This window comes from Dermacentor variabilis, chromosome 3, assembly GCF_050947875.1.
Source record: "Dermacentor variabilis isolate Ectoservices chromosome 3, ASM5094787v1, whole genome shotgun sequence".
Classification (NCBI taxonomy): Eukaryota; Metazoa; Arthropoda; class Arachnida; order Ixodida; family Ixodidae; genus Dermacentor; species Dermacentor variabilis.
The window spans coordinates 175,548,850-175,620,938 of NC_134570.1; positions in this window are offsets into that span (position 1 = coordinate 175,548,850).

Sequence of the window (72,089 nt, forward strand, 5' to 3'; positions counted from 1 at the left end):
TACGAGGTTAAACACTCCGTAGCACGAGGACTAGTCAACCGTGCCGGAGACGGTGCAGGTGCACCCGCAGGACGCGACCGCCTTACAAGATACAACGACCTTGTAAAGTCATTTTAGCTCGCAAGAAGAACTTTCCCCACCCCTCACCGCAAGTTAAACAGGGCACAGGCAACCACCCTTCGCCTGTTACAGACGAATACATACCCCTCCCTCACACGCTATCACACTATATACCCCGACATCTACCCGAGCCAGACGAGCGTACATACTGAATCGGCAACAATCCCCCACATGCTATGGGAGTGCAAACATCAATACCAAGTGCTTAATCCCGTGACCCTCTCGTCGAGATGGCACGCCACCCTGCGCAGCTCCCATCTCGGCGACCAACTCTGGGCGACACAGCAGGTCTACGAAGCGGCGGAGAGGCAAAACCTCGACGTCCCATCGTGGGAGGCCTAGGCCCAGCCGACTGAAGTGCTGGTGCTCATTAAAGTTCACTCTCTCTCTCTCTTACCACATGTACGCTCGTTCGTTTCATGCGAGTTTGGATGACACGCTCCCATCATCTCAGCGCCTTATGGGCGTTCATCGTTACTTGTGCTTCGTGAAGGCGCCGTTTTCTTGGAAAGAAACCGGGTCTTCGGCACCGAAGTCAAAATCTGCGTGGCCTGTCGAGCGCGAAGGTGGTAACAGTTGCGAGTCAGGTTCAGAAAACATTGAGAACGTGGATTCGGATGCAGAACGTATAAACGCCGTGCTTCTCCGTACTCCCATAGAACTACTATCCTTCATAAATTAGAGGCTAAAAAGAGTCAAAATGACAGCACATCAAGGAATATTTATTAAAAGATAGCTTTCTACAGACAGCGCTCACTACTGCCGGTATATCGTCAACATGGGGACCTTAAAAGTGCTGCAGTGGAACTGTAGTTCCATTTTCGCGGCAGCTGCTGATTTGTTAAATCATTGTGAAGAATTTTCTCGTAACCTTATTACTTTGAAAGAAACGTGGTTATCTACAGAAAAGAGTTTTGATTTAAACAATTATCGTACTTTTCGTCTAGATCGCCCTTCTCGTTAGGGGGGTTTAGCATTTTTCATTACGTCGAAAATTTGCCATAGAGCTAAGTCACCAGTCATTCTCTGCAGAAAGTGGGATTCCAGCATTGGACGTAATGCTACCATGATGTGTCCCATCTTCGATAGTCACAGTTTATTTTCCTACAGGAGCTATGAATACAGGTTCTCTTTGTGCCGCGGTTGCAACATGCATAAAGTATATAATCATAGTTGGTGATCTGAATTCTCTCCATGTGTCATGGGGCTATTGGTCCGATTCTTGTGGGAAATTTTTTTTAGATTGGACTTCGTCAAATCACTTTAATTTTGTAAATCCGAGAACCCCGACTTATGTATCGGGGAAGTTGCGTTCGGTGCTAGACCTAACTTTCTCCAGTTCGGAATGTGGCATTACAACCAGTTCTGCTATCACCTCAGCCACAAAGAGCGACCATCTTCGAATAATTTTTGAAATCGCGTGCCAAATTATTCTAGTCGATAAGCATGTCCAAACCTATGTTATTTATAGCAAGTTTCAAGATTCATTGCGATCAGTTTTCAATAAACAGGTAGGACTAAGTGACGAAGTAAAGGCACTTAATTGGTGTCACGTGATAAGTGACAGTTATGCAAAATACAGATTCAGTATGCAGTCAAACAAATGTGGTACTTATTCCACCTAGTGGTATCCTGACTGTGAAGGCGAAAATAGAAGAAGAAAAACAGCGTGGAGAAAGGTACTGTATAACTAATGTCCACCTAATTGGAATGACAACAAATTTATTGCAGCTACATTCTGGCAGACACTTGACAAAGCGAAAGAAAATTATAACGCCAATCATTACAGTTATCTATCACAGTCTAGCAACGAAATAGCCCTATTTAGCTTTCTATAGATAGTTTCAGCACCAACAAATTTAGAATCTCTTAGTTTACCTTCCAAGGAATTGGTGCAATCCCTGGGGGAGATTGAAAAAGGTTTAGAAAGTCGATTTACGTCCCTTCGACCCTATAATATGCCGGCATGTGAACAAGCTGATAAATTCACAGCAGTCACATTAGAAGAACGAATGAAAGCGGTAAAGTCGCTCCGAGCTTCAAGTCTAGGTCCTGATGGCATAACTACAGCAATGATAAAAATAATCTTGGAATTGCCTCCCCAGGATTTCCTTTTTAATTTAAATTGTGAATGCACCGATTAATCCAGATTGCAAAATTGCCAAATTAATTTTGCTACCTAAAAAGCAGGCTGATGGATACACAATATATAACATCGAGCCTATTTCTATGACTTCAGATCTTGTAAAATAATCGAGAGTGTGTTGTATGGAATATCAAAAGGTGGATGGGTGACAACCAAATACTACGACTTCTCAAATAGAATTCAGGCCTGGGTGCTCAATTCGGGCTCTCATGTTGACTTGGAGAGTCGAATTCAACTCGCTCACCGCAACAATCAGCACGTGGCCTTGGCGACATTAGATATTGCAAAGGCGTACGACAGTGTCCAGCACATCATATTGATCAACAGACTTGAAAGTGTGAATCTATCACAGTATATAATTGCATGGATTCATAATTTGCTTGGCGGACGTACATTTTTTTGCTATTAAAACGGTGTTTCTCTGTATGGTACAAGCAGACAAGGGTTGTTCCTCAAGACGCAGTACTTACCCGCGGTTGATTTAATACTTGACGAAGACATATTGGGTCACACAGGGATGAGCAGCTATACGCAAACACTGATGATATCGCATTTTTTTCGGTTTCACACGATATATATAGCCTTTATAAAACATTGCAGTCGTATTCGAATCAGATTTAACTGTGGCCCAAACGAACACAACTGTCGCTAAATGTTAACAAACGTGCAATCATAGTTTTCCCCTTCTCTTTTCCTGTTCAGGTAACACTGACGTGTGATCGAGAGATAGTTCTATGGGTACAAACTATAAAACATCTGCGAATGATTTACAGGGAAAAGTTTAATTGGTGGATACACACAGAATACGTTCCATCTAAAGGAGCACACGGGCTGTTGGTTTTGTTACGAAGAGTCAGGAGCAGTCGCTTTGGAATGCGCGGGGAGATTCTGCTGATGATTTGTTGTGTGTATGTCCGCCCCATTTTAGAGTTTGGTGGCGTATTATTTTCGGAAGGTCCAGCTTATAAATCACACCCTCTCGTTATTTTAGAACGCGAATCATTACGTCCATGTCTTGGCCTTCCAAAATATGTAGTGAATTATGTTCTTTTATCATGAAGCTCACCTGCCTTCTCTTCAAACACGATTTCGGATACTAACAGTCCAAACATTACTGAATATGTAAGCTTGTCCCCTGAGACGCTCCTTCTATGTGTTCATTCGAGAGATTTCTGCATTCTTTGCGAATCAAGGGTCTCGAGTGCATTGTCCCCAGATAATTTTGTACAGACGCTTGCAGAGCCATTACAAGTATCAATCCGTGATGTGGTTTTCTGAAATTTGCCTACTGCATGAGCAAGCCTTGAATTCGATTAACTATTTCCTAATAACTCTAAGCTCCCTGCTATTAATCCCTAACAGGTTTGTTTGAGGATCACATTGAAAACCTCCCTATAAATACAGTAATGGCCACAGATGTTTCTGTCAGTGAGGATGAGGCAGGAGTGGGCATTTTTTGCCTTCATAAAATTTGTCTCTGCTTCGACTGCCCGATTTTACACCAATATTTCAGGCAGTCATTGGCCATCATTGTAGCTCTATGAAAACGTCTCTTATCTATTTATTCAGCCGTAATCATAACCGACTCCTTATCTGTTAGTTCTGCTCTATCAGTGCCAAATTGAGGTACCATTCACGGAGAATTATATTAAAAGATCTCCCAACATTTGCGTCTCATTCGTTTGGTATGGGTACTAGGCCACGTCGCACTCATATGAGTCAGCAGATGCACCAGCGGCGGTATCTCTGAAAGGCCTGGTACTGAGGATACTAAAACCTTCGGCATACATTACGACTGCCAATTAAAAAAATTGTGTTCAAGAAGAACATTATAAATCATGCGTATTAAATAACACCGATTTTCAGCGCCTTAGATGCTCTTGGCACAGCAGATGATGTTCAAGAAAATTGGTCTCATTCACAAGAATGCACTACTGAACACCAATGCTCAATTTTTATTCCCACCGGTCTGCTTTCGCACCTTCCCCTCAATGCTTTTATAGGAACGAAGCTGAAACTAAGGAAAATTTTCTTATAGAATGTCAAAGTCGAAGGTTCGACGTGCACAGAAAACGACTTCTGGAAGGTCCCCTTCGCCAACTTGGATTGGTCATTACGCTTTCTGATACTGTCTCTTGCGGCGTCGGCACAGGACACTGCAATGTGGTATGGTATGGTATGAAGAACTTTATTTAGGTCCTGAGGGATCAGTCTGGGACTGATGCGGGCTGCTCCCACGTCGGTACAGAAAGGCCCAGCCCCTCTGCCGTCACACGGGCCCTCTGGACAGCGCTGAGTTGGTCCGCCAGCACTTTACTATGCAGCATCCGCTGCCACCACTGTTCACCTCGAGAACTATCACCGGCCAACGGCAAGCAGCGAAAAGCATGTGTTCTAAATCGAGTAAATCCCCACACTTAGTACAATAGACTGAAACCCCGCAGTCCTGACTAATTTTGTTCATGATGACCGGGTTAGGGTACGTTCGTATCTGCAGAAGCCTTAATGTAACCGCCTGTGGCCTATTTAATTTAGAATGTGGCAGGCGGAATGCCCTGCGCCTTAAGTAATAGTGCTTGGTGATGTTGTAGGTTAACAGTTGGTCCCTGTACTCAGGAGCGGGAGATCCAGCCCCTTCAGGGAGTACACGGGAAACTAATCCTCGTGCCTCCCTGTGCGCCACCTTGTTTAGGTTACGCGGGGTTCTGTCCACTGTCCCCATATACGCCGGGAACCAAGTAACTGTTTGCGAAGTGTTATCCCAGCCCTGCAACAGTCGGTTAGCCGGTTCCGCAACAAGTCCTCTCCAGAAGGTTTTAATCGCAGATCGCGAGTCACTAGGCACCAAAACTCTTCTTCCGGCAACCCCGCGATCTTTGGTATAAATGGAAGCGGCATTTCTAGCGCTCCCTTTGCCATTCTACCACCACCACCGAATAAGCATTTTTACCATTAATCCATGCGGCGTCAACAAACGCACACTCCTCCTCCTGATCCTTTGCCTCTCGCAACAAAGCCCTAGCTCTCGCGACCCGCCTCCCTACATTGTGCGCGGGGTGCACATTCCGCGGAAACGGATGAACCATGATATTTGCCCTAAGGTTCACGTTCAACTCGTGTTGGGGCGCCCTATCGTGCGACACAACCACCGATTCTTCAATTGACTCTAAAATATACCTACCCGCTGGTGCACCTAGCAACCGCTCCCTCTGTGCAGTACGCTGAGCCTCGGCAATTTCATCTAAAGTATTATGCGAACCCAGTCATAACAACATATCGTTTGGCGTAGTAAGAGGGAGACCAAGCGCAGCCTTGACGGCTTTTCTGATTAATGCTTCCAATTTATTTTTCTTCCCCCCCCTATTCCAATTTAGCATAGCTGTCACATACGAGAACTGACACATAATAAATGCATGAAGTAAGCGCATCGCACCTTCTTCTCCTAAACCCCTATGCCTCTTAGAGATCTTTCTTTAAGACTTATGGCCTCCTCCGTCTTCTTGGTAATACGCTGAATGGTTCTAATGTTCGATCCGTTCGCTTCAAGTACAAAACCCAGGACCCTGATTGCCTAAACTTTGGCTATCACTGACCCTTCCCTAGTATGAATTCTAATGCAAGGCTCAACTTCCGGTACCCAACCCTTCGGCCTACGACCTAGCTTCTTAGATATGAAGATCAAGAACTCAGGCTTTTTAGTGGAGCACTTGAGCCCCATGAGACCCAATACTCATCCGTAAGCATTACCACCTTCAGCAGCCTAGCCTCAAGCTCTCCATCACTACCACCGACACTCCATATAGTAATGTCATCCGCGTAGATAGAATAGCGAATATACTGGACAGTGTCCATTGTATTAGCCAACGTCGACATCGCCAGATTGAGTAACATAGGCGAGAGTAGGCATCCCTGCAGTGTACCACAACAACGAAATGAATGTGTGTGGTTTAGTGGCGCAAGGGCCAGATATGGCGAAAGAGCACCAAGACAGTGTTAGTGATTTCGCGGTGGAATGATGAGTTCTGTGAAGATGTGACTTCGCTGTAAAGTGGCCTAAAAATAGTCGCTGTAAAGTGCGTAAAATCTACGTGCTATAAAATTATGGCGATCACTAATGACGAATACTAGGAACATTAAAATCCATCGTAGAAGAATGATACAGAATAGAAGATATATAACATGGTAAAATTACTTGGAGCACTGCTGCCTCTCCAGAGCCCTTGAAACACAAGGGCCTAGAGGCATGTGCTATACGAAAGAGCTATCACAGCGGCATCCTCTGAAGAGAGGACCCGCAACGAACATGTGGGGCTAACAGGCAAGACAACATCTTTCAGAAAACTTAGGACTGCGTTGGTGTCAAATAAAGGTTTTGGCCCGAGTAGCATTACGGAATGTAGGGGGATGTGCTGCCGGTATGCTTGAGAAAAATGTTTCCTTCTCTCAGATTCGACTACCCGACACTCCAGGTGGACATGGAGGACGGTCAACCTCTCTCCGCATCTACCACAGGTTGGCGGATCATTTTCAGTGAGTAAAAATTATGCGTGCCAAATGTGTGTCTTATTCTGAGCGACAGAATAGGACATCTGTTCGCCGTGATTTTGTTACGGAGGGCCAAGAACCTAACTGTGGCTTTATCACATGCAGTTTGTTATTTACTTCTGCGTCCCACATACGTTGCCAGTGGTTTCGCAGTTTCCTTCTCAAGAAAGGCTTCAGGTCAGTGACAGGGACCGAAGCAATAGGATTAACTGCATGCAATGAAATTGATGTGGCCATCTGGTCCGCTAGAACTTCACCCTCGATGCCCCTATGTCCAGGCACCCAGCATATAATCCCATGTTGGGTAGATATATATGCTTTACGCAGTACAGAGTAGAGTTCAATAATTACCGGATTTTTGTGGTTACAGAAAGACATCAAGGCCTTCACAACACTAAGGGAGTCCGCATATATAACTGATTTCTGGAGTTTTGATTTATTTATATTCTTTACGGCCGACAGCAATGCTAGGCCTCAGCCGTAAAGATACTAGATTCCGGATGCAGTACATCGGTTTCCGAGAAGGATGGACCGAAGGCTGCACAGGGCACCCCGTCGTGCGACTTCGATGCGTCTGTGTAGAACTCATTACAGGTGTGTTTGTGCTGGAGTTCCCGGAAATGCATTTGGATTTCAATCTCTGGGGCGTGTTTTGTAACTTGCATGAAATATATATCGCATTGTATCAGCTGCCACTCCCAAGGAGGTAGCAGCTTGGCTGGATGCATTAGGCGAAGTTCGAGGAGTGGAACATGCATTTCATGACTAAGCTCCCTCACACGCAGCGAGAAAGGCTGTATTACGGAGGGACGATTATGAAAGAGTGTAGCATATGTCATCTCGTTAACGGTATTATAACACGGATGTTGAGGATTAGAGTGGACTTTCAGAAAATATGCTTGGCTGATGTATGTTCTCTGGAGATGATGTGACCACTCATTCGATTCTGCGTATAAACTTTCAACGGGACTTGTCCTGAAAGCGCCCGTGGCTAAGCGGATACCTAGATGGCGAACAGAGTCTAGCATCTTTAGCGCACTCGGGGCGGCATATTGATAGATCACGGCACCATAATCTAATAGTGAACGAATCAGGCTCTTATAGAGATTCATTAGGCGCTTCCTTTCACTACCCCACGTAGTCTGGGATAGAAGTTTCATTAGGTTCATTGTTTTCAGACATTTTTTCTTTCATATGTTCAATTTGGGAGATGAAAGTGAGTCTATAGTCATGTATAACACCTAGAAGCTTGTGTCCTTTGTTTACAGGTGTCTGTTGTCCACATAGTTCTAAGGAAGGACCTGGGATCAGGCGTCTCTTTCTTGTAAAAAGAACACAAGAACTTTTGTTAGGATTGATCTTAAATCCATTTTTGTCCTCCCACATTGACACATTGTTCAGGCCATGCTGTACCTGTCTCTCGCATACTGCGAGGTTACAAGATTTGAAAGCTATTTGAATGCCGTCCAGGTAGACAGAGTAAAAGATGGCCGGTGGTAATGAAGCACGAAGTGTGTTCATCTTCACGATAAAGAGCGTGCAGCTGAGCACGCCTCCTTGGGGTACACCCGTTTCTTGCGTAAAATGACGTGAAAGTACATCGCCGACTTTTACCCAGAAGGTACGATTGGACAGATAGCTATCTATTAGGTTAAGCATATTACCATGGATGCCCATTTCTAACAAGTCTCTTAAGATTCCGTAACGCCACGTTGTATCATACGCCTTTTCATTATCGAGAAATATCCATAGGAAGAACTGTTTATGTATAAATGCGTCCCGCATATTTCTTTCAACACGTACGAGATGATCGGTTGTGGAGCGCTCTTCTCGGAAGCCGCACTGATAAGGATTAAGCATTTTGCTCTGTTCAAGGAAAAGAATGAGTCGCCGATTTGTCATTTTTTCAAGCACCTTACAAATGCAACTTGTGAGGGCTATCGGGCGGTAACTTGCCACTGGGGAAGGGCCGTTGCGTTGTTTCAAAACAGGGACCACAATGGCTCCTTTCCATGCGATTGGAAGGTACCCTGCATACCAGATGGTGTTGAAAAGTGTGAGTAGTGTAACTTGCGTATCATTGTGTAAGTTTTTGAGCATTTCATACATGATTCTATCAGATCCTGGTGCGCAGCTCTTACATGCGCTCAAGGCAGCTCTCAATTCGGCAATACTAAAAGGACGGTTGTAAGGCTCATTCTCTCGACTTTTTCTTGTTAATGGCTTACGTTCTTCTATTTGTTTGTATTTGAGAAAGGATTGTGAATAATTTGTTGGACTTGACACGCTCTCAAAATACTCCCCAAGTGAGTCTGCCTGGTCTTGCAGTGTATCGCCCTATGTGTTTACCAGAGGGAGTGAATATGTTTGCCGCCCTCTAATCCTATTAACCCTGTTCCAGGCCTTGGCCTCATCTCTAAACGAGTTAACACTCGATAAAAACTTGTGCCAACTTTCTCTTCTAGCCTGTCGGCGGGTTCGCCTGTCTTGGGACTTTATTTTTTTAAAGTTGACAAGATTCTCAGCAGTGGGACAAGCGCGCAGCAACCCCGACGCCTTGTTCTGATTCTTACGGGCGATCCTGCATTCGCCGTTCCACCACGGTACACGTCGTTTGCAGTCCAAACCACTTTCTTCGGATATGCATTTTGATGCGGCATCTATTATGAATTCTGTAAGATCCCCCACAGCAGCATCAATTTCCAAAGAAGACATGTCAGCCCATGAGATGCTAGTGAGAGTTCGAAATGTCTCCCAGTCGGCTGTGTCGTATCTTCCACCTAGGAGCTTGTGGAGGATATTCGTTTTCTTTAGATGTTCTTATCAGTATGGGGAAGTGGTCGCTCTCGTGAGGATTGCGCGCAACTTCCCATTCGAGTTCGGGCAGTATCGACGGGGAAACTATACTAAGATCTATAGAAGAAAAGTTTCTGTTTGCTAGAGAGTAATATGTGGGTTCTTTCTTATTCAGCAAGCACGCACTTGAAGAAAAAAGGAACTGTTCAACAAGACGACCTCGCGCGTCTATACGAGAGTCGCCCCACAGGCAGCTGTGCGCATTGAAATCGCCAAGAACAACATAAGGTTCTGGTAATTCGTCTATAAATGACTGAAATTCATGTTTGTTTAATTTGTAGTGTGGGAATACGTAAAGCGAGCGAATGGTGACGAGTTTATTTAGAACAACAGCTCGAACCGCCAATGCTTCAAGGGGCGTTTGTAGGTGTAAACGCTGACAGGAAATACATATATGAATAAAAATGGCAACACCGCCTGATGATACGACAGCATCATCGCGATCTTTGCGAAACTTGACATACGGTCGGAGAAAGTTTGTGTGTTGTGGTTTTAAGTGTGTTTCCTGTAGACACAGCACTTTTGGATTGTGTTTTTGGATAAGCACTTGCACGTCATCAAGGTTCCTAAGAAGACGTCTGACGTTTCATTGAATTATTTCTGTATCCATATTGGAAGTAAAATAGGTGCTGTGTATACGCAAACAGAAGTATTAATTACAGAGATTTCAGAGATTAAATTACAGAGCTCTTTCGAGGCCCTGTAGAGGGGGTTCTGCCCTTTCTGGAGCGTTCGAGGGAGCCTCGCCGCTCCCTAGGCGCATGGTGCGCCTTGATAATAGGTGTAGTGTCGATTGCCTCTTGTGAGGCGCCGGACACGTGCTCTTGCGAGCGAGAAGTTTCCCGAGAGAGTCCCGCCTTGTAGGGCAAGACCCCTGCGCACACCAGCCCGGAGGTAGATGGGGCTCCCTGAGGGATTTGGCTGCGCCGGCTGTTGCGAGCGCTGGAAGAGGCCGGGGAAATTGGGGCAGCCTCGGCTGCGCCCACCTTCGGGGTTGGTAGTCCCTTCTGTTCGGTTGGTGGAGCAGCGCACGCTGCGACCACCGTGGGGGCAGATGGCGTAACTGCCGACCCACTGCTTGCGGGTCGGACTGCCGCTGGAGGCCGTTGTGACGCTGCCCTCTGACGCGCCACTTCGGCAAAGCTCCTCTTTGGCAGGTATGCTACCCGCCTTCGTGCCTCTTTGAACGATATATTTTCTCTTACTTTTATTATTACAATTTCTTTTTCCTTCTTCCAGGAGGGGCACGACCGCGAGTACGCGGCGCGATCCCCGTCGCAGTTTACACAGTGGAGAGAGTTATTACAAGCTTCAGTGGCGTGTTCAAGGGCGCTGCATTTCGCGCATGCTTGGCGGCCCCGGCAGCTCTGCAAACTGTGGCCGAAACGCTGGCATTTGAAACATCTTAGGGGATTCGGCACATATGGTCTGACGGGCGACCAGATAGAGTCACAATTGTTGTATGCGCCGAAGGGACCGTATACAGTGGCGGCGCCATGCGGCGCGTCGTAGAAGCCGCAGCGAAAAAAAAACATGCAGCACCCGGGCAGGCGGCTCCGGCCAACTCCGGCGCGCTCTCAACGGCGGTAATTTCTTTCCAGGCCGCCAGCACGATAACGGCTCCGCGGGCTTGTGACCTTTTCTGGTCGCCGCAAACAGCGCAGTTTCCACTCCTAAATATTTCTTGCTCCGTGGCTCGGGTACGTAGTGTCGCAACACACCAAAGGCCTGCTAACGCAGACGCCCCTGCGGGGCACAACAACCCAATTTAAAGACTTCGACTTTATCTCCCCAAACCTGATACATGTCCTTCTATCCATAAGGAAAGCCTTGACAAAATGGAAAAGGCGCTGCCCCATATTCAAGTCCGATAGCACCTGTAGAATGAAAGAATGTCGGATTTTATCGAAAGCTTTTTCCACATCAAGTCGAATTAGTGCCTTAGTATCCTTCGTCCGCCGGGGAAGGAGCTGATGCTTAATCCTGATCATAGCATCCTGAGTCGAGAGGACGGGCCGAAATCCTATCATCGCGGGCGGAAAGACCCCATTGCCTCAACACAACGCGTTAGCCTATTTAAAATGACATGCTCAGCGACTTGCCCCAAACACGATGTCAGAGAAATGGGTCTGAGATTTTCAAGCCCTATGGCCTTCCCCGGTTTGAGTATCAGAACAGTAGTTGGAAGTTTCCACTCTTCCGGGAAAGAGCCTTCCTTCCATCGGCAATTGATCTCCCGCGTAAGGAACTCAATTGACCCGTCGTCTAAATTCCGTAACATTTTATTAGTAATATCATCCGGCCCTCATGCCGATCAACCATTAGGATTCTGCAGCGCCATCCTTATATGACTTTCAGTAAATTCCCCATCCATAGCTGCTTTTTTGTCCCCACTATATTCCAAAATCACGTCAGGTCTATCGTGCCAGGTCTCCAACGGAAAGTAGCTCTGAATCAAATCCTTCAGCAACTCCTGCTCCGTGGAGTCCCGATACGCATGATGGACCAGCTTACCTATCACAGTCCTCTGATTAGATTTAGTGTTTGTCTCATCGAGTAAATGTCTGAGCAAACTCCAGGCGCCTCCCCTCTTAATGCGACCATCAATAGAATTGCATACTTCATCCCATTGCTGCTTGCCCAGTACCCGACAATGGTCTTCAATTTCCTGATTAAACACTGCTATACGCTTTCTAAGCCTTCTATTGAATCTCTGACTCTTCCATCTCGCTAACATCGACTGCTTCGCTCCCAACAGATGCGCCAGGCGACTATCCATGTATTCCGTGTGAATATAGGTCTGAACCTCTTTAGTGGACTCCTCAACGTCACTTTAAGCTGACTAGTTCACTGTTCCAAGGTCAACTTGTTTCCCTCTTCTTCCATTCGCTGCGCTCTTCGTTTCCTAAATGCATCCCAGTCAACCATCCTGAATCTGCGCTCCTTTTTATTAGCCACTACGAAAGTAATGATAAGTATGTAATGATCGCTACTTAAATCTATATTAGAATTGGACCAGAACGAATCCACCACCCCCGCCAACAAAAGTGAGATCAGGTGTCGAATCTCTACATGTCGACGTGCCACTTCTTGTGGGATACGAAGGGTCTGTAATATGATTTAAATTCAAGTCTAATGCCTGCTGCCATAGTCTCTTCCCCTTAATAGTGCTATCAACATACTTCCACCCTTGATATAGTGCATTAATGTCCCCTCCAATAAGCGACAGTGCATCCTTAGCCAGAATGGTTGCCTTGGTCAAGAGAGATTTGAAACTCTGCTTCGTGTCCCGGGGGCTACTGTACAGGTTAAGCAGGTAAACGCTCCTCTGACATGACCTTTGCCGATCTAAAACTACCTCCACCATAATATATTCAATCTTGCAATCCACCATGTGAAGATCATGTCTGATATACGCCAACCTCGTATTAATGAGAGTAGCGAGTCCTCTGCCCTGTTCATTATCCTTAACTTCCGCTCTGAAATCCACTAAAGTCACGTTAGACGCCAGTGTTTCCTGTAACATGATAACTCGAGGTTCGACACCATGCGTTCTGACAAACTGCTGCAGAGACGCCTTCTTATGATTGAACCCCCTACAATTCCACTGCCAAATACTGAATGAACAATTTAATAGAGCCATCTTGACCACGGAAATTTGGTGAACTAGTTTTGAGCTCAAGTCCACTCGGCGACTTACCCTGCTGGGCTAGCGGCCGAGTGCACTCCCACTCCATAACACGGACCACCGTGTCGTTTAGATATATTTCAATTTTGCCGAATCTCTGATCCGCGATATTTTCCCTGCAATGCGGTGACCCTGAACGTGGTTAATAAATGACTGCAATCTGGTGGCATATTTAATTTTGTAAGGGGAAGAAAGAGGCTGCCATGTTAATTTAAGCATTTTATTTTTCTGAATATGGACATAAAGATATTGACTTGAAATTTAAAAATAATATAGCCTGAAATTTGATGTTGACGATTTTTATTCATCTAATATCATTTTTAATTACATTAGAGAATTCTATATAAGTATTATTCCAGTTTTAACTACTCCCGCCCGTTTCATGCCAATCCACCGTAGTCGGTTGAGCTATATTCCTAGACCCCAAACCAGAACGCTACTTCTCTACCTCAGCTGTTTTCGCCTGATTTCTGTGCATAACTCGGGGAAGCCGCCATGTGTTGTGGCACAGAGCCAAGTTGACGTTCCCGCGCCTCTGCTGGGGATGGCGGCTTTAGCGGTGGCTGCATCTAGGAAGTGGACCGGCCTCCATAGCGACACCTACCGTGACGATACCAGTGCCTGTTGTTTTAGCAGCGAGGATTTTTAGATCACGAGTTTCAGCTTGTCAGGAACCGTCAAGCGAAAGGAAGAAACTACAGGGTCTACCTATCTTCAAGCGTGTCGACAGTGGGGCCAACCCGGAATGCTGCAGTCAGTATGATGTTGTTTGTACTCGAATTAGCTACCAACAACCTACGGTGACTCAACAACCTCGGTGCTGCTTCAAGCGTGACGCGAAATTAAGTCACGAACATCAGAGTGAATACATGAAAATAAAAAGGTCTTCGCTATGGACGTTGTAAATCAGACTGCTCTGAGGACTTTGAGCAAACTGACAGCATGAAGGCCCGCTCGTATGGTCCACTGGACAGTGACAGAACTACTGGTGGCATCTACGACGTTGACGTCGCCATCTCCAGCGCTGACTTCCTATTAGAGTGAAGCCAACTATTGATGGCTTCGCCATAACTCATGGTTTCCGACTCGGGACAGCCCGCTGTCGGAAGGTAATACTCACGGGCGAACCTCTTCCCTCACACGTCAGGGAGGCTCGCTTAGACTTATTCATTTACACCAAATCCTATTTATCCCAAGGCCTCTTCAATGCCGCCATTGAATGAGGCTAGGATACTTGAGCGCTGTGTGCGAGACTACAAGACTTTGCTCGCGCTGCGCTGAGCCCCATGCAGCAGACTCCTGTGCGACCATTTATCCAAAGGCCACTCCAATGTCGCCATCGAATGAGGCTAGGACACGTGAGCACTGTGTGCGAGACTACGAGTTTGCTCGCGCTGCGCTGAGACCCACGCGGCACACTCCTCTGCGACCATTTATCCAAAGGCAACCCCTTTGCCGCCATTGCATGAGGCTAGGACACATTAGCGCTGTGTGCGAGACTACGACAGTATGCTCGCGTTACGCTGAGCCCCACGCGGTAGACTCCCATGTAGCCACGGTTCTCAAATGCCCCAACTGCATTGCCTAAAATGAAACAGGATATGCGGTCTTCACGCAGATGGTGGGTGACCGTTCGTTTGGTCGGGAAGCTATTGCGGCCGTTTGAAGGCGTCCGAAACGTCGCTTTCTCAATTCACATAAGGCATATGCATTTGTGAAGAGCGCGGCACATTCTCAACTTCTCTTCCTTTGCACGCTATGTTTGGCGGAGTCAAGTCGTAAAACACCAACACTGAAGCTCGGCCCGCATTACCAAAGCTACAGCCGCTGTCACAACCGAAGCCACAACCGAAAGCCACAGGCGATGTGACAGCTGAAATCACAGTTTAATCCACGGCCGGAATCGCAGTCGCATCAAAGGATACAGTGCACCGCGGTAGAGTCCGCAGCGCCGACTCCCGATAAATTGCCTAATGACTGGCAAGTGCTTGTGATGCTTCAATCCCTCATAAATGCCGTTCGCATAGTCTTAAGCAAGTTGCATACATTTTGAGCGAAGTGCAAGTGCTGGATTACCTTAATCCAGTACTTGCAAGTCTCGAGTAAGCAGCTTGGCTGACCAGCAGCCTCCTATTCGCGCAACGATCACTGGCCTTTGGGTCATCCCAGATGTCTTCAATGACATCCCCAGTTATGGAACTTTGGAGTCACGGCGCTTTTCTGCACAGAGCGATCACTTCCTCCCTCATTTCCTGTTTTTCTTCCCCTTTCCTTTACACCTTGTGCAGGGTAGCTAACCGGACCCTCGTCTGCTTGGCTTCGCTGCTTTTTTTTCTCTTTTGCTAGATCTATCACCTTCAGACACTACTGTAGCCAATACATTAAAATCATTATCCCCTCCAAACTTACGTCTGATGGAATTGGTATGGTTTCCAGGCCATCGCTGGCCGTTATGACCTATTTCGGCTTATGTCTTTGTGACAAGGTTTAGAAAATTTTATGTATGCCAGGATTCTACAAAACTGAACATCGAAACGGCGGAATTTAATCATTTGCTGTGTTCACCGGCCAATAAATTGTGTCGCACAGGTAAAATAGAAATCTCTATAACAATATTACGCTGTTCCATCCCACCATTAAATTTCTGCCTGTACAGGGTCCACCTGGCACCGTCCCCTCTGTGTCCTACCTGTCAGGAACCTTAGCACATTGACGCTTTCTACTAACATGTCATCAATCTAAAAGTCACAGTAAGAAATTTGAATTTTCATTAAAAAATTCGGTATTTTTAATGCTCAAAATATCCTTTACTTCAGGGCTTCTCATCGGGCTTTTGCCACAGGAACGTCTTGGTGGCCATTTGCGACTCTCTCTGTGACTCAAGGAGGCTACCATGCAAATTCTCGAAATCAATAAGATGATAGCTCATGAAATCGCCGATTGTGTGTTTGAAGGTATTCTAATACCACCAAATGAACTACAATATAATTTGTTGATATCTAAACACATTCATTATTATTTTTGTATCTGCCCGGTAGCTCTATTTCTTAATTATTACAAACGTTCTACTTCATCCTGACTTTAGTTTTAGTTTTTCTCCCTCCCTCTTCACGGTAACCATTAACCGCCGGCGCCCCAGGCGGTGGAACTCTTGCAGAAGTCGGCCGCGGTGCTGCAGATGAGCAGGGCAGGCCAGCAAGAGGTGCTCCAGAGTCTCTGGTTCACCACAAGAGGCACAGGCTGGCGAGGTGGCTTTCCCAAGGCCGTGCCGGCGGGCTGCCGTCTAGTACGACCCTCTACCTTTCTCCTTCCTACCCTCTTTTTCTTTTAATCCCATCTCCCTCACCCTGCTGGCGCTGAGCCGTGCTCCCGCATGGGTTGCAGAAGATAGCGCCAGCCTTTCCTCCTTTCCCACAAGAACCACTTCTCTCTCTGGGCCAATCCCGCATAGTGGGTAAGTACCACAAGTGAACGAACAAGCAAGCAATGCGATGGCCTTCGCAAAGACAGGACCTGGAGGTGGGGTCGTTGTGTCAGACCTTTTCAGTGGCAGCGGCCGAAAGACGGCTCCAGAGTCGACGCACTGGATCTCGCCGGGGCCGTTCAGCGTGTCGGAGGTGAGGAGCTCCTCACATAGCGCATTTCAGAGCAATTTCACTTCACTGAGTAGCGGCTTCCGTTAGGTGATCCTCAGCAGTTATTTATTGCAAACGCGACGAAGCACTGGGTTAAAAATTCGGGCACGAAATGTAAGTACCTAATCATTTTTTGAGGAGCATGCACATATGGAGAAAATGAATAATGGGGTTTTATGGCGCAATGAACAGGGAAGGTCAAAGAGAGCCAGAAAATGGATACGGTGAAGTTGATAATGTGGTCAATCCCAAAGGGTATATGTGACGCGTCAGTAGAATGGGCTAAATGTATTCGCTGTAAAATGTGTAAAATACGTGTTCAAATAATATTAATAAATGGTACATGGGGCTACAATGCTATATTAGGCGAAAATAAAAGACGTGCTTAGAAGAGGTGATATACTAAAATGTGCTACTGGCTTCATCAGGGCTCTTCGAAAGTCAGGGCCTGGAGGCGTGCACTATCCATAACGCTACTATCACAACAGCGGCTTCTCAAGAGAGACGGCGCTACGAATTCTTTGCGCTGATAACATGTAGTAAGCAGACTTCATTTGAAATATCAAATTCTGATTTCGTGTTGAATAGTGGTTCATCACTATCAAACATTGCTGGATGAAGAAGGAAAGGTGGTCTGTGCGCTAGAGGAAAGTGTTTGTTTCCCTTTAGGCCTCTGCTTCCCGGCAGTCCAGTAAGAAGTGGATGACCGCCAATCTCTCACTACATTTACCACAGATAAGAGGTTAATCACTACTCAACACTAGTCGTGTCTGCCGTGCGTGTGTCCTATACTCAACCGAGTTAAGAGGACATCGGCTTCCCGTGATTTCGTTGTTGATAACCAAATGCCTAATTGTGGTTTAATTAGGTGAAATTTATTACATGTTTGAGCATCCAGAAGGTGTTGCCAATAGCTTCCCAGTTTTCTCCGCAGGATAGGTTTCAAACATATAGCTGTGACAGCTATGGGATCATTGCGAGTTTTCGTTTGTACAGATCTTCCGAGGTAATGGGTAGCAGTATTACCCTGAATGCCTCTGTGGACTGAACGCCTCTGTGGAACCCAGCATATTAAGCTGCGTTGTTCATCTGCTGACTGGTGCACAGAAGCGAATATAGCTCAATTGTTAGAAGATTTCCGTGCTTTGATAGCGACATTAAAGCTTTAACTACGCTTAATAAGCCTGTAAATATAATTGCGTTCTCTAAATTTATTTCGATAATATGATTTACAGACGACAATAACGCATAGGCCTCAGCCGTAAAGATGCTCGTCAGTGGGTGAAGATTGTCAGATTCTGAAAATGATGGTCCAACTGCGGCATACGACAGGCCCGCAAGTTACTTGGATGCATATGTGTAAAAGTCCGTGCATTAGTACTTCGCCTGCAGTTCGAGAAAGTGAATTCGAATGTATTCTCGGGGACCATGCTTCGAGAATCCTGCAAATGACATGCCACATTCTACGATCTCCCAGTGCAACGGTGGTAACGTCCTTGCTCAGGTCTTCAGATGGTGTTCTAGAAACGAGACACCCATTTATTCACTAAGCCTCCTAACACGAAGCGACAAGGTTTCTCTGAACTTCGGGTGGTTAACAGCGTAGCACACGTCGTCATTTACAGCTGCGTAGCAAGGATGTTCAGGGTTCGGATGCACTTTCAGGAAATACGCTGGGATACGGCGAAAAGGTTGGAGGAATCACAAGAGGTAACGCGACCATACCAGAAAATAAATGCTAGATGCTTCTAGGTTGTGGTCTATTGCCAAATGCATTGCAGCGCTGGTTATATTAGAGAAAGCCCCTATTGTGTCCTCATAAACGAAATTATTTTTCCGCTAGGAAAGTTCATCTCTAACTGACGTTGCATTTGAAAGGTAAATTATCTTAATCGCTGCATCTTCTCCGTAAAATGTTTCGAACCAACCCTTGCCCTATGCGAAACTTTGTCAGTAAGCATAAGTTATGGTAGTTTAGGGAATGTTCTCTTTTTACGACGATACACTTACGGCTGTACGCAGTACCATATTCTATACAGAAAGATTCCACGAAAGCCAAACAGCTTGTGGCTGTCTATCATCCAGCTTTACCGTCCGATGACTCAATAATCATCTAAGTTGGTCGCTCTTCTGAAGCAACCAGGGGCGCAAGTTAAGGATGCTTCCACAGCAGCAAGCTCAAGCTTTCACAGCGATACGATACCATATAATAATAGCTTGACTGTAACTTTTATACACGGTGCGGCATTTATCGCACTACTGGGCGAAAGCTTGTGAAAAGGCAGCTTGTTGCATGTGGGTGCTCAACCCATGCGGGTTCAGCTACCATCTACGGCAACATTGTCAAAATTTCCTTCCAGTTTCCCTATTAGCTCTCCGTTAAAGCTTAAATTCCACTGCTTCACTGATTGATATGTGGATCTACCAAACTTGTGCAATTCGGCCACCAGAGCGACTAGCATCGGAACCAGCTCTCTTGCACTTCCAGCTTGTTACTCTTGATTACCAGCGCGTACTCCTGCAATGGCTGAAAAGCAGTTGGTCACTCCGGTTCGCCTTATCTACATTTGGTTAGTGCTATAAAGTAATGGTAAGAAAAAATGTAAACATTGAATATTTAGACGGATCTGTCGTGTTACTTATTGAGAACGTAATGGCTCGGTAATAGGACGAGGGACATGTGACTTGACCCAGATCTAAGGAAACCGACAACAGCAGCTTGAAACAGCGTTTACGGTCAGCGATAAGCTGATCATGCGGCGTTCGTCGTATATGTAGGAGGCGTAGTCTTACACTATGATACCTACGTGTGGGGAGGGGCGTTATTTGGTGCGTGTAATGTTCCCGAAATGAGCCACTCGCTCTTGATGAAGTCTGAGGCATTCATCAATGACATGGAGAACGGTTAGGACCTGTCCGCAGTGTGTACACGTCGGTGCAAATGTTTCAGTCAAGCGGCAGTTATTTGTGTCGGGGAATGTTTCCTATTCTGAGCCGTGCTAGGATGACTTTGGTACGGCTATCGCGCTTCGATGGGTGTAGCTTTCTGGGGCGTGCAGACAGCTCTTACTCTGATCACGCTGCGCTGCATTATTGCGTGAAAATATATCTCAACTATGTGTTTGTGTCTCTCCACGCGAAAAGAACTTGTGTGAAGACCGTGCTACGGGCAATGGCCTGACCAACCGGGCGTGCATCCTGAGCGGTCCGCTGCTGGTGTGCACGCGTGTGAGCATACTGGCCGCCGTGATTGCGCTGCTGCTGCTGCTGCGACACCTAGGTCGACGAGGAGGCAGCGACGCAGACGACGCGTCGATGTGCCACACAGGCGGATGCGCTTCCATGGGCGCCCTGCTCGCCGACAGCGCTAACCTGAGCCGGGATCCCTGCACGGACTTCACAGCCTACGTCTGCTCGGGTCGGTGGCAAGACGGCGGCGATCCCTCAGTACCCGCGGTCAGTGCACATTACTCGGCTACGCGATCCGCTGAACAAAATAAGGTGCTCTGCTCACAGCCGGTTCCCTTCAGTTGCCTTTAGTTTCCTGCCCCAGGCAGACAGTTGACGGCTCGTGAAAGTGGTGCCTTATATCCACGCATGATAGTTGGGAAAACTAGGTTTGTGCAGCGGAAATCAGTAGCACAAGGGGGAACACAAAACGAAGCTCTTGTCCGATTAATTAGCAGCGCACCAACTTAGTACTCGAGAGGAATTTACCAAATAGCGCGTGAGTGAATTCTTCTAAAGCATTATAGTCGCCGGTGTGCCCAGGACGACAAACTTGCTGTGCATATAATGTGGCTCCGAGTCTAAAATAATCCCTGATACGCTAGCGCGTACGACGGCAGCAACGGCGTACTCTTCCAGAGCTGTCACCAGTGCCTGCAATCGACAACGGAAACAGACGGAGCGCAGGAAGTGTACAGTGCCCTTATGAAAATGAAAGTTGAGTTTTGAATATGGACGTCCTGAATTCCTAATGTGTCATCAGACGGGCATGAGAAATGCATTTTCAAATATTGTTTATCGCCTCAAGTACGTCAGACGCTCAAATGGCAATGCATCTTAACATTTCTGATGAGAGGAGTATCCGAATTTTTTTTGTTATTGCTAATTTTAAAGCACATCAAAGTTTAACGTGTATTGTTGCAAGTGCTGAAAAAAATTTTGGTGGAGAGTAGAGATGGTAATAAGGCAGATTAATTGCCTTTCATATAGAGCACATTTTTAGGCACATCGCAGTACTACATAATGTGCCGAAAATGTGCACTTTAAACCAATCCTCTGTATTACCTGCCCAAGCACCGTCGAGGCACAGTGCGGAGGGCGCGGGGGGGGGGGGGGTGTCAACATTTATTTTTACCACCCGGGGTTTTTAGTGACACGAGCATCGAGGGACACTCTTGTCTCTTGCGCAGCGCTTCCGGTTCACCTCCTGAAAGGACCGGGGAAGAAATTCAAAATGAATTGAAAAAAAAACACAGAAAGGGTTTCATTATAGATAATATCGGAGCATAAGTTTAGTTACAAGTTGACTTACTGAAGCATCTGGAATAATTAGAATTAATTAGAAATCACTTATTACCGCACACCAAAGGACAGAATTGTAAGCTTTAGAGACCCGACATCTGGAGCACGGCTTTGGCGAAATTCCTGGAGACCCGGAAGTAGACAGTGGAACTAATGACTTCACTAATGACGTCACACACGAGGTGGCATGATTTTTAACCGGTTAATTATTGAAAGACAGTTGCCCAGCATAGAATGAACTTCTGCCTAGCAGAGCGTGTTTGACGTCACTCCTTCCTCTCGCTTCTCTCCCGGCGCTAACTTGCTCGCTCGCTCACCACAGCTGCGGGCGCGCGCTCTTTACATATTCTGACGTCAGCACCGGAGAGGCCGTGTAGGGTGTGCTTCCCCCTCACCCTCCCTCGCTTCTCGCCCGCATATCATCGTGCCAGGGGAAAGATGTTCGCTGGCTTAACCTAAAAAACACCAATGCCGAGGTGCGAGTGCCACTAAGAGAAACCTAAGTCAAATATTAGGGTCGCCTACCAATTTTTAGCGTGCACCGAATGCATTTTGATTTCATTATTTAATATGTTAAAAAAGTTCACTCTCGTGCCAGCAGTTATAACTTACATTCAGTTCAGGGTAATCACGCAATCTTGGGCAGTCACATAGGACAGAGCAATGAAGCAATTAAAGATAAGAAGATATGAAAGATCCTGTGATCACAATAATTAAATAACTGAAGAACATTCTCTTCTGACAAACACGTATTGCTATAATATGAAACCGTATTAGAAACTGTACGATAATTATTTTTGATAGTTCATTGCACGGGTAACTGTATAAGAAATGAGTGTACCAAATTTCACTTTAAATTTTTTTTCAGTAGCAGAGCTAATATTATTGGCATATGAAAGAACTCCATAAAAATTTTTGTAGCTAACTAAATTTAGAATGGAACAGTCATTGGAAGAGTGAGCACTCTTAAAACTTCCTCTTGATAAAGTCAAGAAAGCGAAGACAGACATGAGTGTAAGCTTAAAAAAGAAGTGTCGGTGCATCTATTCTTAAGGAATGATTAGCGTCTCCAGCGCTATTAGCAATACCTATCATGGTTATGGGTAACTTCCGAAACTTTTTAAATATTGATTATTATGAAAGACAGCATAAAGCCAGTAAAGCATAGCCAGTCAGCTAAGTTCGCATCAAATAGGCTTATTCAGGAGTGGCGCATACTCAATGGCAAATACCCTATGATTTAATTTTCTATGAAGAGGTTTATCGGAGAACGACACATGCACAGTGACACATACCCAGCTGTCCTAATTGGCGTTAGTTTATTGAAGAACTCCACATACGAAGAGTTACCCAGGCAGTGACCCAAATTGCTCCGAAGGCTGATTTTGAATCTAGTTACCTTATCAAACAACCCAATGGCCCACGGTGCTGGCAAAGAGGTTAGGAGCTGACAAAGACATAACTGAGTGAATTTCGCAAGAATTCTAATATCATTAAAATTTGAAAATTTTTACCCGCCCATTCATTTCTGACTGAGCAAACGTACACGATGAATACGTCTGGCAGTAAATAAGCTTTCCTAGTGTTTCGTAACAGAACTAGCACCATTTATTACGTGGCACCTGCCTACATTATCAAGTAGTTAAACACTATCAAAAGTATGTTTACCTGAGCTACAGAGAACTGTCACATACTGGTTTAAAAAAAATAAAAATATGCACCAGTCATCAAAACATGTTTACCTATCTTCCACCTAGTTTAATAAATTATGCTTAGCATTCTCATAAGAACTTAAACGGAGTGTACAAAGAAACAAGTGTAATCTTCAATTTAGTTAACATAGGTATGCGTCTAGTTGCTCTTTCATTTACCAACAAAACCCATTTTTGTTCACTCAAGCATGTTTGGTAAGTTGCCTTGTCATGCTCGGAGTGTTCCGGAACAGTAAAGTTGGATGGATCCTATGGAATGATTGAGCAGTGCTACGGCTGGTGGTAAATAAAAAAAAATCTTTTAAAAACACTCATTCACAAAACAAGGCAAGATTTATTTCCTCACATTTAAACTTGTGCGCAAAGTAATTCTTAATGCGACAAAAATTCGCACAAGGCATGAGTTAATAGTAAAAGATAACACTTAGGCTCGAAAGGTCAACCAAGCCCTTGACATATAAAAGCCTGATCGTCATATGTAGATACATTCACATCATTTTGATGCGTTCCGCAAAATACAACGAAAGCACACAGGTAACACTAAAGCATAGCAGCTGTCTAGAAAGGAAACCGTGTAAGGCTAGATTAGGCGTAAACATGCAGGCTGTGAATTGTTACCACCGTACAGTGTACAGGCCTACATAACTCGCCCCTTTGCATTGGTTAATACAGTTGGCGTGGGCAATTACTAAGCAGCAGGTCAGCATTAAACGGTTGGTAACAACATTCAGGGAGAAAAAATGTGTTGCGCTAATTTAGGTAAATAAAATAAAATACAAGAATGAAATGGTCGAGAAATTGAACAGGGGCATAGCTTAACAAAAAAGAGAAAGGTTGCCGGAAGTACAGTCAATGAAAGAGATGACTGAGAGGATTGACATGTTCGCTCCTGTTTACTTTCATCAAATGGTATGTGACGGCACATTAACCCTCTCCCGTTGGTGTACGGGGTTTAATGGCGCAAGCGCCAATAATGGCCCAAGAGCGTCAGGAGATGCTGCAAGGTATTCCATGTGTGATTAATGACAAACGGAAAGATGTAACTTGGCTGTAGAGAGGGCTAAAATATTCGCTTCAAAATGCGTAATATGTACTGTATATGTATTAAATTGTAACACGTGAGGTGTGCTATGAACGTTACAATATGTTGCGAAGTGATAGTAAGAATTAAATCTACGAATATTCAAGCAACAATAATGCCTCAGCCGGGCCTTAGCACGCAAGGGCGCCGGATCACGTGGTCTCAATGTTGCAATCGCAGCAACAACCTCCCATAAGAGATTGTGCTACGGAGCACTTTTGTGTACAACATGCAGCAAACAAGGATCCCTTTAAAGAAGCTCGAACTGCTTCGCTATCTAAAAGCGAATCATCGCCTACGAACATTGCTTGATGAAGTGGAATTTGCTGACGGTATAGTAAAAGAAAGTGCTTTATTGCGATAGCAATGACATGCACTCTCAACGAGCATTTATGCCGTCACCGTGATGTTTCGTATGAAGTCCGAGGGCGACAACATCGTCGCCGCGCGCCGTATGCTGCACGTGCAGGCGAAAATATGTTAGTATGAGGCGACGATAGCTGCTCAATCCTGCGCGCGCATGGGAGGAAAGCGGGGAGGAAGCGCGGTGTGACACGTCGCGCTCAAAGCGCCGCGCGGAGGGAGGGGGGTGGCGTTCTGCTCTGGCGCTGCTTGGAGATACTCAGAATATTTTATACATACCGCCTACTTAGATAATTATTCCTAAAATCAACTTCTCCATTATTATAAATAGACGAAAAGTGTCAATGGGAAAATTGTTGAGCAACACGACGAACTCCATATAGAGCTTTCTGTTGCTCAAGACTTGCTGAATAACAGTGTTTTTCCGAGCGTCAAAGAAGCCCGCGAATACATGCAAAGTGCCTCGAGCGGCCAGTGGCGATGGAATTTTGCGTGTATTCCCGTGCTTCTTTCACGCTCAGAGAAACACATATGTAGCGCGTATTGAGTCACAGAAAGCTGTAGCAGGAGTTTGTCATGTAGCATAAGAATTTGCTGATTCACACCTTCCATCTCGTTACAATAAATGAGAAGTTGAATACTTGACCCTAATTATCTAAATAAACGGAATGGAAAGTATATTTTTAGTAGCTCCAAGTGACATTACCTTGGTTCTGTTCAGCTGCGTAGCATGTGCATATTTTTAAAGTTTGGCTCAACTTAAAACACCCTGCATTCTTCATGCGAACAAGGTCGCCTGTTGTGGGCACACATTCCCCGAAACCACATTGGAGAGGGTCTAGGGCTTTGTTGCTGTCCAGAACCCAAATCAAGCGCCGGCTCACTATTTTTTTGGAATAGCTTGCAAAGACAGCTTATCAATGGTATTGGACTATAATTACTGGCTAATAATGGGTCCTTGCCTTCTTTAGGTGCGGGAATGATAATACTTTCCTTCCAAGCGGATAGAGAATAGCCAGTTACCCACATGACATTGCAAAGGCTTAAGAGTGTTTTTAGAGTTTCAGGGTGTAGGTGTCTAATCATTTCGTACATGACACGGTCGCCACCTGGTGTCGACTTGTTGCAACAATTGAGACATGCCTGAAGTTCAGCGAGACTAAATGGTCGATTCTATGCCTCATTTTGCGTATGTTTGCGTACGAGGAGGTGTCGTTCTTCGCCTTTTATTACTTCAGGAAAGGTTCAGTGCAGTGTGATGCACTAGAGATATATTAAAAGTGTTAAGCCAGAAAGCTTGCCTGGTCTTCTAGGCTATCACCTTTTGTATTTAACAAGGTCAGACAGTGTGACTGGCGGCCTTGCAATTTACGAGAGCGAATAAGAAAGTATTTGCCCCTATTTTTTATTAGCCAAAATAAGGTACATACTGCTAATTGTAAATATACCTGCTATGCTATGTACCGTACACTATTTTTCCACATAGTCCCCACACTGGTTCAGATATTTGTCGCATCGCAGCCGTAAATTTGAGATGCTTCTGCGGTATAATTCGTCCGGCTGACTGTGGAACCACCGTTAGGCAGCTGTCTTGGCTCCACGGCCTTTTGCGAACTCACAACACCACCACCTCACACTTCTCAAAGCCAGACACTTTTCCGCATACGTGGGCTGCATTTACCTGTAGATTTTGATGGTCCTTTGTCCCTTGCTTTATAGAAAACGAATCGCACTTCGTTGCTAGTACACCTTGGACGTGTGAAGCACAACCTCCATCTTCAATACAACTGACAGGAGCGCCGTGCCGCGCAGCTACCAGCAGAAAAGGCCGGCCTGGTCCAAGAAAGGTGCTCCACTGGGAATTGATACGTCAACTTCTCATTTAGAGCCATAACTTTGCTAAAGAATATGGGGGCAAATAGTTTCTGATGTACCCTCTTATTTACTCTGTTCCATAGTTTTATCTCGTCCGTGTGAGAATTTACACTACAAAGGTACTTCTTCCAACTATCTCTGTTAGCCTTTCTCCGAGTTCTTCCAAAACCACCTAGAACATGTTAAGGCCTGTTCACTCTCCCCGTGACGTCACAGACCTTGCCTGATGGTACGACAGGGAGACACAATCGCTAACGGCTTCGGAAAGCAGATATTTCGCTTTGCGCACAAATCAAAATGAGGTGATCGCGACAAATATATGCACCGCACGCCGTTGGCCGTACGCCATGTGCGGCTTAGCCGTAATTGAGGAAAGGGGGAATCCTAGGGGTTGAGCCGTGCGGGGTGTTCTGACCTTCAGTGCCCCCCCCCCCCCTCGGTGTAGGCAGCACAACTGTTTGCTCTCTGCTTTACGCAGACGGCACCTCCCGACTTACCCGCCTGGATCAAATCGGCAGCCACTTTTTCCTGTCCCGCTCTTCAATCTTCGTCTTTCTCTCTTACTATCAATCTTTCCAGCCTTCGGCGCACTTCGATATTTGCGGGTGACGAGGGTTAACCTTGTACATTAGATGCGGCATAATATATGTATGTGTATATATATGAATATATATATATATATATATATATATATATATATATATACATATATCTTGTCAAGAGGTGTTATAGTTCCATTGATTAAACGGTCGGATAGCAGAGCAGGTAGCGACAGGACACAGAGATTCGGTAACACAGGCTTCCAATCACACGTTGTCGTCGTCTTTCTCGAAGCAGTGCCTAGTGCTCGTTCTTCTCCAGTACAATTACCTCCTCGGAGAAGAGGAGCCGTGTCGGTGACCTACGGGCAAGATAGCACAGGCGGATCAAAGTACGGCGTGAGCCGCTGAACGTGCACGATTTCGCGCGCTCGGCGGCGCTTATTGGAAGGCGGCTCAAGGGGTTCTACCAAATAGTTCACAGGGGACGTTTGATTGATGACATGGTAGGGACCCTGGTACTTGGAAACAAGCTTGGGTGAAAGTCCAGGGCTGGTAGCGGGAACCCAAAGCTAGACTAGTGAGTCAGGGGCATAGGGTACCGGAGAGGAGGGAATATCCCGAAGGTGCTTCTGTCGCTGCTGATCTGCCGAAGTAAATGTGCGGGCGAGCTTTCGGCACTCTTCCGCGTGTGCAGCAGCTTCGTACAGGGTAGTAGCTTCCGTTGTGTCCGGGCGATACGGAAGGATGGTGTCCATTGTGCAGGAAGGCTCGCGTCCGTAAAGAAGAAAGAACGAGGAAAATCCTGTAGTGGTCTGCGTGGCGGTATTATAAGCGTACGTCACGAAGGGTAGAATTCGGTCCCAATTGGTTTGGTCAGATGCGACATACATGGCTAACATATCGCGAAGAGCGCGGTTAAAGCGCTCAGTCATGCCATTAGTTTGCGGGTGGTATGCAGTAGTAGTACGGTGAACTACGTTGCATTCCTTGAGCAGGGCTTCTATAACATTAGACAGAAAGACGCGGCCTCTGTCGCTCAGCAACTCTCTTGGGGCTCCATGGCGAAGTATGATGTTACGCCGAAGGAACCCGGCAATATCCCGCGCAGATGCGTTGGGCAGAGGCGAAGTTTCTGCGTAGCGTGTGAGATGGTCTATCGCCACTATCACCTAGCGGTTGCCATCTGAAGTACTCGGAAGGGGCCCATAAAGACCAACTCCTACCCGGTCAAAGGCCCGTGCTGGACAAGGCAATGGTTGCAGTGGAGCAGCTAAGGCAAAAGGGGTATTCTTGCGGCGTTGGCAGGCGAGGCAGGAGCGGATATGTTGGCGGACGAATCGGTACATCCCGCGCCAGTAATGACGAATTCGCAGGCGCGCGTATGTTTTTAGTACTCCTGCATGTGCGCATTGCGGGTCATCGTGAAACGCTGCACATATGCCCGAACGTAGATGCCGAGGAACCAAGAGTAACCATTTGCGCCTGTCTGAGAGGTAGTTACGGCGGTAGTGGCCCGTGACGAACAGCGAAGTGGTTGCTTGGCGACGCAATGCACGGCCAGTAGAAGGCGCTGATGGGTCTGACAGAAAAGCCAGCATAGCAACAATCCATGGATCCTTCTGCTGCTACGAAAGCATATCCGTGGTGGTGAGGGACTCGCATATTCGTACTTTCTGATAATTGGGCTGGCCTGACACTGGGGAGCGAGACAAGGCATCCGCGTCCCAATGTTTACGGCCTGAGCAGTACAGCACTCGAATATCGTACTCTTGGAGGCGGAGCGCCCATCGAGCGCGGCGACCTGAAGGATCTTTCAAGGACGACAGCGAGCAGAGTGCATGGTGGTCCGTGATGACGTCGAACGGGCGGCCGTAGAGGTAAGGACGAAACTTTGTTATGGCCCACATGATAGCCAGGCGTTCTTTTTCTGTAACGGAATAGTTAGCTTCTGCTTTCGTGAGTGCGCGGCTAGCGAAGGCAACAACGTATTCATCGAAGCCAGTCTTTCGTTGTGCAAGAACAGTGCTAATGCCGATGCCACTGGCATCCGTGTGTATTTCTGTCGGTGCGCTGGGGTCAAAATGTCGAAGTATGGGGGGTGAGGTTAGAAGACGGCGCAGCGTCGAGAATGCGGCATCGCAAACTGGCGGCCAAGCCAAGAAGTCGTGGTTACTCGCGAGAAGCTTTGTCAAAGGCGCTATTATGGTGGCGAAATTGCGGATGAAACGACGAAAATAGGAGCATAATCCGATGAAACTGCGGAGGTCTTTTGTGGTCTGAGGTCGAGGAAATTCGGCAACGGCTTGGAGTTTTGTTGGGTCTGGTAGCACACCATCTTTCGAAACAACGTGGCCAAGGATAACTAGCTGTCGGGCGGCGAAGCGACACTTCTTCAAGTTGAGCTGGAGTACAGCATCGGCAAGGCAAGTGAGCACGCGTTTGAGTCGGAACAGGTGAGAAGAAAAGTCCGGGGAAAAGACGACAATGTCATCGAGATAACAAAGTCATGTCTGCCATTTGAGGCCTCGGAGGATTATTATCCGTCATTCTTTCAAAAGTTGCAGGCGCACTACAGAGGCCAAAGGGCATCACGGTAAATTCCTATAAGCCGTCAGGCGTAACAAATGTCTTTTTCGGACGGTCCGCATGAGCCACCGGGACCTGCCAATAACCGGATCGTAAGTCTAAGGACGAAAAGAATTGAGCGCCTTGGAGGGAGTCCAGTGCGTCGTCGATACGGGGAAGAGGGTAGACATCTTTCCGGGTTATCTTGTTGAGTCGTCGATAGTCCACACAAGAACGAATTGTCCCATCTTTCTTTTTGACTAGCACTACCGGAGAAGCCGAAGGACTGTGTGATGGCTGTATCACGCCACGTCGGAGCATGTCTTCTACGTGCTCATCGATGACACGACGCTCCGCCACGGACACACGGTATGGACGTTGGCGCACCGGCGCGTGGCTGCCGGTGTCGATATGATGAACGACTGTGGAGGTACGGCCTAAAGATTGTTTCTGGAGGTCGAAAGAAGTTCGAAATCGATTTAGGATGTCGAGGATCTGCGTGCGCTGACTCGGAGTGAGGTTGGGATCGATAGACGGAGCAAACTCTCGGTCACATGCAGGCGGAGGCGCAGAGACAGGGAGAGTCATGGAGTCGACGTGAAGAGAAGTCGAGTCATCAGGCACATCGTAGACAGAGCTCGTGTCGAATTCATCTGCAAAACCGAGGCACTGGCCATGATGTAAGCTTGATGGACACGAAAACGGATTCGAAACGTAAAGTGCGCTGGAGCCCTGGCGAAAGGGAATGAGAGCAAAGGGAAGCAAGAAGGGATGACGGCGTGCAGCAAGTTGAGATGGCGTGAAAAGAACTGTAGAATCGTAGAAAGCGGCGCAGGAAACGGGTACAAGGGCGGAAGATAAAACAGGGATATCAGTGTCGGTGGCGACGAACACTCGAGCAGAAGGTGGAGGCAAATCTTCAGAAAGACTGCCGCAAAATGGAGTCAGCGCAAGTTCTGCACGGGCACAATCAATAATAGCGTGATGATATCAGAGGAAGTCCCATCCTAGAATGATGGCATGAGAGCAGCGGGGAAGAACAACAAATTCAATGTGGTATAAACTGCCTTGTATGGCGACACGGACGGTACATGTTCCTAAGGGCTCAATTGGCTCAGCGCTTGCTGTGCGTTGGTTTATGGTGTGTGTGCAGCGTTGATTGCTCTGCACCCACATTCCCAGAATCCTGACGGCTAGCAGAGCAGAGCAGGATAGCAGAGCACGTAGCGAGAGGACACAGAGCGCCGGTAACACAGGCACAAGGCTTCCAATCACACGTTGTCGTCGCCTTTCTCGAAGCAGTGCCTGCTGCTCGTTTTTCTCCAGTACAATATATATATATATATATATATATATATATATATATATATATATATATATATATATATATATATATATATATATATATATATATTAGGGTTAGGTTATAGTAGTCCCGTGCAGCTGGCGTCCGCACGATTTCTTTGTCACAAGCCGTGCAGCGTTCTTGTAGGGCTCCTGGGTTGGCGACTGGCGTTACTGCCGAACGTTGCAGACAACTACATGGCCACTTCTTTCCCACCGGTCAAGGACCGTCTACTGAAAAGAGGGCGCCATGAAGCAAACTTCTTTTTCACGAAATCCACAGTGAACAACCAGGCAAGTCAGTAAGAGTACTCTCGCCCTTTCTAGAGGCCAGATCGCTCAATGATCACATCTGCCCAGGTTAGAAAGCAACAAAACCCGCAAACGGGCACTTCTTGAAGGCTACAAAAAGAAACTGCAGGAGAAGCTCTCCAGCCTCAAAGTGTTTGGTGAATTTGCCATCATGCATCATCTCGCCGCACCGTTCAAGAAATACCGTTCGGGCAGTAATCCCCGAGCCAGACTCCATTGTCCTAAGCAAAATTGAACTCCTCAAAGGGCTGAAGGACCAGAGTGTCGCCAACATACAGAGAATAAAAATTAGGTGCGACAACAAAGAAATCCCGACCAAGCACCATGTACCAACCTTTGAATGTAGCACCTTACCTGACACGATTGAAACAGGATACTGCAAGGCACGCATCCGCCATTACATCCAAAATCCTCGTCGCTTCTTTAAATGTCAAAGATCTAGATAAGGAACACAAAGCTGCTTAGGGCAACACCCGTGTGCTTGATTCGCTGCCAACCACGACTCATCTGACAACCGCAATGCCGCAGTACAATGCGTAAACCGTGATAGTAGGCACAGTACATATTCGCGAGAATTCCCCACCCGGAAAAAAGAAGAAAAAGCAGTTTGCGCTCAAAATCAAACGAAACCGCCCGTACCAAGAAGCGCGCAAACATTTGTCCTTACCCCATAAAGTTCCTCTTCCCGATGTGGTGCGTCAGGGGCCTACACCACACTTGACCACAGCAACCGTCTGACCCGCGCGCAACAAGCCGGCGGCCCAGCTGTAATCAGCCGCGATTGCTGTTCTTATCGTGTGTAAAAGTGTTGTGCTTGTTGGTGCAGCAAGCCAGTGAAGCTTAAGCCGGGATAATGCAATTCATTATGACTGGCACAAATCAATATATGTGTGTAACGGTCACCATATGCAAATATATATTCATGTGTTTTCAAGGAGAATATATGAAAGCAAATGATTTACATCTAAATCAAGTTATATCCACTTTATTCGAACATCCAATAATGCAGACAAGACCCCTTGTGGCGAGTGAAACCACTTAACTACATTCTTTCTTGCCGGCAATTCGCTGCCAATTTAATAATCAGACATACAAATCGGCACTTAAGCAATGTATGACACATTAACGAAACGCACAAAGATGAAGCCGTACTATGACAGGCATGCTTCCTCTCTCAGCTGTGCCAACAAACAAGTATGATCGACTTGAGGCCGTTTAATGATGTCGCCATCACACATGCGTGTTCGACTTTAATTCTTTTTCCCTGTATGTATAAAAAATTAGCCTTCACGAATGCACATAGTCTAATCCTAATCACCTAATCAGGTTATTTGAGCGTGTTAGGCATGGGCTGCCTGTTAAGCAGTAATAACCTAGGTAGCTAATGCTGAGCCATATTTTAAGAAAGTGAAAAAAAAGTAGCCTAGTATAACATAAATTACCAAACATTAACTTTATGCATCCAGGCAACCATAGGACTTCGTATCACCATTGAGTGACCTGGCCTAACATAAATACCAAAGTTAATATTATAAATGAGATAGTAATAACAAATAGTTTACCTGAGATTTTTCTATTCAGTAGGTACCGCTGATGTATATTTCTTGGTCGCTGATGAGTGTATTTAGAGGAAGAGTATGTAGCGCAGCTCTTCGATATGCAATCAAAGGTCACCATCTTTTTTTACTGCCAGTACTTCCCCCATGCGCTCTGGGTCCAAGAGGTTACCATAAAACAACACCGACCAAAAAGAAGTATATTCTAGAGACGGAAGATCTGACTGACGTGGAGAAGTGACTCATACTTGGTCAAGGCACGACAGAGACGTCACTACAAGCTCCGCTCACCATTACCAGTTGGACATAAAGATGTACACTTCAAATCTAGCTTCCCGATGGTGCTCTAACGCTTTTCTTGAGCACACAATCAATTGCCATGGATCATCAATTATTAATTCGGCGATTGTGGATCTGCACCCCTCTTTAAGTATTGTGCCAGGGAAACGACTCTGTAAGAGCTGCAGTCTTCGGTAGTATAAAATAAATGGTAGGAGCACTACGGAGACATTATGCAAATAGACTTATCTTCAAAAGGGGAACTCGGAGGTAACAGAGCCCTTAGAAGCCACCCGTGTTGAAGATATCACCGAAGCGCTCACTCCAGTAGGCGAGACCCCTCTTATACTTAAGAGAGAGGGGAGACGGAAGGCACCCTAGGTAAAAAAAAAGTACGCAGCATACTGAACAACCTGGAGAAACGCATGTGTTCGTACCTTGGCCACCCTCAGCCATCGACCTCTGCAGCACAGAAAGACGAAGCATTTCTAGTTAGTTGACGATATGTCCCTGATGGAAGGGGTAAATAGAAATTTGCGGACGCTGCTAGTAAGCATAAGAAATTACAAATCCTGAACTCGGCACCAGATTATTTGTTCAGAGAACATACAATGAATTACTTGGGGCCTCGGAATGGCACGCGCGTGAAGCAAAGAGATGTCGGGCTCTATGCTACTCAGTCAGCAATCTAGAAAAGCGGGCCATCCAGTAAGGAAAAGACTAAAGTACTCGATGAGACTGTTTATTGAAGACGATTTGGTTTCTTCCTGTCTTCCGCGGAAAAAAGGGTATGCTACGTGGCCAGGAAAAGTGTGTGCTCGTGCTGAACCTAAATGAAATGCATTGTGAGTGGAAAAATACATATAGTTTAAATTGTGCCTTTTCCACATTCTCAAATTTTAGGCCTCCACATTGCGTTTTAGCATGTGCATGCGGAACAAACACTGTCTGTGTCTTCATGGAGCAACACAACTTGGACTGCTCGCTCCATGCAGGTGGCTTGGAGGAACACATGTAACAAATGCTCACCACTACAATGTGTGCACTGCAGAATAATAACTGCATATCTGATAAGTGTAAGAGCTGCCCACAAACGCAGCACCCGAGGCTCTGCAGCGGAGATCATTATCTTTTATCAAAGAAAGTGTGGAGCATTTAGAAATGCAGCAGTGGGTGAAAGGCAAGCGGTGTTTGCTTCAATCAATTCTCTTGACCCTGCACGAGTTTTGCAAGAAGTATTTGGAGATGCTGATAAAGACGTATCACTGTGTCAGCAAACAGCGGGCACGATACTTACGCGAGATCAAGTGCAGCCTACCACAACACAAGGTAATAATTCGGATGGATTTCGTTGAAAATTGCAGCATCGTAGTAAAAGGCGCCCCGCAGTCTTAATACTGGGTGAGCACGCAGGTCACAATCCACCCATTTGCCATCCATTTTCGCCCATTAGAGGCCACATCTCAGGAGATATCTGTAAAATATTTCGCTGTCACCTCGGACTGTCCGGAGCACGATTCCGTAGCCGTGAACGCATTTTTAGCACAGGTACTGCGCACATTGTCGAATGACATGTCTAAATTCACGGAGATTCACTACTTCTAAGACGGCGCACCCTGACAATATAAAGATAGAAGTGACATTGATGAATATTTTGGTATTTATGCTCTATGCAACTTTTTCGTTATTTGTCATGGGAAGAGTGCGTGCGACGGTGTCAGACGGATCATAAAGCGTCTGGCAACAAGGGCAAGTGTTTAGGTAGAGTCAATTGAGGCACTCGAACGCACGACCTTTGTTGGTAGTCGAACCCTCGACCTTTGGTGGGAGTTAAACGCACAACCATTTGTGGGAGTCGAACCCACAACTTCTGGTGCTAATTAACGCGACATTAATTAAGGACAGCGTTGGCGTGACAACGTGATAGAGCCAACTTTCGTTCTACTGCCCGGCACAAGTAGTTTGTCGAGGTGATACGACCCTCGCGTCTCTGCTTACAGATTGGTAATTTTGAAACCAGATACGCGTGAAAACATTCGGTCAGGTAGTTACTCAACGACGGAAAGAGCATAGGCATCGCGCAATGATCGCAGTGTTTCGCATTCCTCCACGCAAGGATAACTAGGTATCCATTGATTTTTTTTATTTAGTACATTGACATTACTGTTGTAACTGCTTTTTTGTCGCTCTGATACACATAGATGTTTTCCGTTCATACTTGAAAAATGTTTTTGACCAAAGTTAAATGATGCATGACCTGTGTCTTCCACGATGGGGGCGAATAACTCCTTTGTTTCCGATTTTGAGGCGTCTACGTTAATCTCTCCGAAGACGAATAGCGGCGAGGTTTTGGCGGCAAGGTACAATGGTCAACGCGAAAGTGCGCGCGTCTCATCATCAACCATGTGACGTCATGGCTGCTTTTGTTTGCGCGTTTCGTATTGAAACGATAGTTGTGCCGTATGTTCGCTTCACGCCTCTGCCTTTGGGAAGTATGAGCCATTGCACCTGGCCCAGCATTCCACCAGGATTGATCCACCGGGTTTTTTGTCGACGAAACGGACGCGGAAAAATCCCGGGATCCTAGCCATAAAAAACTTGCCTGTTATAAAAATTCTACCATTCAACTTTCTCGAACTGCTCGACGTCGATTTCCGGTGCCACAGGATCACGGAAGGCATATGAAGCTCCGCTTTAACGATCTCTTCGTCAGACATGACGTATACGTCTTGTGGGCGTTGCTTGTAAAGTAAATACATTGATAGCGAGGATCGTTTGATGACATAGCTCTGATAATACGGCAAACGCGCAAGAACAGGGTATGCACTGAATGGAGAGAATGGTGATTCTGACATGCAATTTAAAAAAAACAACCAGTTTGAACAAAAAGCACTTAGATCTTACTTACAATCTAACGCACTTACAGGGGATTATTTACTGAGAAACGAGAGGTACTGACGCAGCTGCTGTATAGACATCGTGGTGCCGTGGCAGTACCTGCAGCGGGGAAAATATGAATGGTTTAATGATTTCACGTGCGTTCCGCTCAGGATAGTTCTCGATACTGGCGACACTCTGGCGGTTTAGCCGTCGCAGTGACTCAGTGTCTACGGCCTTCTGATGCTGAGCACAAGGTCGCGTGTTCAATTTTAATTCTGACGGCCACAATCCACGGAAGCCAAAAAACGAGAATGTCTCGGCGTAAACGTTTCCGCATTTGCATGTTATCATGCTCATACTTCGCAAATGCTGGGCCCACGAGAGCCCGCGATATCGCAAGCAACGAGCGCGAGTTTTGAATTTAATTCTTCAGTTTTACACGCCAAAATCAGCATTTGACTATGAGGCTAGTGGGGGACTACGCATTACTTTTGAAGGGATCTTTAGCATGCGCTCAATGTACGGGACACGGGCGTATTTTTCATTTCGCGCCCATCGAGATGTGGCCGCTGCGGCCGGGATTTTATCCCGCGACCCCGTGCTTAGCAGCGCAACACCATAGCCGCAAGAACACCGCAGCAGGTAACGAGAGCAAGGAAATTATGAATGAATGAATTTATTTCCACAAATATACAAGTTTATGGAGGATATAAGGAAAAAAGTTGCAAAGGAGCGACTTGACTACTCCTTAAGCCTCGTGACAGCAGCAGCAGAAACTAACACATACCGGTATGGAAACTGGCCGATGGGAATTTGGACGTTGTAATGGGCTTCTGAATAGATATGTTGTATAGTGCTGACGAAGCGCTGGAAAGCTGGGCACCACATGCGCATGAAGACGGCCAGTGACAGCCGGTTAGGGCAGCTTACGTCAGAGGAGGAGCTGTATATATACCTTTGGCTCTAGATATAGGTCGTGGGTTCGATACCGGGAGTGGCAGCCGCATTTTCATGGAAGCGAGATACAAATAATTCCCTTTCCTTATATTCGGGTGCACGTTAAAGAACCCCAGGTGGTTGTGGTTAATCCAGAGTCCCCCACTACGGTGGAAAACTGGAACAAATTAAAAAAGAAATAGAAAAGCCTGGCAGTACCAACGGTGCGATCTCAAAGACATTATTTTTTTTTGGTGCACCTCTAGTTTCATTTATCAGTGTCTCTTCCAAACAAAAATATTCAAGCCTTACTATGGGTAGGTGCATGAAGTCGCCAAATATTGATAGTTCCGCCTAGGAGAAAATTGCGTGAGAGAACGAACTCCGAATTTTAGGCCACACGTTCCGGAAAGCTTCTTTTTCATATTTAAAATTGGGTGATTACGAAAATTTCCACACACCCATGGTATACAAATAGAATAGGCGAATTGGGTAAATCACACCGGTGTGCACCACAGCACCCTGGGAAAGACGATGATTGGATGAAACGGCGCATTTGAAACCGGTACGATTGGACGAATTCACCGTACACATCTATTTATAGCAGGGTTATTTCTGGGTAATTATGTAGCCTTCCTGTACTCATGGTCCAAAAAATGACAGCTGTTTTGGCCAGAGTGTCACGGGTAAGCCCAAGATCACTAAGTTCCATTAAAAAGCTGCACTAATAGCCTGTCATCGCCTTTAGAACCTGGTTACAAGCAATCGTTTGAGAAATGAATGGGGGTTGCCTCAAATGTTTTTTTTTACAAAAGCGTGAACTGATTGTGCCAATAATAACTTGTGCCAATAAGAAAAGAAAATGAAAGATCCGCAAGGATTTGCGTGCCATAAATGCGTGTAGACGACAGTTTCTATGAAAACTTCAGTTGTAGCGTAAAATATAAAAAAATCTTTAATATTAGACTGCCAAAAACTTTAAATGTCAGACTAAAAGCAAAACGACCTCATCGTCAGGTATGTTTCCGCCCCGAAACCAAAAACAAAGCTTTCGTTATCTATTTTGTTTCTGCCTTCCTTTGAGATATTTTTTTTTGTTGCTTGACATATAATAATTTGCGATACTTCCTTTCACCGACGGAGAACAGCAACATGACTTTAATGATCGGTTGTTTCGAAATACTTGGTTTTGTTTCGAAGCTACCGAATAGCTTGTTTTCCAATACAGACATTGTGTCACAATCCATTCGCAATTCGAAGCACCGAATACTCGCCAACACCTGTTCATGATATAATTTCTAATCTGCTGGCGCCGTTTATTAATGGCGCCATAAGCATGGTACAAATGCTAATATCGCAGAATTGAGAAGCCAGACATGAATGACATTGGTTCCGGTACATCAATCATCGCTAATGTCTATTTCTTGCCCGGAGCACCTTTATTGTTGTTCTTACCCCACGTATCTCAAAATTTTGTCTCCATGAATGAAGCTGGCGGTGCTGCAGCAGGCGTGGGCTCGTCGCATGCACGAGGTTTTGGAAGCGCGGGCCACCAGCTCACGGATGATTGGGAAGGCAGCTCGCATGTACCGTTCTTGCCTATACAGGGGAAAGGAAAACGTAAGTAGGTAAGTGCTGGAGCTATACTTTGACTATTCTGGGCAAGATGTTTTGTTTCTTTTTATTTTTTTTGCTTCAGGGTGCAGTGCACTCGAGCTCATCGCTGCTCTTGACAGCGTTAGCGACTGTCAAGGAAGCCTGTATACAGCTCCCTTTTATTGTCACATGCTGAAATAATCGAAATCTTCTTTAGACTGCGTTCGCTGCTACGAAGACGATCGCTGCTGTCTTTTCGGTGTGGCCATTTGAACATCTTCTATTTAGCCGAATAAGTTTCCCTGTCAGGATTCTTCGACCAACCTTGTCAAGAGGGCAGGATGCCACGCGTATGTAAAGTACGTGGATGTAAGTAGGCAACAAACTTGAAAGAAGCCCTCTTTACCAATACGCCCATAGATATATAACTTGGAAGCAATAGGAAAGATTATGTTCAGAAAGAGCAAGTTACAGTTGCATAATTACAGGAATATAAGAAACGAGCGATTGCATTATCTCTGACCTTCAACGCACTTGTTGAGTTTGAATTTCTTGACTTCATCCGGATGCAGAGCCTTGGCGATGTTAGCACTTTCCCCTGTGCTGTTCTTTCAAAGAAAGGTTGGTCCGTTCCAATGCGCTGTTTCGGCTCTTGGCAAAAAGCCAGTATTTCTTTGGTTCTGTGTAATGATGATTTGTGCATTTTATTGGCGAATGTGACAGATATGATCAAAGAGCGCCAAACAAACGATAATGAATGATTTGTCGGTGGTAGAACGTGGTAAATTTCACTGTTCTGAATGGCTGATGCGACATGTCTGTAGAGAGGCCTGAAATTTAACCACTGCGAAGAGTGTAAGACACACGAGTATTAAAATAATGACGGTGACTAGGGGTGTGTATAAAATTTATGTTACAAGGAGATGATGTATTAAACATGTGAGCAACAGTAGCACTCATACCTCACGAGTGAGTTCTAGAAGGCAAGCGGTGGGAGGCGCATGCTTTAGAAGAATGTCATCGCAGCAGCAGTCTCGAATGCGAGGATGTGCTGTGAATCTCTTGCGTTGTTGATAGTGCACGAACATCTTGTAAAAACTACAACTACCTTACTCTCAAAATGTGGTTTAATCATAATGCCGAAAAACATACCCGGTGGAGGCAACCGCGTTGGCTTTATACCGGAGCGAAATACTCTTTTTTATTGGGCTTCTACTTCCCGACAGGCTAACAAGATGTGAAAGACCACTAGCGTCTCGCCACATTTATCGCGGACAGGAGGTTGATCACCGGTGAACCTGTAGAAGTGGGTACCATGGGTGTGGCCTATCCTAAGAAAGCAGAAAGCAACCTCAGTTTGTTGTAGCTTTGGTATTGGTGGTTAGTTTCCAACGCTTGGCCTAATAACATGAACTTTATTAAATGTTTCAGTGTCCCACGTACGTTGCCAATGGCCATTCAGTTTCTTGTGTAGGAAGGACTTTAAATTTATAGCAATGACAGCTACGGAAGAATTACTTAGTTCTGTAATTACTGATCCGGTTGTATAGTCGGCGAGCATACTACCTTACGTCAACAATGCGTAGGCGTTCACCGTAAAGATGCTTGTTTCTGGGTGCAAACAGCCGGATTACGAGAAGGATTGGCCGACTGCGCCATAAGAAACGCCAGCCTGCGACTTTATTGCATCAGTGTAGATATCCGGGCACGACTACTTTGACTCAAGCTCTAGGAAATGCAGTTTAATGTGTATTTCTGGGGCGTTCTGTGTAACTTCTACAAAAGACGTGTCACACTCTATCAACTGCCACAGCCACGGTGGTACTGGCTTGGCTGGCGCCATTGGAATGTTTCTAAGCAGGGGGAGCACCATTGCTTCCCCAAGGTTCCTCACATGCAGTGAAAAAACCTCTCACTTTTGGACGATTATTGAAAAGCGTGGCACAATTGATATTGTTTAAGATTTTGTTGCAAGGATGTTCACGATCAGGGTGCGTTTGCAGGAGATACAGGAAAGTGGAGTACGACATTTGTAGATGGAGTGACCACTCGTTGGATTCTTAATAAATGTTTTATACCGAGCAAGTTGGGAAGCCTCCTATGGCTAGGCGGATGCGTAAATGATGTGCAAGATAAAGCATTTTTAGGGCACTCTGTCTAGCAGGCTCATACACTACAGCATCGTAGTCTAAACGTGATCATTTACGATTTTAGAGATTTCCTAACTATTTTTTGTCACTGCCCCGATTTGTGTGCTGTAGAACTTTCAGTATATTCATGGCATTAAGGCACCGTGGCCTTGAGGTGCTTATTACGGGGGATGAAGCTTAGTTTTGAATCAAGTAGGACGATCAAAAGCTTCTGTTCTTTGTTCGCGTGAATATGCTCTTCTTGTATTTCTATACTGGGGTCATGGAGCAGCCCTCTTTTTCATAAAAAAAGACGCAGCAGCTTTTCTTGAACCCATTTTGATCTGCCCATTTCGATAATTTCTTCCGCGCAAGCTGAACATGCCTCACGCACAATGCAAGGCAACATCATTTAAAACATCTGTATATGTTCTCTACGCAAACAGAATATAAATGCCTACAGGTACTGAGGAACAAAGCGTGTCCATGTTTGCAATGAAAACCGTACAGCTGAGCACGCCTCCCTGAGGAAGACAGTTTCCTTCTAAAGTAGAATATAGAATGTGTTGCCTAATTTTAGGCAGAAAGTTCGTTTAAATAAGTAACTCTCTAATAAGAATTAGCATGTCCCCCGAAAACCCACTCGTGACTGCTCTTGCAAAATTCCACAGAGCCACGTGGCCTCTTAAATCTTATCCACGTCAAAACATAGATAAAAAGAGCTGTCTATGAACGAAAGCATCCTGAAGGTGGTTGGTTCTTGACGGGCCTTCTCAAAATCCGCATGATAATCAGTTTATTGGCGCGAGGGCCAGATGTGTCGAAAGAGCGCCAAGCCCATGCGAATCGGCTGCCATTGGTATATGGATAATCAACATCGAGGCGTGGATGAAACACGGCAGTATAGAGCACTAAAAATTATTCGTTGAAAAGGGTGTAAATATGTGCGCATTAAAACTAAACAATGATACATCACATGTGCTATGATGAAACGATGTATTGCAAGAGGTGATGTGCTAAAAAAACTCCCTACAAGTAACACTATTCCCTCACCAGGGCCCTTAAGCATAAGGGCGTGTATTCATGTGTCATACAGGTTGCTAATCGTAGCCGCAGCTTCCGGCGGAAGTATGTGCAACAAATCTCGTGGGTTTATGGCGCACACTGAATCTAATTGGCACAGATCAAGCAGTTTGAGTCAAGGTTATGTAGAAGGCGACAATTTATCATTTTATCAAACAGCTTGCGGCGGCATCTTGTTAGCCCTACCGGGCGATAGCTTGTTACCGAGACACTATCGTTGCCTTGTTTCGAAACTGGAATGACAGCTCTTTTCCATGGAAGATGCCCAGCTATCGAGATAGGACTAAGAAGTGCGATTGGTACGATTTCTGTGGACGTGTTTAACCATGTCGTACATAACTCTGTCCGATTCCGGAGCACTCTTATGACATCCGTTTAAACAAACTTTCAGCTGAGCAACGCTAAAACGCCGATGGAGGGCCCCTTTGACCTACATTTACAGTCGATTGCCTTCCTCGCTTGCCTTCGCGTACGGCTTCCCTGCATTTTGAAGTCCTGGAATTCGTTGAGACGTTCTGCATTTGGGCTCTGGCGGAGTATTCCCGATGCTTCATTTTGTTTCTTTCGCGCCCTGTATCAGTGATCATTTCACCAAGGGACTCGTCCTTTGCCCGAGCTACCGTTTGTTTGTGGGAAAAGCGGTAAAACAAGCTACTGCATCGTCTATACTAAATTCGCTGATAAGATCTCGGATTCTTTAAAATTATCCCAGTTTGCGGAGGCTAGTTTACACCGAAGTACTTGTGAACGGCATTCGTGTTGCTGTTGTTGGTCCAGTGTAATCGGGAAGTGGTCACTCCCAAATGGATTTTTCATTATATTTCAAGAAATGTAACCATGGAAGATTGAAGGGCTAAATCTATAGAAGAATAGGAATTATGTGCAAGGTTGTAGTAGGTGTCTTTCTTTTTATTAGATAGGCGTGCACCATAGCCCACGAGAAAGTTTTCGATCAGTCAAACTCCCTAGTCACACCGAAAGTCCCCACCCAGGTTATTGCGAGCAATACAGTTCCCAAAGGTAAGAGAAGCGTTAGTGATGAAACCATAGAATTCCGTTTTGCTCAGATGATAGTTGGGATGCATGCAAAATGAGCAGACGGCAACCAATTTATTCAGCAGAATTACTCGCATTGCAACTGCATTGAGGGACGTGTGAAGGGTTAAGTAATGAATGCTTTCGACAAGTATGGCCACATTGCCGGACGAGGCCTTACCGTCGTCTCGGCCTCTGCGAAAAATGGCGTATTGCCGGAGAAAGCTTGTCTGTGCACGTTTTAAATCAATGTTGTGAACAGGAACACTTTTAGAATATATTTATGCAAGGGTTCCTGGATATCGCCGCGGTTATGCAGAAGTCGCGTGTCATCCCATTGTAGTACATGCGTCTACGTAATCATAAAAGTGCACCTATTGTTTGTGTAAGAGAGAGCAAGTGATTTAAATGCGGGGTTTCCTTTTTTTGCCGTGGCCCTCAGACTCGCGCTTGTTTTTAGCTCTGGCTACGTCGTCTGACTAGGAGTAATGTCCATTGCTCTTACGAATCCCTAGCCGTCCGGTGTTGGGAGTTGTGCTTTCGCCGTGAAGGCCTCGCCTCAATAGACGAAACATTTGAGCCAGCCAACCTGGAAGTCGGTGGGCTGTCCTTTAGGGATGGAGAAACAGCGCAAGCTGTCATCACAGCCGGCGCCACGCTCATTTCGGGCCGGGCAGATGTCAAAATCTTCTGCGCCGTTGGTCCCTTACGCGCCGCATCGGCGTACCCCGCTGTACGAGGTACTGAAACACGTTGCCGCCATTATTTAAAGGAGATGGTCTCTTTCAGTTTAAGTGCAATAACATCTTTCTTTTTTGCACGAAGTGCATGATCGGGAATATGCTGCATGAGACCGTCACTGTTCGCACCGTGGAGCGTGCCAGTGAAGTTTTTGTAAGCGTATTCTTGTACACCACATTTTTCGCATACCAGCCAGCTTTAGCAACTTTGACAGCCATGGAAACGTCGACTCGGATTAGAGATATATGGTCGTATGGTTGTCTTGGCACACCCTGTCTTAAGGAATTGTGGCAGTACACTGGTCCCAAATGTTAGAATCGCATACTTTGTCGGAATCTCTCTCTCATCGCTCTTGATAGTTACCATCCACACCTTGGACGGCATTTTGGCCCTACCATACCTCTAGGAGCTTCTCCGTACTCAGGCTTAAGAAATCATAACCTGAAATGACATCTATGGCTGTATTCATTGACTGATTAGGCTTCACCGTTAGAATGAAAAATTAAATTATGGGGTTTTACATGCCAAAACCAATTTCTTATTCTGAAGGCACGCCGTAGTGGAGGGCTCCGGAAGTTTCGACCACATGGGGTTCTTTACCGTGCCCTGATTGCTCACTGGATATGGTGTTGGACTGCCGAGCCCGAGGTCGTGGGACCGAATCTCGGCCACGGCGGCCGCATTTCGATGGGGGCGAAATGCGAAAACACCAGTGTACTTAGATTTAGGTGCACGTTAAAGTTGTCACCGTGATTTGAACGCCGGCAAATTTTACGAGATTCGAGATCTTTTCACGTTAAAGCTTGTAGCGAACTTCAAGCAAGAGGTCTCCGCTAGCCATTTTAGTCACTCTGTAGCCTGCGCCAATTGTCCGTGAGACATTTAGCCACAAGTTGTGAAATGTTTCTCATAGTCTTTTATAGGATTTCGCTACGTATGACGTGATAACGGGGAAGATTTCGCACTGAACAAAAAAAGTTGAGTTTCAAGGTGTATATCCGCTTGGAAAAGGAATTATCAGGTATTTTGGGGGAGGAAGATGACACCGTGAACCATCATTTAATTTCAGCGAGGTACTAGCCGCCCGTCATTAAACCCAACAAGGAGACGTGACAGGAGTTCCTGCCCTGCAAGTCCTGCCAATGCCAGCTGTACAGCGTTGCAATAACCTAATACGACATAACCAAGGCAGCTTAGCCACACAAGGTTAACCCTTGCAGCATAGCAAAATTAGAAGTTTGAAGGCTAAAGAAGACAGGGCAGGTGTGAAAGAAAGAGAAAATAAAAAGAGCGTGTAGAGGACAGGAAAAGGTGAAAGCCGACTTCACTCAGGAGGCTCGGGCCGGGCAGGCCGTGTACGTGAAGCTGAAGCCAAAGAAATGTTTTGCCTCCGCCGGAGGGCCTTAAAAGTCTCAACATCCCGCGTCAGCTAAACATCCAGTATACCCTTTTCCGCGGACACGGCTAAGCCACGTACGGCTATAGTCGGGAAGGTCCAACCCCCATGTGCTCAGGGTTGTGATACTGCAGCACACTGAACGCCTGCTTGTGCAGACGCACGCCTACATGGTTGAGCCTGCGTAATACGGCGGATAGCAAGCATGGGGGCGACGCGTCTTACGTCAAATAACATAATAAAAACTCGCCTGTAGCTGCTGCGAGAAACATCAGTAGAATCTGAAATCTCGGCATGGATGATGCTACAATCATGGAGTCTGTGGAAACTTTGTCGCCGATTTTGTCAGTATGACTAGGAGTTGCCGGAGTTAGATCACCTTCGACGCTAACTTCTCCTTTTTAAAAGAGAGAAAGGTGCCATCACACATTTGTGTCATGACTCGCTACAACTCCTCTTTGAAGACAGCTTAACATTCCATGCGTTTCCCTGCCCGTTCTTGCAAGGTCCGAAAAAATCTGGATCACATTTCTCGGGAACACACAATTTCGCGAGAGAAGCGTCACATGTGGTAGAAGTCCCATCACGAAAGCCTATGCCATGCTAATCTCAAGTCAACTTGCCTATTGACTAGTAGGTCAGCGGGTGCCAACAATATTTTTACTGCGTTTGATCATCTGTGCCATAGTGTAGTTGACCCTCAGCCACAGAGAATTTTCATCGTCGCGAATTCTGTTTCTACTATAATGAGGCAGAGTCGTTATTCAAATTACGTATCTCTCACTGCTTCTTTGAATTTTATAGCTTTTTAAACTCGTTTATCAACACATGCAATACCGCACACTTTGATGTTTCTCGCATTATTGTCGCCGATACTACAAAGAAAAAAATTTGCTTTCTGGCCAACTTTTCTTCTCAATTGCAAGTTTGTTGCGATGTTGTACAGGCTTTACGAAAAAAAGATCAGCTGACACACTTACGACTCCTTACGTGTGTGAATGCGAAAGCATTGTAGTCCCATTTATGAAATATTTTCGGTTTTGCTTTCCATGGTAGAATTTATTCCGCTTTTTTGTTCATGAAGTAGAGTGCATTGAGGTTCGTGACTCATTTTATACACTCATGACGTTGCGTCACCTCCTCCCCATTGGCTGCACCGTCACGTGCCCAATGAATCACGTACTAGGCACACGTTTAGTCAGAACCGTGGAGCCGCCGTGTTCTAACTCTGCGCTGTCGGGCATTTTCTTACCATCGCTTGGTCACGCCGCCGCCGCCGACACCGCATTTTCGCGTAAGGGGGCATGTAATGCTTTCGCATTAAGACTTGTTCCTATGGAAATAAGACTATCGGGAGTAATTCTCGAAGCGTAATTATTTATTCCAACATCTAATACACTAATTGTAAGCTACTAGAGAACATAGTATGAAATGTGACGTTTGCGTGTTACAGTAAATGCGAGATTATGATCAATATTGGTAGGATAAATTTTATAGAAGTCAACTGAGAGTGCCTGTAACTGTCCTCCTAAAGGACGTTTCTTTTACACTCCTCAATGACAATCATGGTAGTGTTTTTTGCTGCTATTACTCTTTTTGCTGTCTTCTAAATATCACGATTGTCCCTAATTGCAAATCAGGGACAAGAGTTCCTGCTCTTCACATATATGTAGGAAAACGAAGAATCAGGTACCTGAAGTACCTGTCCATGGAATTGCCACATTAAGGCAACTAACGTTGTTAGGAGAACAAGCTAGAAATTGAAAGAAATTTTTCCAGAGCAGGAAGTTAGAACGCTAAGACGCATATATACGGGATGATAGTTCTTACGAATTCCTGAATTTTTAACTCCCAGTAAATATGCACCGTTGTTCCACTAATTTTTAACAAAAGGCTGTCTTATCCATTGAAGCACAAAAGTAACTGAAACCCCTATCTATTTCATCGGACACTTCGGGAAATAATATATCAGAACTGGTGCAATCCTGGAGGTTCATTTCAAGCGCATAGGCCTCACAAACCTACCGGCTACAATCCGTAAATAGCAATATCACTACAAAGTAATTCATTAGTTTAAGTAGTGAAATTTGTTAATTCATTAAATATGTGCTTCCTTTTTCCCTGATAGGAATGTCAACCTCTTCGAATAACCCAGCACAGGTACAATAATTATGCTATCTGCCTCAGGCGATTTTTCGAAATTCCGGAACACTTAAACATGACCAACCCGTGTAGTGCAACTAGCAGTGTATTTTTTGAATGAAGGTTTCAATTAGTAGCTCAAATTACTGAAATATTGTTGTTCAAAGAATATGAATTGGAAGGCTGCAGTTGTTATTCAGTTCTATAATTCTGAGAAAATTCGGTGCGGAGAGCTAAGAACATCGTTTGCTTATACGGATATGCGCATTCTTCTTTCTTAGTAACTTTACACTCGTCGATGCATCAACAATATGCTGTGTACATGAAGAAGTAATGACCACATCTGACATCTTTTATCCAAACAGATCTGCTCAGGAACTGCGCGGATTTCTGAGAGATCGTCATGTCAACTGGCCTGATGACCCTAGACTCGACATCGAGCCCTTGGACCTTTTTCTTGAATTCACTGTTAAATGGGAGCTTCTGCTGTGGCTGCATGTTCGACTCATGCGCTACCAAGAGAAAAACCCGCGGAAGGTTTCGATGGACCCCGTAGCTAGGCTGCCACCATTTATTGAATTCCGAGACGCCGATCTGTTTGGTAAAGAATGGTTTCACTACTTCAATTTTCTCTCCTCGGAGCCATCGAACGCTACGATGCCTCATAAAGTGAATCTACAACAACGAATGAAGAAAACATACCAAATACAGGCGAAAATAATTGAAACTCTTTTCGAGTCCCGTACCTCCAGCTCGATAACGAGCATTGGCGGTATATCGCAGATATTTACGTTTGGCCAAATTGCGAAGAAGACGGTGGCTTTCACAGTCGTTAGGCTTGAGGGTATTCTAAACAAACATTTTCAAATGATCTACCCTCTGGTGGAGACAGACTTACTTGTGACAAGCGACGTGGCCTACTTGGACAGCTCTTTCGACATCTTCAAAAGTTTCAATAAGAAAGATCTTCTTGACGCGCTGGGGTGGTGGCTCGTGATGTCATCCGCCGTTAATATTCCGGACGGTCGACATTTGGACACTTATGAAGGACTCGAGTGCGCAGTTCAAGTTGAAGACGTTTACAAATTGCTTCTAGCTTCTGAATGGGCGACGAAACTTCTTTCCCGCAGTACGCGAAAGACGGTTCAGCAGCTTGTGCACAGAATTGCAAAGAACACATTTGATGCATCTCAACGAGCTGCGGCCACAACACTTAACCGTAGTGTTTTCATGACAAAACTCCATCCGAATTTGCTTGGAAACTTTGCCCTCAAGCTTGCACCAGCTCCCAGGTACACCAAGGAGGACCAGCTCGAAGACCTCTACTGGCGGTTCCCAGAAGGAGGCGAAGGGTCGTACATTCACCAGTGGTTATATGCGAGACGCAATGCGTCAGGACTTATCATCAAGAACGTCTACGACGAGCTGTCTCGCCTACCACATTTCTACTACGACCGCCCAATCGATTACGACCTACCGCACAACGCCATATTGATGCCTGCGACAGCGTTCATGGAGCCACTGTACTTTGCGGATGGCACGGATGCAATGCTGTACGGGTCGCTGGGGTCAACGCTGGCAAGGACAGTGGTCAGTGTGGTCGCGTGTAGTAGACGAAAGCGTGGAGACGGGTGTGGTTACCCAGCCTTGTTCAATCTGGCGGCTACCTCTCGCTACGATTGTGACGAGGACACCGCGAGCGTCGCGACATCCGAACTATTTGCGCTGCAGGTTGCTTACAACGGCTACGTGAATGCGTCGAAAGAGCTGTTCGACATGAGGCTCAAGAACCTTCCGGACCATTCGGCAGTGCAGGTTTTCTTCATGGTGTGGTGCTACACAAGGTGCTTCGATGCCGGGTTTCGTGCCGAAACTACTTTCTGTGACGATGCTGTTGCTGATATGCCAGTATTTCGCGAAGCGTTTGGGTGCGCAAGTGTGCGAAGCTAGTGGACCGGAAAATGTTGATTAGATTACATTTTTGTTCGACATTTAGAAGAAGAAAAAAAACGAGCATATTCATTGTTACAGTTGAGTCCTTCGTGCTACGCTTGGTGTTAAAATGAGGGAGCGACTGCGCCGAACCGCGGAGTCAGCCTATGCTAGGGTTCTAAAATAAAAAAAAATAACCGCTGAAGCCGTCCGTACAGATGGTTAACCAGCGAAGCTGAAACGTGCGGCGCCGGTGTTTATCAGTGGCTTAATGCCGACGGTTTATTGAATGACGGCTTGGTAGGCTGCCGGATCCTCGGTACGCAGTTGCGGCTTGCGCTCGGCTGCACGAGCCTGTTCTTGTGTCCGGGCTGCAGCATCGGCACGACGTAGACGAGCTCGTTCCCGGTTTTGCTTGCACCGTTGCTGATCGAAATCTGCCTGCTCCTTAGTAGTACGCATAACGCATGGTATACCCATTTCGAAGCCGGAGAGAAACTCCTGCGCGCGCGCTCGGCTGCGACGGAGAACAGTGGCGTGATTACTGACGCAAACAAACGGGCACCTCTCTTATATTTTGCGCATGCGCATGGGGTTGTGGCCCAGGAGTTTCCGGCGCACAGGCGACAGACGGATGGACGGAGAAATCGGCTATCCCCCCCATATAAAGCTCCACTGTAAAATCTAAATGTATGGTGGGGACAATCAAACTGGGGTCTCTTAGCACACTAGCAGGATAAGCTAGAAGCACCATATTTATTTAGTTAGTTATTTTGTTAAGGTGCTTATTCTATCGGACTAGGAGTAGAGCAGCGGCGACAGTCTAGGTAGAGCATTGGCTCGGAGCGCGAGGGGCATTCACGAGCGAGAGCGCTGAAGAGGACGAGCCGCTATGCCCTTGCAGTCCTTCTTTACAATTTATTTATGTAGTGTACGTTGCAGGCCCATCGAAGGATATTGAGCAAGAGCGTGACGGTTTTTGCATAACAGAAAAAAGTTAGCATCAAATGAAAAGGTAACAAAACAGTGAGCCATTACACTCAGTAAAGGTGCATGACTAGCAAAGCTGTTTAGCGTACGACACTGAGGCAACATAGAATTCTGAACGAAGGTACGAACATTTTTATTTTCCTGATCAGTGACCATCGTGACGGTGGACGGTGGTCGGTGGCCATTATAGTATCACCTATGTTATTAAATGGGTCTGTTACATGAGACCACGAATGGCTCATATCACCATAAAGCAATTGTTCGTACCACAAGTGAATGCAAAACATGTTAGCGCGGCCTCCTCATTGCGGCAACAGAAGAGAGAATAGAGAAAGAAACGTTTATTATTGGAAACCCGAGCAAGCGATGCCCGAGGTGACCCGAGCGAGGCCCGGTATCACCCTAAGATGAGAAGGCTCCTTAGTCTAGGAACCCTCTGGCTTCGACTGCCGTCTTGGCCCTGGCGACGAGTTGTCGTTGGTCTTCCAGGTCCCCAAGGCGAGCTTGTCCTCCCACGTTTCGAATATGCGGTTTGCTTCTTGTACTCGTTTTGCGTCAGTTTGCGGTTGCATTTCGCTGCCTACCTGCCACGGGCATTCCAGGAGCAAGTGCGCCAGAGTGTCGTGTATGTTGCAGAGTGGGCAGAGGTAGCCATGGAGCGTCGGGTAGAGGCGATGCATTAGCTTTACGTGAGTGTACGTGTTACTTTGCAGGCGTCTAAGAATCGTGCTTTGTTCTCTGCCGAGTTTAGGGTACGATGGAGGGTATACTCGACGCTCGAGCCTGTAGTTTTGTAATATGGCCGAATAGTTGGTGGGTACGGACTCCGCCTCTTCTATCGCGGGTCGGTGAGCACGTGAGGAGAGGGGAGCCCGGCTGACGTGCTCGCGGGCAGCGGCGTTGGCCGCTTCGTTCCCTTCTAGTCCCTCATGTCCGGGTACCCACGTTACGCAGGTGTACGGGAACGGAGTGCTTCGTCTTTTTAGTATCTTGAGTGCATCGGCCGAGATGCGGCGCCTCAAGAAGTTTCTATAGGTGGCCTGAGAGTCTGCGAATATAACCGCTGCGTCTGTGCATGTGGTGGTGGCGAGAGCGATTGCCGCTTCTTCAGCCGCTTCCGGGTTGAGTGCCTTGACGGTTGCCGGTGCTAACTCGCAGCCTCGGGAGTCTACGACGCTGACAGCGTATGCGTTTTGATTCGGATACTTGGCCGCGTCCGTGTAGCGGGCATTCGGGTTAGGCTTGAAACTTCGTTTCATGGCGCTACCACTAGCCTGTCTTCTACTCTTGTGGTATATGGGATGCATGTGGCGCGAGACACGTGCGAAGCTAATGCACTCTCGAAAGTCCGGTGTGATTCGCTTTTTCTTGTCCGTGTCTGCGGCGTACATCTCGCTTTAGTTCCGGTGTCGGAGTACTGATCTCCCTGTGGGCGTGAGCTTGAGTCGTTCCGGTTGGCTGTTCTTGTGCGCTTCGGCAAGCTCTTGCCACGTGTTGTGGACGCCCATCTTAAGCAGACGTGAAGTGTAGGCCAAGGCGGAGAGTCCCAGGGCGACTTGGATCGCCTTCCTTATCATGACGTTGACCTTTTCTATTTCAACGTTCTTGAAAGCCAGGTACGGAGTGCCATATATGATGCGGCTGGTGAGCAGTGCTTGTATTATTCTTAGCGTGTCTTGGTCCTTGAGTCCGGCTTGAGATCCTGTTGACGAGGTGTATGAGTTGCGAAAGGGTGCGTTGTAGTCTCGGTAAGCTGGCAGCTCCCGATCCGTCCTTTTGTATGTGGGGTCGAAGTATTCGTATAGTGCCGACTTTCGGAATTGTTGTCCCGTCGAGGGTGACACTGGGGTCGGGCTCTTCGTAGTTGGTTGGCAGGCCTCTCGTTCTTGCTTTCAGGACGAGGTGCTCAGACTTGTCGTTGGCGCATCGGAGGCCGCAATTTTGGAGATAGCTTTCGATGGTGTCTACGGCTTATTGTATGGCTGCTTTCTTGCCTTCTAGTGTTCGTAGCTCTGGTCCAGGCCGTGATGTCATCAGCATACATCGCGTGATGCAGACCTGGTATGTTCTTGGGGAGTGTGGGTACCTTGATCATAGCTACGTTAAAGAGTAGCGGTGAAATGTCGGGCCCTTGCGGGGTGCCTCTGTTTGGAAGTAGGAAGCTTTCGCTGCGCCTGTTGCAGATCCCGACAGTTGCTGTGCAGTCCATTAGGAAGTTTGTGACGTACGCGTAGGTCCTAGTGCTGCAGCCGGTGCCATTGAGGTTTTGAGGATCGCGTCATGGCTAATGTTATCAAAGGCTCCCTTGAAATCTACTGCTACTATGGAGTATTTGCTTCGATTGTTTAGGTGATCTAGGAGGCCTTCTGAAGAGAAATGATATTCTACGCTGGAATGATGAGCGGCAACGGAGCCAGCTGCGGAAGAAGTCGACGATGCTCGAGCCATTGCTGATGACGATAGATCGTGATGATGATGACGACGACAGCGGCGGTAGTTTCCTCTTGCAACTGAATGGCTGATACCCCCTCTAAGCAATAAGCGGCAACGCGTCGCCGACGAACTCGTGAGCAGTGGCACGAGCGTGTTCGCACGGTTGCGCCTAGACACTACTTACCTGCAGACGATGGAAATACCCTAGGCATATACAGTTCGCTGTAAAAGTTACAAATGGTACACTGGAACTTAATTTCACAATGTTAGTAAAGAGCGTATTCAGGTTTTCACGATGAGATTCGCGGTTTGATATGAATGCGATGTGGTCCCGAGTGAGTGAGTGAGTGAGTGAGTGAGTGAGTGAGTGAGTGAGTGAGTGAGTGAGTGAGTGAGTGAGTGAGTGAGTGAGTGAGTGAGTGAGTGAGTGAGTGAGTAAAAACTTTATTGCAAAATAAATGAAATAAGGCACGTATCCCTCTGGAAAGAGCGACTTGCTGGGCTTGGTCTAGAAGAGCCAATTGGTTTTCTCGACCCTCTTCCGCAAGCCATGCATGTCACTGCCTATTGTTCATCAGTAGATGTTGGTGTATTATTGGGCTTTCTGTGTTATGTGTGTTTGCTCCCATGTGATGTGTTTTAGTGTGGATGTGTCTGCGCACCACGGGCATTCGTAAGTGAACCTCGTGGGGTGTATTCTGTGTAGGTGGTGCAGTTTGGGGTATGTATTCGTCTGAATACGTCTGAATACGAGTCCCTCCCCTGTTGGCTGTTTAAATTGAAGTCAGGATGTCCAAAACGTCTCCGCTCCTGCCTTTGCTGTAGGAGGATGACACGAGAATCTGGTGGACGGTTCGGTGGAGGATTGTTCCAATGTCCTACAGCACGAGGCACTGATAAGTTAAATGCCGGCGTGTGACCATCTATGCGCATGAAACTGAGCATCTGGTCAAGCTGCTGTGACGTTCGCACGTGTCCATGAATCGGCAGACGGTGTGATATATTGATATAATGTACCTGTGACACACTCATTGGAGAGCGATCACCCGGTGAGTTCCCAATGACTGAACTGAAATGTCTTTTTTTATTCGGGTAATGCAAAAAAAGATGGTTGTACTTAAACGAGACGAATCTGGCTCTTCTGAACAGCTTCCTACATGCTGGTAAGGTACTGCCGATATAGTGAGCATGTAGGTGAAGCGACTTCTAGTCTGACATTTATGCGCTGGATCCCACCAGTCCCTCTTGTTCATGCTTCATTTGCAACACAACCATTTCGCCGCCCGACGCTTTGTACAAATGATCCCTGCTGACATTTCTCCCGCTGAAGCTACCGGGTTTCGCCGCGTCCAGGGGTCATGCTATGACATTTTCGACTCCGACGATCGTTCTCTGTTGTCGAGCAAACTTATGTTGTCCAGCATCATATCCACACAGAGGAAACGAGCCCTATCCGCCGCCATCCCTATCGCGTGTTTTTCGCGGAAAGTCTGTGATCCAAGTCTGATCCCAAATGCTCACAAAATGCGTTATCGAACCTTCGTCCAGACTGTGGTCACGCCTGTGGTCGTAGTCAAAAAGAAAGACGGCAGCTGGCGCTTTTCTGTTGACTACCGACACCGCAGCAACACGCGCAAGAACGTACAGTCTCGTGCACTCTTAGGGTGAACACGGCTCACCGTGGCCGCGCTCCGCGGGGCGCCAGTGCGTCCGGCGCGGCGGCGCATCGAAGCGAAGTGCCGTAGGCGCACACGGACCCATGGGAGGTGCTTCGCGTCGTCTGCTACAGCGCTGGAGCGCGTCGCCTCTTGTTTTGCTGTAAAGTACACTTCGCTAGACCCAGGTGACTGAGTGCCCGAGGCGGCATTGCGGGAATGCGCACTTCACTAACTGGAGCATTTTCCAGCTGGTTCCGTCTTCAGCTTGTGAACAGCCTGCTTAATCAATATACATAAACAGAAACCAGCTCCTCACCACATAGATCACTTAGCATGTTTTTATAAGTGATGAGTGTAAAAATACAGTAATTTTTTCGCGCTCTTTATTAGGCTGGGACCCTTTTATTTTACTCTCACAGCACTTGGTGTAGTGCATATCGAGAAACCTATTAGGCGCGCTCTTGGTTGGAGTCATCATGTGATAAGCCTAGCGCGCCGTTTTGCGCATGTCTTGAGGCTAGAACGAATGTGCTTAATTGACTTAAGAAAACGACCGAAACCCGCTATAAATTTCGCAGAAAGTTAGTGAGCGACTGTTCGATCACGCATCATCATGTTTGCCATCGATTTTACCATTAAGGAGGGCAGTACTATTACTTCGACAGCAACTAAGAAGTGATATCCGCTGCTTCGCACTCTCTTATTGACGCGTTAATGACGCTGGTAGGAGAGCATGGAACGCTTTACGCGGTCTAGGAAAGGGCTCTCCCCGGCATAGCAACTGATTTGGCGGCAATTTTACTCCCCCTTTTCATCTTTCTACATCCTATAAAAAAAGTAAATTCATTTTCGTTGTCACAATTTGGGTAAAATCACCGAAGCGGTGCCGGTCCTCTGAAGGTTACCTGACGCGAGAAGTCGCATTCTCATTTAGAAGATTCGTCGGTCAAATATTTGATTACATTGATTAGGTGAAGTAAAACATGTGGCGCCGACGTTTTTTTCGTTGTTATATTTTTTTTTCTCCTTGGAGTCAATGCACGCCGCATGCGAATGCTGTGTCCGTACGTTTCGAATAGGTAATTGGAGTAGAAAATCTATAATCTACATGTCTCTTTTCTAGCTTAAATTACGTCTTGCCGGGTAATTAAGTCGTTATTCGCATCTATTTCATTTCAGTTCTTCCTCGGAATGGGCCATATGCATATTCTCGCTAGCATATAGTAATTTGTTAATTGTGCGGTATACGTACCGAAGCGACACGGCCTCTGAGTTACGCCATGGAGGTGGGCATCCGATAAATTTGGAGATTAGGTGGAATTGACTTTTTTTTAAGGGGTAGGCGGGGGTGGGCTGGGCTGAGCGGGTAAAGGCCAAATATGAATACGGCACATGAACCCTTGCTGCGGACAAGCGATGCTGTTGCCGTCGAGGGGAAGTGGCCGGTCCGTGTGTTGGACGAACGCGGCCACGATATTTAAACCGGTGCTCATGAGACCGGCCCGGTGTCGTCTGCCCACAGCATGCCGGTGGTCGGCAAACGGGCTCGCCATCTGTAAAAGCTAAGCCTGGCCCAAGCCAGATTGCTGTGGTCGGGCCAGTCCACTTTTTAACGGACCAAGGGCGTCAGCCCATCAACCGCCGAGCTCCCCCCCCCCTTTTTTTTTTTTGCTTAGGTCATGCTACCCCATCTTAGCTTCATAGGATGATGCGGTGCAGCCAACGACTACTCAACTGAGTGACTGGCCGCTCAGGAGTTAAAGATTCTGGGATGACTCGCCAAATCGAAAGACACCAGAGGTGTTTCCATCAAACGCATTTTCGTCGACATGCATGATGAATTGCATTTTGTTCGGTTGCTGGTTGATATGGCACTTCGGCGATAAAAACGCTGTAACAGTGCAGGATAATTTCCTTTCCCCGGTGCACATTGAAAACTAGCCATGTCGCGGGTTTTGGAAAAGAAAGACGACGCATTGTAGATATGTGCCAACAAAACTATTCCCAACGCGTTATATCGGAGATGATAAAAAGGCCACTGAAAACTGTAAATAGAATCGTCCAGGATTACAAGAAGGATAGAAGAATTGCGGATGCTCCCCGTAAAACCCGGCAAAGAGTAACCATTGTTGCGGCGGCTGCTGCAAACCCGACCTCCACCGTTCGAGAAATTAAGAACAGCTTCAGGCTGGGTGACGTCCCGGACACGACTATCAAGCGTCGCCTCTACGCCCCAGCCTAATGACGAGCGCGAAAAAATGACTATTTTTACCCTCATCACTTATAAAAAACTTGCTAAGTGATTTATGTGGTGAGAAACTTGTTTCTCTTCATGTATATTGATTAAGCAGGCTGTTCGCAAGCTGTAGACGGAACCAGCTGGAAAATGCTCCAGTTAGTGAAGTGCACCATCCCGCAATGCCGCCTCGGGCACTCAGTCACCTGGGTCTAGCGAAGTGTACTTTACAGCAAAGCAAGAGGCGGCGCGTTCCAGTGCTGTAGCAGACGACGCGAAGCACCACCCCCGGATCCGTGTGCGCCTGCGCCGCTTCGCTTCGATGCGCCGCCGCGCCGGACCCACTGGCGCCCCGCGGAGCGCGGCTACGGCCCACGGTGAGCCGTGTTCACCCTAAGAGTGCACGAGACTGTACACATACTGCCCCGAATCGATGACGCCTTGGACTGCCCCCAGGTACCCCACGTACTTTTCCTCCAGTGACCTGCGCTCCGGATACTGACATATTACCGTTTTTGTTGCTTTTCTTTCATTGTAATTTGTTGCACTACATTATGAACGTAAAACACTGCTTGGACCCATAGCCAGCGGCTAGTAATGAGTCCGATAGAGACATATGAATTGCAGGTAACCGCTTGTAAAAATTAGAGACATCAATTCACATAAGTTTATGAGAAACGTGCAAGAAAGTTAATAGTCACTCTAAACACTCGTTAGAGTACTAATTGCAAAAAGTAATGAAAAAGCTTAAACTAAACACGAATAAATATAACACGAGCGCCTAGAACTTAGACAAGGATTACAGCAACGTAAACTGAATGTATACGAAAGACTGCAAGTAATATCACATCCCCCAGATCACAAAGAACACTTAATTACATCGCATTGATGACAGATTATGCATAATACCATGTTACATCGCAAAATAATTTTACATCACTACCAAGATATAGGTATAGGTATGGGTTTACGTGTAGGCGATATCAACTGTAAGCGTGAACTCACTGTGTCATTCATTTTAAAGTAGTGGTTTTTTATTGCAATGGAACGATGTGGTTACGTTTAAAGTCATACGGTAGATTATTGCAAATTTTTGCACCAGTAAACTCTAGCATGTGCTCACCATACACGATAGTTCTGTAAGTTGAAATTCCCTAAAAATTTCCGTGTTGCGCGTGTAGGAATAATAAATGCGGATATAGCGAACAGAACGTTGTTTCTTACTATGTTGTGGATGAATTCAGCAGCAATTTGTTTTTCACGGAGAAGATCAAGGGGTAGGACGCGTAGTTTAATAAAAGATGCCTTGCCGGGTCGAGAGTAGTCAGTAAACGAAATTGTTCAGAGGGCTCGCTTTCGCGATCGCCTTAAGCGTTCTAGGTAAGTACGTATATGAATTGATCAACTTTATTCAGGTCCTGAAGATCAACCCTTAACTTGACGCAGGCGGCTCCCACGTCGGGACAGTAACGTTTAACCTTGTATACCACCGTATCGTGGGCCTTCCTAACGGCCTGTACTTGATCTAAAAGAATTCCACTGCGAAGGACTCGTCGCCACCTATCTCTTTCCTAGTCACAGTCTGTGAAAAACACAGGACAATGCCAAAGCATATCATCCACCGTAATGATGCCAGTACACTTCTCGCAATTGATTGGTGCCTCTTTTCCTGTATATAGCTTGTTAATAAAGTTTGGACTCGGATAAGTTCTTGTCGGTAACAATCTCAGAGTCACCGCTTGAGCTCTATTGAGCTCAGCGTGTGTCACTGGGAATTCCCTTCTGTTCACGTAGTGATGCTTCGTGATTTCATTACATTGTCATATAGTGGTGACGGTGAAGAAAGCAAAACTGTGAATGGAGAAACTAGCGACTGATTAGGCGAACTTGTGCCCACAAAAGCAAGTTGCACTCAAAGCAGAGCAATAGCGGCGGACAAGGTAGGCGGTCGTCGAAATCTGATCAGCGGGTCAAGCGCGTCAGCCCCCATACATCAGCCATTGATGGCTCCAGAGCAATCACCGAAACCTGTGCACCCCCCATAAAGCTGCACAACATTCGCGTCGCACATACATGAAATAAGATTGCACAAGGTTTGGTGACAACGGACAGCGGACAGAGCCATCGACAACCCTCGAGAAACCTCCGACACACGGGGGCGCGTCCCGCGCCACGCGACAACATCCGCTAGGCGGTGAAGCGGGGTCAACCGATAAACAAGGACACGTGTCTATGCGCCACTCTTAAAAAGTATCGTCTCGATGCTACATAATAAGAGAGCGAAACACAAAAGGACACTTATTAAACAAAAGTAACAAAACAACGAAAAGAAACAAAATACAAAGTCACAGGGAAAGAAGAAAAGCCCTAACGTCAGCTACGCAGAGTCCCAAAGTTTATTAGCGCCCGTATAACGGCTTAAAGGGACACTAAAGCGAAAAATGATTTCTTCCGCATCAGTAAATTAACGCTCTACAACGCCAAAAACACCGCTCTTACAACGACAAGACGTTTGGTAAGCCAGGAAAAGCGCAAGAACGAAATACAGGTGGCGACGCCTACTTAAGTTCCCGCACCTGGGCGCTGTGACGTCTTGGATTTTGATGGCATTTTCTGCGGCCTACTAATTATATATAACGGTACAGATTGACTACATTGTGTTCTAAATGAACCAACTATTAAACATGGCAAGTTTCGGAAACCTTTACGCAGCCAACGTGGCCCAAATGCGAAAACATACTTTGGAATCCCCGACGTCACGTTGACGTACCGGCGCTTGGGTTTCGGCGCGAAATTCAAATACTGATACTTGAACTTTCATTTTCTCATCTAACAATCAAACTATTTTTTTGAAATGACTGCCTGCAAGGCTCTCAAACAATGCTTCGTTAGTTTCAACTGATTTATTGTTTCGCTTTAGTGTCCCTTTAAATCGCACAACATGGTCGTGAGCGGCGCCGCTGTGATAGCGAAATGCCGTCTGGGACGACCTCATAGGCGAGTGCGCCAGTGGGTTGGAGGATCTTGTATGGTCCGAAATAGCGGCGTAAAAGCTTCTCGCTAAGCCCTTGTCGGCCTCATCATCATCAGCCTGGTTACGCCCACTGCAGGGCAAAGGACTCTCCCATACTTCTGCAACAACCCCGGTCATGTACTAATTGTGGCCATGCCATGCCTACAAACTTCTTAATCTTATCCGCCCACCTAACTTTCTGCCGCCCCCTGCTACGCTTCCCTTCCCTTCGGATCCAGTCCGTAACCCTTAATGACCATCGGTTATCTTGCCTCCTCATTACATGTCCTGCCCATGCCCATTTCTTTTTCTTGATTTCAACTAAGATGTCATTAACTCGCGTTTGTTCCCTCACCCAATCTGCTCTTTTCTTATCCCTTAACGTTACACCTATCATTCTTCTTTCCATAGCTCGTTGCGTCGTCCTCAATTTGAGTAGAACCCTTTTCGTAAGCCTCCAGGTTTCTGCCCCGTAGGTGAGTACTGGTAAGACACAGCTATTATATATTTTTCTCTTGAGGGATAATGGCAACCTGCTGTTCATGATCTGAGAATGCCTGCCAAACGCACCCCAGCCCATTCTTATTATTCTCGTCGGCGTATAGGGGTCCAAACCCAAACACGGTCGCTGGGCTGGTACTCGGCGTAGCGTCGTCGAAGGTTGTAGTGTCGGCTGTCGGTCCTCTGTTGGTTCTTGATCCGCAGGCGGGCGAGCTATCGAGCTTCTACGGCGCGTTGGAGATAGGTGGCGACGTCAGGATTCTCCTCATCACAGACGTGCGGCAGCATGCCGTCGAGAGTAGTGGTCGGATTCCTGCCGTAAGCTAGCTTGAGCGGCGTGATCTGTGTTGTTTCTTGCACCGCCGCGTTGTAAGCGAAGCTTACGTATGGCAGGACGGCATCCCAGGTCTTGTATTCTGAGTCGACGTACATTGCTAGCATGTCGGCGAGGCGCTCCATGAGGCCACTCGTCTGCGGTTCATAGGCAGTTGTCCTCCTATGGCTTGAGTGGTTGTATTGGAGAATGGCTTTGGTGAGCTCCGCTGTAAAGGCCGTTCCTCTGTCGGTGATGAAGGCTTCTCGGGCGCCCTGTCGAAGCATGATGTTTTCGACGAAAAATTTCGCCAATTCGGCTGCGCTACCTTTCGGCGGGGCTTTCGTTTTAGCGAAGCGGCCGAGGTAGTCCGTGTTGCCACAACGATCCACTTATTTCCGGATGTTGACGGCGGAAAGCGTCCCAACAAGTCCATCCCGATTGGCTGAAATGGTCGGCAAGGAGGACCGATCAGCTGTAGCGATCCCGCTGGCCTTGTCGGCGGTGTCTTGCGTTGCTGATAGTGTTGGCATGTCTTGACGTAATGGGCGACGTCGGCGGTCAGGCGCGACCAGTAATACTTTTCCTCTATCCTCGATAGCGTCCGCGAGAATCCGAGTGCCCACTGGTCAGGTCATCATGTAGGGCGGGCAGTAATTCTGGACGCAGCGCTGAGGAAACAACAAGGAGGTAGTTGGCGTGGACTGATGAGAAGTTCTTGTGTAGGACTAGACTATATTGAAGGGGAACGAAGACAATCCTCGCTTAAATACCCTATGGACAACGTCGGTGTACCCTTCCAAATACTCCATGAGGCTTTTTAGCTCCGGGTTTGCTCGTTGCTGTTCAGCAAAGTCTTCCCTGCTTATTATTTCAAGGAAGGCTTCGTCGTCCTCGTCATCTTGCGGCGGCGGGTCAATGGGAGTGCGTGATAGGCAATTGGCATCAGAGTGTTTTCTTCCGGACTTGTAGGTTACAGTGATGTCATATTCTTGCAGTCTGAGCCTCCTGCGCGCCAGCCATCCTGAATGGTCTTTTAAGTTCGCTAGCCAGCACAACGCGTGATGGTCGCTGACGACATCGAATGGCCTGATTCTGACAGCGACCAGCTATCGTAAGCTATCACCCATACAAATCCGTTTTGCCTCTGGACTAGGACGGCATCGAGGCATAGGCTACTGGCGTCAGTGTGAATTTCTGTATCGGCGTCTTCGTCGAAGTGCGCTAGTACCGGTCGCGACTGCATCTGTTGTTTGAGTTCTTGAAATGCGTCGGCCTGCGGCGTTTCCCACTTGGACTGGACATAAGATTTAGTTAGATGTGTCAGCGGCCCGGCGATACGTGAAAAGTCCTTGACGAATCGCCTGTGGTAAGCACACATGCCAAGAAATCTACGCACTGCCTTCTTGTCGGTGGGCTGCTGTAACTTTGCGATGGCAGGTGTCTTCTGCGGGTCAGGGCGGACGCCAGACTTGCTGATGACGTGGTCCAGGAAAGAAGCTCATCGTACGCGAAGCGGAAATTTTCTGGCTTCAGAGTGAGGCCTGATGACTTGATGGCCGTTAGTACTGTGGTAAGCCGCCTAAGGTGATCGCCGGAATTCCCGACGAAGACGACGACGTCATCCAAGTAGGCAAGACCGGTCTGCCACTTCAACCCTGCTAATACCGTGTCCATCACGCGCTGGAACGTTGCTGGCGGCGAGCACAAACCCAATGGCATGACCTTGAACTCGTAGAGGCCGTCTCTCGATATCTCGTCGACTTCTATTTGCCAGCAGCCAGTCTTGAGTTCCGTCGACGAGAAGTATTTTCCGTTGCAGAGCCGATCCAACGCGTCGTCTATCCGTGGGAGTGGATATACGCCCTTCTTAGTGATCTTGTTCTGTCGATGATAATCGACGCAGAAACATAGGTTTCCGTCCTTTTTCTTCACGACGACAACAGGAGATTCCCACGGGCTTTTCGACGGCTGGACGATGTCGTGGCGCGGAATTTCGTCCACTTGTTGTCTGATGGCTTCACGTTCCCGCGTCGAGATTCGGTAAGGGCTCTGGTGGAGTGGTCGAGCGCACTCTTCGGTTATTATGCGATGCTTTGCGACTTATGTTTGTCGAATTCTCGATGACATCGAAAAGCAGTCTGTATCGTCGCAGCATACTTCTGAACTGTTGCTGCTTAATCATGGGGAGACATGGATTTATGTCGAAGTCTGGTTCGGGATCTACGGTCGTCTGGGCAAATGTGACAGAATTAGAGAAGACAAACGCATTGCTCGTTTCTACATTTTCCTCGATATACGCGATAGTCGTGCCCTTGTTGATGTGCTTGAACTTCTGGTTGACGTTTTTCTTTCTTTGTTTCATTTTCTTTTTCCCCCCGAACCGTCGAGCGATTCCTCTTGCGACGCAAATTTCACGGTTGAGCAAGAGACGTTGGTCGCCCTCGATGACGCCTTCTGCGTCTGCGGGTGTTTCGGCGCCGACGGAAATGACAATGCTGGAGCGAGCGAGGCGGGATGCTTACTGGATCTTCTAGCACTCTCAAGGCTTCGTGACTGCGAAGGCTTTCCGGTGGTATCGCTTGATCTTCGATAGCATTATCGACTTCGACTTCAGGTCGATGATTGCGCCGTGTTGGCCCAGGAATTCCATGCCGAGAATGACGTCTCGTGAACACTGTTGGATAATAACGAAGGTGGCAGGATAAGTCCGGTCATGAACGGTAATTCTTGCTGCGCACATTCTAGTCGGTGTTGCTAGGTGTCCTCTAGCTGTCGGAATTTCAGGGCCTTCCCATGTAGTCTAGACTTTCGTCATCTGGCTGGCAAGAGGTCCAGTCATCAAGGAGTACTCGGCTCCTGTGCCCACTAAGGCGGTGACTGCTTAACCATCGAAAAGCACGTCGATGTCGGTGGTTGTTTGTCTTGCGTTGCATTTAGATCTTCGGCGTGGGATCACGGCTGCGTCGCATTGATGTGTGGCTGGTGCGTCACCGCATGAGGTCCTTGGTCGGTGCATTCTTTGCTCTCAGGCTTCGTCAGGGTGATGGAGGATCGTTGTTATGTCGTCGAGATAGTCTCTTTGTTGTCTTCGCCGGCGGCGGAGGATCTTCGTCATTTCGACGAACAGCAACCGCACATACATTGGTTGCTGCTTTTAGTTTTCCAGATATGGGCTTTCAGACCAGCCCCGGGCTTGGTCAGTGTATGGTCGGCGTTGCGGGCCCAGGTAGCGGCCTGGCGACGAGGAGCGAGATGGTAGTCGAGGGCTCCACTGTGTGGTAGCGAGATCGTCGGCGATGTCACGTGGGCGTTCACCATGCTGTGGGCGCAGTGCATTTATGGCGAGCACTCGCAGTCCCATCTCGCGGTAAGGGCATCGACGGTCGATGTACTCGCCTTCTCCGCAGTGATTGCAAAGCGGGGGGGGGGTCGGGGGCGTGCGAATCGTCACTGTTCCTTGGAATGCTGAGCGGGGCGATGGGTTGCCGTGCTGCCGGCGGCGGTGGTGGACGATGAAACTGCCGCGTCACTGGACCCTGCCGCGGGAGCAGAGGGGGAACTTTACGGCGGGCCACAGCGGCGTACGTCATCGCTTGTGGCTGAGGCTGCGGTGATTCAGGGGCTAATCCGAGTGATTGTTGGAGCTCTTCGCGTACGACGTCGGCAATCGAAGCCACTTGAGGGTGTGATGGATGGAATAGCTTCTGAAGCTCCTCCTGCACGACTGCTCTGATAGTCTCGAGCAGGTCGTCGATGGCCAGTGATTGCAGTCCGGCGTAGTTTGTCGAGTTCGTGCGGCGGTTGAATTGTCGCGTCAGCATTTCGGATGTTTTCTCGATGTTGCTTGCCTCGCGAAGAAACTCTTCGACTGTCTTTGGTGGGTTTCCTATGATTCCGCCGAAAAGTTTCTCCTTCACAGCACGCATGAGTAGGCGCACTTTCTTCTCCTCGGACATTTCTTGGTCGGCGCGGCGCAGTTGACGGCTCATTTCTTCCGTAACTATGGCGACGTTCTCGTTCGGCAGCTGCATTCGGGCTTCCAATAGAACTTCGGCTCTTTCTTTCTGGACGATGCTCGTGAAGGTCCTCAGAAAGTTACTTCGGAACGGCTCTCACTTTGTAAAGGTCGACTCCAGATTCTCGAACGATGTCCTCGCGGCATCTTCCAAGGAGGAGTACACGTTGTGCAGCTTGTCCTCACAGGTGCAGTTGTTGAAGACCGAGACCCTTGCGAAAGTCTCGAGCCAGGTTTCCGTATCCTCCGACGAAGCTCCATTGAAGGTAGGTGGCTCCCTTCGTTGTTGAAGCACGATGGGGGGACGCTGGTGCTGCCATTGTAGTTGTGGACTTGGTAACGATCTTCATGGTCGTCTCCGGAAGCGATCCGCATTCCGGTAGCAGTCCTTGCTGCCTACGGCTACCTCGGTGGTCCTTGGCGACGTTGGTGTTCTCCTCGGGTTTCTGGCTTGGATCGTGGCTTTGCGAGGGCGTTCGCTACATGAACGCACTAGCACCTCCACCAGATATGCCACGTAGTATTGACGGTGAAGAAAGCAAAACTGTGAATGGTTTCATTTATTCGGTCCACTTGTGCTCACAAAAGCAAGCTACACTCAAAGCGCCGCAAAAGCGGCGAACACGGTTGGCGGTCGTCGAAATCTGATAAGCGGCTCAAGCGCGTCAGCCACCGTACACCAGCCATCGAAGGCCCTAGAGCAATCGCTGGCACGCGCGCCCGCCAGAAAGCTCCACGCCATTCGCGTGGCGCATACATGAAATAAAATCACAGAAGCTTCGGTGACAACAGACAGCGGACAGAGGCATCTACAAATCTGGAGAAACCTCCGACACGCGCAGGCGCGTCTCGCACCCCGTGAGAACGCTCGCTAGGCGGTGAAACGTGGTCACCCGATAAAGAAGGACACGTGTCATTATGTAAATAATTAGTACCTGTTCTCCTCCTGCATATTATTATGGTCCAGGTCGCGTAGTGCATGGATAGTAAGTGCTCGCGTAGCTGCGTTAGCCGTCGCGTTTAAATTCTTCCGAGATGGATCGACAGACTCCATGTGTGTTGAAAACCAGTGGATTTCGATCCCTTGGCTGTCCATCTCACCGATCAGCTATGCAGCCCTTTTGGTTACGAAGCCTTTGGTAAAGTGTCTAATAGCCATCTTAAAGTCACTGTAAATTCGCGTGCACTTATTATTTTTAAAGCCAATAATATCGCTACTTGTTCCGCGACTCTCGTGTCTTTAGTCATGATTGTAATAGCAACCCGAGTGAGTCTATCTGCATCTACTATTGCTACTCTAAAAGCTTTCCTTCCTTTGACCCACGTAGCATTTACAAAAGCCGCGTGTTCTCTGTCATGTTCCATCTCTTGCAGGAGAGATTCAGCCCTTGCCTTTCAACTTTCCAGGTTGTGCACCGGGTGCATATTTCTGAGGAAAAGGAGTCGTCTTCATTATCTCTTTTCTGCTATCATTTAGTTCTACTGTGTCTTCACCTGAAATTTTGGATTCTGTTGCGCACCGCCTTACCTCTTCAAGTATTACCCTACCCGACCTTGTTCCAGAGAGCCTGTCTCTGGGGGCAATTGGCTGAGTTCAATTATCTCGGCTGTTGTCTTGTGGAGCCCCTGTTTCATTAATGTATCATCCAACGTGTTAACCGGTAACCCCACTATTGTTTTGACAAACTGTTTAATTAATCTGTTCAACCTATTTAGCTTTTTCTGTGTCCAACTGAGATTCCCAGCTACATATGAGAAGTGACACAAGGTGAAAGCGCGGACCAGTCCCATGGCGCTCTCCTCTGCCAACCCTCTGTGACCGCTAGTGATTCTCCTTAGCAATCTTATTACCTCTCCAGTCTTGCTTGTGATGTTTGTATTGTTCTTCCATTTGCCTCCAGTAATAACCCTAAGGCTCTACTGGGTTCTACTTGCTTAATAGATTTGCCTGCCTTCGTGGTTAGTACTAACCTACCCCCCTGGGAAGATATCCCCCTGGCTTTCTACCCCTTCTCCTGTTATTGCCTACTAGGATTTCAGAATTATCAGGAGACAATTTGAGTCCCATGTCTTCTAAAATGAGCTCTTCCTCATAAATGCTCTTCTGAAGTTTGCTTTCCCCTTGCCTCATACTTCCTTCAGCGGTCCATGTAGTCACATCGTCTGTATAAATGGTAAAGTGAATTCCCTCTATCGCGTTTAATCACTTTCCACGTTTGGCATAGCCAGGTTGAAAAGCATAGGTGACAAGACCGACCTTTCTGGCGTCCCTCTGTCACCGACACCCATCTTCTTCGATTTAATATCCCCGAATTTAAAGTTAGCTGAGTGATTGCCAAGAGAGGTTTTAACCACTTCATCATGTTTCTGCCCAATCCCAGTTCGAAAATGACTTCAAGTATTCCTCTACGCTTAATTCTGTCAAAAGCTTTTTCGAAATCCAACCCCAAGAGAGCTGCAGTGTCCTTAGGTTTCGATGTTTGATTAACAACATGACATTATGTGTGGACAAGCCTGGTCTGAAATCAATAAGATTATGCGGCAGGATGTCATTATCTTCCCCAAATTTCGTTAAAGGGCCCCTCACCACGCCCATAGCAAATTTTGTTTATAGGCTGGAAGTTGTTACGTGTCCTCTAGGGTGCGTTCTGGCGAAAAATTTTTTCAAATCGGCTCATTACTAGCCGAGACAGAAATATTTCAGTGCGCGAACCCACCATTTCAGCTGGCGGGCACCACTGCCAAGCAAGACGCTCGCTCCACTCGCCCCATCTAGCCTACGCAAGCGATATTCCTTCCCTGTGTTCTCCCACACTGGACCTCGAGGATCGTGTGACGCATACGCCACAGGACCCACCTTCATTTTTTTTTCTCCTCGCTTTCTTTGTCGGTACTACGCAGTTCCGCCGACGGCGTCGCGCGCGAGCTGTTGTCTCGTTCGCGCAGCGCACGATTTTCCGCGCTGTGCAGAAGGAAACATAAATAGTAGTATAATTCAGTGCTACACGAATACTGAGGCAGAACAAGCGGATCCCAGAGCATGATCACGCGCTGGAACATGGTAGGAAATGACATAGTTTTAGAATCTGCGCACGTGACCGCACGACCGTGGGAACAAGCAGACGAAGCGGGAGTACATCCTCTTCCTTCGGTGCGAAGTAAAACAAAAACACGCAGACATTTCGTTTGTGTGTTTTATTATTGCTCTAAACTTGAATTCGTAATTTCAAGCAACAGATTGTACAGGTAATAGATGTCGTCTTGAATATTTCTCAAAGTCACGTGTCACCACGAGCGTCGTTACACTGCAGATATGACTACGTCACCATCGGGCTTGAAGTGCGGCCGCCAGGAGGAGAAGGAAAAACGGCGTTCGGTTTGAAATTTCAGATCTTTCCGCGGCCCGTAGCGATGTAATACTTCGCAGACACGATCGTTATCGCGTAATGTATGCTCTGCGCTTGTAAGCTCTAAATGGCCAAACCTGGCGAGGGGCCCTTTAACCTTTTCAATATGCCATGCTCCATTGTCTTCCCTAGACATGATGTAAACGAAATTGGCCTGAGGTTATCCAAGTAGAGTTGTTTACCCGGCTTTGGTACTAAGATGGTACTGGCGGTCCTCCATTCTTCTGGATATACCCCATCTTTCCATAGTTCATTAATGCATGTGGTCAATTTTATTGATTCGTCGTCCAAATTTAAGCAAGCTGTTACATATTCCACCGGGTCCGCTTCTGACTATTCAAGTCATACCAGTGCCGTGCATACCTCATTTTCTGTGAATTCCTGATCCATATAGTTGCATTCTAACTCTAAGCAATCGGGATAAGTTGCATCCTGCCCTCTTTCCCGAGAGGCAAGTATATAGCTGCCAATCGCTCCATTATGCTCTCTGCACTTGCAGTCTGACTTTCCTTATGTACCAGCTTCGCCACTCCCGTACGTCTATTCGATTTAGTGCCTTTTTCACTGAGCAGATGCCTGAACAGACTCCAATTGCCTCCACGGTTTATATTCCATCTACAGATTTACACGCCTCATCCCATTTTTGTTCCTCTAAATATCGTGTGTCCTCCTCGATATTTCTATTGAGGTGAGCAATTCGTTTCCTAAGTCTTCTGTTTAAGCGTTATGATTTCCATCTTTGTAAAGTAGATTGCTTGGCTTCGATCAAATACGCGAATCTACTGTCAATTTGTTCGACCTCTTCCTCTGTCTCTATGGCCTTGTTTGCTGCAATCAAGTCGTCCCTAAGCGGAGCCACCCTCTCTGGTAGTCTGATGTGGCCCTTTCTGTTTCTGCTCTGTTTTTCTGATTTTTCTAAATTGATCCCAGTCTGTGCAAGCGCAATGCTTTACCTGCACCTCCGTCGTTTCCACCATTATTTAGTATATAATGGTCGCTCCCTCGATCCGATCCAGAGTTCATCCAGTCTGCCGTGGGCAAGTTATAAGTGATTGATAAGTCCGGGTAGTGTCCCTACAGCTGGAAGTGCCACACCTACTATGATAGGCTCGGTCTGCGATAAGAGGGAGGCCTACATCCGTGGCGAGATGTCTTCTTTCCACTTACTTACTACCCCAGCGGTAACCCCAAGATTTGTGTGGGCGTTGAAGTCCCCTCCTATTATTAGAGGCGGATTTTCGGCTACCTCCGCGGCCTTATTAAAAATTGCTATGAAGCTTTGTCTCTTCTCTCTGGGAGTGCTATATATGTTCAGGCAGAACAGACTTTCCGCTTTACCTCTGCGCCTTTTTAGGACCATTTCTATCAATACGTATTTAATTTTACTCGCCCCTAATTTTAAATCATGATCCATGTAGGAATTTTTTTGTCAATTAGGGGGGCAGTTCCTCTGCCCGGTTCCTTGCCTTTGCAGACCGAGTATAAGCCGGACAGCCCGATCTCCTCCGCTAGAGTTTCCTGCAACATTGATAATTTCAGCCAATTTTCAACCATTTTGATTACCTGTGCTCGTGACGCTCTTTTCTGCTGAAATCCCCTGCAGTTCCACTGCCACACACCAAGTCTGTTTCTTCTGTTAATTATTATTGCGGTTACCCCCTGACTTGCTACCCCCTGTCAGTGTTTTCTTGACTGTACCAGCTACCGCTCCTGGGAGTGTACTAGTGCTTTCAGCTTCCAAGTGCATATATTCCTCATCCTCTCCTCGGGCCGTAGATATCAACCTCGCTAAGAGCGCGTACGTATCCAATCACAGTGGATGTATGTCCTGCACGTGCACCTTCTTCCGGCCGCATGACACGAGAGGACCATAATGACACACACCTCGCGCGGGCGGAAGCCTTGGCTCGCCACCACGGGCGCAAACACGAAGTCTTCTGCGTGGACGTCTCCGGCCCGCAGCATGGCGGTTGGTACATGGCCGCAGTCGTCCACCAAAACACTGCAGTAAAGGGACTCACTTCCCGTGCACACACCATTACACACGCCGAGGTGGTTGCCATCGCGCTAGGCGTAATATCGAGCAGGGGTACATACCGTACCTTGACTACAAAATTTTCCAGAGCAGCGACTATCTCTGTTCCTCCGCGCACCGAACGATTATCTGGACTCCGGGTCACACGGTCCTCGAGGGAAACAAGACGGCCGATGCCGTCAGCCGCGCGCCCACTTTCCGGGCACCGCCCTCGTCCCCCACCGATGCGGACCCCGAACCCAATCCCACCAATATTTTCAAAGAGATACTTAAACTCTATTATTCCTGTCATCCCGTCCATCCTAAGCCCTGTAAGGGTGTCACAAAGTCAGAGGAGTGCATTCTCCTTCGCCTTTACACCAAAACTACTGTGTCCGGCAGTATTAAAATTCTTTGACCCCGCTTGCATGTGGAAGTGCCCGCAGTGTGAGAAAAGTCGTCAGACATTTTCCACATGGTGTGGGCATGTGAACAACCCCAAATTTAACCCCCCTACCCAACCCTTCCCGGGAGGACTGGGAGGCAGACCTGCTCGGCTGCTCTGAACTGATGGCCTACTGGGCCTTGTTCGAGCGGGCCAGGGCGGCGTCTGACGCGAATGGACTACCGTAAGGGGGAGCCCCCTAGTTGTTTGTAAGGGGAGCTGACCCTTAAGGACAGCTCCCGTATCCTCCCTGTACAAAACTTCTGTAAATAAATGTTTTTCAGTCAGTCAGAGAACTCCAAGCGTTCCCCTCCGCTTCGTGCCCAGCCCGCGCAGCTCAGTAACATAAGCTATTGCACCGTGCACGAGAGCGCGCTTCCTTCATTTGCGTTCCCGCGACGAGCGAGCTAACGAGCGATAGCGCACCGCCTCCTCTTCCCGCCACTCGGTTACACGATTGCTTAGGCCCGGCGGTTCCCCCACCCCCTCTATAGCTCCTCTCCCTGCCCGTCTTCGCCACTCGTGGTGGAATTTTGCTCGTGATCCGTCGTACGACCATTCGCACGAACAGCCGCATTTAGCAGACACAGCAGGTTCTTACGCTGGCGGCATCGGATCGCACGACGCCCGTGCGAGCAATTTCGCCCATGTGGTCGCACGCCTGCCGCGTTGGTCGGCCGGCCGGCCGCAGCCAATGACAGCGCCGCTAGACCGGACGTCATGGCCACGTGGAAGACGTGACAATGCTTGGCTGGTGAGCTAATTCCTCACCGCTCCGATCGTCCTGGGTCGCTATTTTGTAGCGATGCCTTATGCCTTATTCAATGCCATTCTTATCATCCACCACACAAGGCCGCCTGATCCCGCTGATAATGTGGACAGACCGTCGCTCTGACCACTGGCCAAGCGCGAAAAGCCTGAAAAAGCATAGAATCGGAAAAGGCATCGCTACAAAATACCGGCCCTGGTGCGCTTCTTTAAAGCACAGCTTTTTTGCCGACTTCCATAAGCTTTTTCATACGTATCGGGGGCGAAATTCACTTAGCAAACTTACGAGCAATTTTTTCCTGTAAAAATAACCTTACCCAAAAGGCATATTCAAAAAGCCAGAACTGTTTGCAAGATCAGCAAGCTTGCGATGCCGGCAGCTGCCAAGACGAGCACCGTATTCGAAAAATCAGTGTCTTTCCGCTCTCGCCAGAGGGTTGACCAGCGGAACTGTGAATGTGGGCCCCTTAATGGCGAACTGCACCGCCTCCGCTGGTCCACGCGGTATTGCCCTGCCTTTGGGATCAGCACACGTATGGGGGCTGCTTAAAGCTTGCTTCACCTCCGCAACGGGTCGGCCCAGTAATACACTAACTTCAGCATCAGCCCACGTATGGGGAGCGCTTTACGCCTTCTTCACCTCCACCGCGGAAGGTCACGCTATTGCAGAATCCTCGGGATCGGCCGACGAATGGGGAGTGCTTAACGCTTGGTTTACCTCTGCCGTGGGTCAGCCCGGCATAACGCTACCTTCGGTATCGGCCGGCGTATGAAAAATTGTCGGTCTAGTCTACGGAAATGGGATCCGCCAGAACCCAGCCGTAAAGAGCTTCGCTGTAAAAAAAAATACATGTATGTAATACCACAGGTGCGAACACAGGTGCAAAGACACACGCTGAATTGAAAAGAATTACAAGCTGGTTTTTCACCAACAAGCTAACGTTTAAATCAAGCAAAACGAAATATAGTATTTAGCTCACGAGCAAAAGTCATTGACAGCTTCCAAATTAACATTTTCATTAAAGACCACTCACTCGAACGAACACAATCATTTAAGTATCTTCGTGTCATTCTAGGTGAACATCTTCACTGGAAAAATCAGATTAGCGCCATCTGTTCGAAGTTGGCTTCTGGCTGTTGTGCCTTACTACAGGCCCGCGATTGTTTTAACACAGATGCACTGCGTACCCTTTATTTTGCCCTTATTAACAGTCATTTAACATACTGTGTAGAATCATGGGGTTTGACATACAACACTTACCTTGATCCTATCC